At 48.0% G+C, this 71,336-nt stretch overlaps 1 protein-coding gene across 1 annotated transcript; it reads right to left on the minus strand.

Annotated features, from left to right (window-relative positions):
* Positions 1 to 16,198: 16,198 nt before the first annotated feature.
* CCND2 (cyclin D2) lies at positions 16,199 to 40,532 on the minus strand. Its single transcript, XM_036252789.1, has 5 exons — positions 40,087 to 40,532; positions 38,084 to 38,299; positions 35,145 to 35,304; positions 26,074 to 26,222; positions 16,199 to 16,477 (listed from the first exon to the last, which is right to left on the minus strand). The coding sequence occupies exons 1-5, from the start codon at positions 40,279 to 40,281 to the stop codon at positions 16,328 to 16,330; spliced, it is 870 nt and encodes a 289-aa protein (XP_036108682.1). The 5' UTR covers positions 40,282 to 40,532; the 3' UTR covers positions 16,199 to 16,327.
* Positions 40,533 to 71,336: the final 30,804 nt, after the last annotated feature.

Consider the following 71,336-nt stretch of genomic DNA (forward strand, 5'->3'; position numbering starts at 1 on the left):
CTTCATGTGAATTTTACAGACATATGGAAAATATACGTGAGTGTTTGCTATTAAAACATCTGAGGTATCAACACTTCCCAGGAAAGTATTAACCAAGATGTCCAGAGGCTCACAGATCTGAGCCATGAATGGAAACCTGCGGAAGCTGAGTTCTGTCACCATTTTAACACCTCCGTGGCCGGAGGACCCTGAACTGAGCATGGGGCGAACCCTTGCAGGGCCTCAGGGTCCATAGAATAATATTTGTTGAAATAGTAATCAGTGTTTTTCCTCCAGTATTTTCCCCCTGTGTTTAAAAAAAATTTTTTTTCTTTATTGATTTAAGAGAGAGAAGAAGGGAGAGGGAGAGAGAGAGAAACAATGATGAGAGAGAACATCAACTGGCTGCCTCCTGCATGCCCCCCACTGGAGATCGGGCCCACAACCTGGGCATGTGCCCTGACCGGGAATCGAACCAGCAACCTCTTGGTGCATGGGTCGATGCTGAACCATTGAGCCACACCGGCCAGGTTTCCCTTGCATTTTTTGGTCCTTTATCCTGTGTCCTCTTTTTCAGGGAAGGGAAGGTGACAAAAGAGCCAAGGAAAAGAATATCTTTCCCCAGAAGATAACGAAAAGAATCTTTTTCTTTATCTTTTTTTATTCTTCACCCAAGGATATTTTTCTATTTATCATTAGATTGCGTGGAGGGAGGGAGAGAAACATTGATGTGAAAGAGACACGACCCAACCAGGGCCAGGGATGAACTGCAACTGAGGTATGTGCCCTTGACCGGAATCGAACCCGAGACTCTTTGGTCCAGGGGCCGACACTCTAACCACTGAGCAAACCGGCCAGGGCAAGAAGAATCTTGATGTAAGCAAGGGCTTCGGAGAATGTGATGAGAAGAGCAGGGCTCCCCAGCCCCCGGACTAGAAAGGTGCTCTGGCTAAGTGTGGGAGGGGTGCTGGAGAAGAGATGAAGCCTGGATGGTGGGTCCCTGAGCAGTAGGGACAAACTAGAAATGTGATTATTTTTCAAATGGCATATGTTGGGGTTTGAGAGGAAATCCCCTTCCCCACATGGAGTTCCCCTGAGGTGGCGGGATCCCAGGGAAGTGGCGGTGCAGCATCCCAGATAGGGCCTTAGACACGCCTTTGGCTCCAAGCCCCAACATGGCGTGGCAGCAGCACAGTATGTCTCTTACATCCGAGAGGAAAAGGGCAAGGAAGCCGCAGTTAGGAGAAGAGGGCGGGTAGGTAAACACAGTAGCGCCTCCTCCCACAACCACATCAAAATTACAACTAAGCTACAACACAACCATCACTCAGAACCACCTGAAATTGAGCTGAATGGAAGTCTTACAACTACGAAATTAAAGAAGCAGCCACATTGAGACTCCGTAGGAGGGACGAAGATGAGGACAGGCTGGTTCCACACCCACATGTGGTGGATAAAAATCAGGAAGACACCTCAGATGGGAAGGTCCTCCCTGAGGACTGAGGGACCCCCATCCCACACCAGGCACCCCACTCAGGGTTCCAGTGCCAGGAAGAGAAGTCCCCATAACTTCTGGCTGGAAAAACCAGCGGGAACTGAGACAGAGGGAGGCTGAGGCTGCTGGAGCCCCAGGGAGCTCCTCTTAAAGAGCCCATGCGCAGACTTACTCGGACTTGCTCTCTCTAACCTCAGAAGGGAGGCAGCTTGAGGGAAACCAGAGACATACAGGGAAAAACTGAGCTGTTTGGCCTTGGGATGAGGGCTGGAGAGGAGGCTGTCTCCTGAACAGATGGGAGGAGGCTGATGTTCCTTTGGTGAGCCTTTCCTGGGGCGGCAGATGGCTACCATATCTGGGACTCCAGCAACCTGGCTCACACTGGTTGCCCCGCCCTGCTGACTCCCTGAGGCCCTGCCCCACCCAACTTTCGGGCCCACCCAAGCTGTTTCCAAAGGCTTTACCATAGGATTGGCCTGTCTTGGATTCCGCTTCAGAGCTTCCTAAAATCAAACAAGCAGCATCTGGTCGCAGCAAGCCCCATACCTCTTATTAAGTGGCCCCAGGCCTGGCACTAGAAGCAGCCAGCCTTGGTTCACAGCTTGGCTTTGCCTGGGCACCTCCAAGCCCAGCACAAGAAGCAGCCATCTGCAGATCACTTTGTAGCTTATGCTGGGTGGTCCCAGATAGAACACAGGCAGTGGCTGACCTTGCAGCAGAGCCAGGACACCCAGTGGACAGCTTCAGACCACATCAAAATGCCATCACCTAACCACCTCCACAAGTGACACACTCAATGAGTGGACTCAGTGGGCACCAGAGCCCTGATGAAATAAGTCTTGCTCTGTGTGTTGGCCCCTGCACAACTGATCATCCAAGGGAGTCAGAGGCCAGTGGTCAGTGGGCACAGTCAGTCCTTGCAGCTGATCAGCCTGAATAAATCCCTCCCATAGTCGTGCCAATAGCAATCAAGACTCAATTACAACAGAAGGGTGTACAGTCCCTACTAGGGGTGCACCTCTAGGGCCCAGCTGGAGTGATCAGGGAGGCTATGCCACTGGACCCTACAGGACACCCGCAATAGGCCACCCTATGAAGCCTGGAGACATGGCAACTCTACCTAATACATAGAAACAATCACAGAGAAGCAGCCAAAATGAGGAGACAAAGAAACATGTCACAAATGAAAGAAAAGAACAAAACTCCAGGAAAAGAACTACACAAAATGGAGATAAGCAACCAATCAGATACAGAGTTCAAAACTGCTTATAAGGTTGCTCAAGGAGCTTGGTGAGACATTCAAGGAACTTAGTGAGACCTTCAAGGAACTTAGTGAGAACATCAACAACATAAAAGAGGACCAGTCAGAAATGAAGGATGCACTAACTGAAATAAAGAATAATTTACAGGGAATCAATAGAAAGTAGGTAAAACCAAGAAGCAAACCATACATTTGGAATATAAGGAAGCAAAAAGCACCCAATCAGAACAGCAAAAAGAAAAAATAATTAAAAAAAAAAATGAGGATAGTGTAAAGAGCCTCTGGGACAACTTCAAGTGTGCCAACATTTGCATCATGGGGGTGCCAGAAGGAGAAGAGTGAGAACAAGAAATTGAAAACATGTTTGAAACAATAATGACAGAAAACTTCCCTAACTTGGTGAAGGAAACAGACGTACAAGTCCAGGAAGTACAGAGAGTCCCAAACAAGATGAACCCAAAGAGGTCCACACCAAGACAAATCATCATCAAAATGCCAAAGGTTAAATACAAAGAGAGAATCTTAAAAGCAGCAAGAGAAAAGCAGTCTATTACCTACAAAGGAGCTCCCATAAGACTGTCAGCTGATTTCTCAAAAGAAACTTTGCTGGCCAGAAAGCATGGCAAGAGACATTCAAGGTGATGAAAAGCAACGACCTACAATCAAGATTACTCTCTCCTGCAGAGCTATCATATAGAATTGATGAGTTTCCCAGACAAGAAAAAGCTAAAGGAGTTCATCACCACCAAACCAGTATTATGTGAAATGTTGAAGGGTCTTCTTAAAGGAGAAGAAGAACAAAAATATGAACAATAAAATGGCGATTAATACATATCTATCAACAATTGAATCTACAAACAAAATGAGCAAGCAGAACAGAAAGAGACTCATAGATACAGAGAACTCTTTGTTGCTTGTCAGATGGGCAGGGGCTGGAGGGATGGGTGAAAAAGATGAAGGAATTAAGAAGTACAAATTGGTTGTTAGACTGATGAACTTCAAAGGGAAGTGGGAAGAAATAAACCAAAGAACCTCGCTGCATATATTCATAACCAATAGACACAGACAATAGTGTGGGGAAGGCAGGAGTAGGGCGGGATTGGGGAGGAGGGCGTCAATGGGGAAAAAAGAGGGGACATCTGTAATACATTCAACAATAAAGATGAGTTAAAAAAAAAAAATAAGAAAGCCGCAATTATAATGTTTGTAATTTTCTTTAAAATATTTCAGAATAGCCCTGGCAGGTTTGGCTCACTCAGCAGTTGGAGCATCGGCCGGCCTGCAAACCAGAGAGTCCCGGGTCTGGTTCTTGCTAGAGGCACGTATAATAATAATAATAATAATAATAATAATGTAAAAGAAAATATTTCAGAATATACAGCCTAAGTGGGGGGTTTAGGTAAGCTATCCCCCAGTTGCTGCCAGCATCATCTTTGTCAGCTCAGAGTGCTCCAACAGAACACCACAGACACGGTGGCTTCAACATTTCTTTCTCATGGTTCTGGAGGCTGGAAGTTGAGATCAGGCTGACAGATGGTTGAGTTCTGCTGAGAGCCATCTCCTGGGCTGCAGAAAGAGCAAGCTGGCTCTCTGGCTTCTTATATGGGCACTGGTCCTACTCATGAGGGCTTCATCCTTGTGCCCTAATCACCTCCCAAAGGCCACACCTCCAAATGCCATCTCACTGGGATTAGGTTTCCACATATGATTTTTGGGGGGACACAAACACTCAGTCCATAGCATGCTCTAATCAAGGATGTACAATCTAAGGATATTCTCCTCATCAGGAGAACCACAGTCCACAAGAACTTCTGTTATTTGTATCTTGCCTGATGATGCATGCTTTACTAATTCGTATCCTGAATTTCAGGAATGAAATTGTATTGGTGAAAACAGCAACCTGTCTACTATCACCACGCAAGTGGCCTCACTGAAATCAAGACAGACTTACTGGCTCACTTAGACACTGCGGAAACAGTCCTCCCCCTGAGTGAACAGGGTGAAACGTTTGCGAGACTGGCCTGCAGCTTCCAGCCCTTGCTGAGCCTGTCTGCTGAGCAGCCCTTCATCCAGCCGCAGGATCAGGAGGCCTTCTGCTTGCTTACTGCTGACTCTGAAGGTCAGAGGATCTTACCTTTGAAATATTTGCCTGGAGGAATGAGTCTTTCATGCAAGGACGTGGTCCAGACAGAGCCCTGGGGCGTCACAGCTCTAGGGGCCAGAAGATGTGACCTGTTTAGGACCCGCCCTTTGGTCTGCTAAAATTTGGATGTTCCCCAAAATTCAGTCTCGGCCTTGCTTTCATTACGCCCGGTGGGCAAAAGGAGGTTTACAGTTGTGAGTATGCAAAACAGAGTTTATTCTTCCATTATCTATTAACTGTTGTATTCTTTTCTATACAAACAACTGTAAACCGACCTCTGTCCACCCTATAAGTTGATAACAAAGTTCTCAGGGGGTGGCCAACACTCACCCACTTTAAATTTTTTAGTGACTGCAAATACTGATCAAAGGAATTTAAGAATTTACATCGGTATGCGGAAGCTGTTGATCCCGAAGAGGCTCTGCAGGCTTGAACTGGAGCCCGCCCAGCCCTCCACCCCGCCCTGAGTGTTGTGGCTAGGTCACCCCAAACTACAGCGCACACCTGGGGAGGAGGGAGAACAAGCTGAATGGCTGAGAGTCAGATTCTTCCCGTCAAAATGAGCATTAGGGGAAGACAGCTGCATTCCTGCCGTGTGAGTTCTGGGCTGAGAAGCACACGTTTCTAAGCCACGTGTCCTGGGGGAAACCTGGACAGATTTACTCTGATAACCAGGAGGCAAGGCGAAAATGCCGGGAAAGAAAATGCTACTTCCAGACTATAAATCCCTCAACAAACTTCTCCTTCGATTGTAAGGCCCTTCTCTTTCTTCTCGGACTTTGTCTACATTGAAGGTGATGGTCCATCTTCTGATGATTTCAACACCCAATTCACCAAACCTCAGCCGAATATGTCACTCTTCCAGCTCAGTTCTCAGTAAGCAGGATAGGAGACAAATCAAGCAGCCTGTGTGGTGGAAGATGTGTACTATTTTGTATTTATTTATTTTTTTCCTGTATTGATTTTAGAGAGAGAGAAAGTGAGAGGGAGAGAGATAGAAACATCGATGAGAGAGACATTGATTGGCCGCCTCCTGCACGACTCCCACTGGGGATCAGGTGCCCTGACTGGGAATCAAACCGGTGCCCTCTAGGTGTGTGGGTCGATGCTCAACCACTGAGCCACACCAGCCAGGCAAGATGTGTACTATTTGAAGTCAGCCACATCTGGGTTCCAGTTCCAGCCTAACTCCTTACTGTGAGCTGTGTGACCCCCAATTTACTCAGCTACAAAATGGGGTGTCCAGTTCCCAGGGAGGCTGTGCGGCTCACAGGAGATGCTTGTGGAATCTCTTTGAAACTACAAGATGGACTTACAAAGGTCTCTCTCATCTCAGTGCCTACGCCGGCAGTACTGGGTAGCTAAAGATTGGCCCGTCTGTAAACTTGTTTTAAAAAGCCAGAACTGGGTACCTCTCTGACAGTCTGCTTTAGTCTTGAGGCCGGATGACACTGATCAAGCTCCTGCTATGTGCCAGGGACTGTGGAAGTGCTCAAATGAATGGACCCAGGAGGTACTGTCATGTCACCCGCTTCATGATGGAGAAAGTGAGTCTAAGGGACTAGCACTGTGCCTAGGACTGCAGGGCAGGCAGTCCCGCTGGAGCCCGTGGGTTCTTTCCCACGACAGCAAGTAGAGGTTGTCTGTGGCTCCTTGTCTGTTTCTGCCGTCAGCCGCTGAGATCAAGGAGTGCCTGGAACAGCAGGCGCCGCAGAACCGCTGGTTGAATGAGGTGTTTGATACCAAGTGCCTAACATACAACCGGCCCTCTGTTGAATGAAGAGCAGAGCCCTGGAGCCCCACGTGGGCAAGGGGATGATGAAAAGTCATCGTTATTGAGGGATGGGATCACTGAAGCAGAGCCTTGGCATTTGTACTTTTTCAACAGATTCAAGAGTCTCACAGCTTTGTCTTCTCATGGGCTCATTAAGGTGCCATGAGAACTAAAAACAAACAAATCACTGCAAAAACAAATAAATAGCAGAGAAAAAAACTGATCTTCAATCCAGCCCACAGGGTGACCTCAGTGTGGGCTGACAACTCACCAGGTCTCAAAGGAATTTAAAAAATGTGGCCCAGCCCCGCCCTGGCCGGTTTGGCTCAGCAGTTAGAGCCTCGGCCTGTGGTCCAGAGAGACCTGGGTTTAGTTCCCGCTAAGGGCACGTACCTCGGTTGCAGTTTGTCCCCGGCCCTGGTTGGTCATGCAGGTGGCAGCCACTCGATGTGTCCCTTTCACGTCGACGTTTCTCTCTCTCTCCCTCCTGCTCTATCTGAATAAAAAATGAAAAAATGTCCTCGGGTAAGGATTAAAAAAAAAAATCTGGCCCAGCCCCAACTAAAAACCCATCAAGAGATCATGGAACCCTGCGGGTGAGGCTCAGTTGCTGAGCATAGGCCCATGCACCAAGAGGTGGCAAGTTCGATTCTAGGTCAGTTCACATGCCCAGGTTGTAGGCCCAATCCCCAGCTGGGGGCATGCAGGAGGTGGTCAATCGATGTTCTCTCATCGATGTTTCTCTCTCTCTCTCCCTCTTCCTTCTTCTGTCTAAAGTCAATAAAGAAAAAAAAAATTTTTTTTTTGGTACATGCCCCTAGTGGAAACTGAACCTAGGACTCTCTGGTCCGCAGACTGACACTCTAGCCGCTGAGCCAAACCAGCCAGGGCAAAATTTATTTTTTTTAAAAAAGAGAGGCCTAATAGATAGTGCAGGTCTTTCTTATTTGGAGTAGAAAAGTGGAGAGAGGGTCTCAGGCCTTTTTGTTCCACCTGAGGCTTACAGGCGTCCTAATTCATAGCCCGAGAGGTAAGACAGACACATTTTAGGCTGCAGAGCTGCAAACGCATTAGAGGACAGGCAGGTGATATCAATGAGTGAAGCAGGTTTGGTGGGTGCTGGGGTGGGGGTGGCAGGGAGCAGTGTCCTCAGCTGCAGACCCTACTGCCTCTCAGGCATGTCGTTGCCAGAATGTAGATTTCCTGGGTAGTTAAGAGCCCGACTTGTATGTGAAAGCTCTCATCTTGTATTAGCAAGAAAGTCCAAGGCAATTTAAATCATGGTGGGAGTCACGCTAAATACATCTGCAAGCTGGAGTTGGTCTGTAGGCTGCCAATATGCCACCTCAAGAACTGGAAGCAGTCATGAATCTCCCCAGGTACTCCCAGATGGAGTCAGATGGTGGTAGTGCAGAGAGGAGCTGTCTGCCCAAGAGGGTTGTTTGGTACTGGGCATCCTACACCTGGCTGCCCTGGTTCTTGTTTTCGTCTGTGGCATTGGTGCCACCTAGTGGACTTTTCAGGAAGCGCCTACGCTTAGATCTCCAAGTTGAGTCCCACAGAGGGCAAAGGGTGGTGGGGGACCAGGGTGTCAAGAGAAAGCCAGAGCTGAAGTAAATCACAGAGGAAATGGAAGTGTGTTCTAGATAAGCATCACCTCAACACTGCAGTGGGATACTGAGGTAGGGTTGGAGGGAAATCAGTGGGGCTCTGACTTGCTGTTTTCCTTTAAAATGTTTTTTTGCATTGACTTTTAGAGAGGGAGGAATGGAGAGAGGGAGATAGAAACATCGATGAGAAAGAACATTGATTGGCCGCTCCAGCATGATCCCCCACTGGGGATCAGGCCCACAACCTGGGCATGTGCCCTGACCGGGAATCTTGGTGCATGGATCGCCGCTCAACCACTGAGCCACACCGGCTGGGCTGTCTTTCTGTTTTGTTTTTTTTTAAACTCACCTGAGGACACTTTTTTTCATTTTTTTGGTCAGATAGAGCGGGAGGAAGAGAGAGAGAGAGAGAGACATCGATGCGAAAGGGACAGACACATTGAGTGGCTGCCACCCGCACGACCAACCAGGGCCGGGGACAAACTGCAACCGAGGTACGTGCCCCCAGCGGGAACCGAACCAGGGTCTCCCCGGACCGCAGCCCGACGCTCCAACCGCTGAGCCAAACCGGCCAGGGCTCTTGCTGTTTTCTTAGGCCTCCCAGTCCTGCTTGGCTAAGCCTGTGGTCGGAGCTGGTAGATTCTGCCCCTCCATTCCAGGAGAGGCCCCCAGAGCCCAGAGCCTAGAGTGGGCAGTATGGAAGTTACGACTGAAGTCATCATCTCGAAACGGCCAGTCGTTTTCTGTAAGCCTCATATCTGCATCTAGTGTTAAAATCCATTATAGTGTGTGTGTGTTCATCAAACTATTTGAATATTTTTCCTTCAATGTGAAGATCACTTGTTATCCCTTTATTTTCGGAAAAGGTCCAACTTGGTTTCTACTGTTTACAAACCAGGCTGCATCCTGCCAAAGTGGTTTCCTAAAACCCCTTTGCTTGAGGACACCTGTCCCAGCTCCTCAGAAAGCACCCCACCTGCCTGTGGGCATCACCTTCCTCCGCAGGCATTAGCACTTGCCGGTACCCCTCTGTGCAGTCTCGTGGGCCTGGGCTGTGTCTCCCCGTGGAGTTTCTTAAACTGTGGGGCATGGGTGGTTTTGTTCTTGGTTTCCCTTGAAGACCTGACGTAGGTCCTGTACACGCTGTGGCTGTGGACATCCGGTTTTTCTTCCCTCCACACTGAGCTTCCCGCCCAGTCACCAGCATTTTTTTTTTTTTTTTTTGGTATATGCCCCTAGCGGGAACCGAACCCAGGATTCTCTGGTCCACAGGCCAACACTCCAACCAGTGAGCCAAACCGGCCAGGGCGTCACCAGCAGTTTTGCTACCGTTGTTATTGCTGTAGAGCAAGGAGGATACCCAGCGGGTGTGGCCCAGTGGTTGAGCATAGACCCATGCACCAAGAAGTCACCGGTTCGATTCCATGCCCAGGTTGTGGGCTTGATGCCCAGTGGGGTGCATGCAGGAGGCACCCAATCCAGTTCTCTCTCATCAATGTGTCTGTCTCTCTCTAAACTCAATAAAGATAGCAACAACAAAAATACTATTTAAAAAAAGAGCAGGGGACAATAATCTGGCATAATCTCCAGCTTTCAATACTTGCTTCACGGCAGTATGCTTAGACTCTGACGAAGCCAAGTGAAACGTTTTGTTCTGTGTTAGCTCTGTGTACCGAAGGAGAGTTCCAGGTCTCTGGAACGTCGTCAGAAACACACACACACACTAGGGCACCGACAGAAGACCTTGGTTTCTGGGTCTTCTTCACTAAGTTCCACTTCAGAAGGGGCACCTTGGTCTCCAATTTGAGGTTTTCCAGCTGGAAGGTAAAATGGGTCTGACAGTGGTGTGTCCCTGGCCCACCCCGGATGGCATTTGGGAGGAGTGGGGCATTACCAACGGGCAGCCCCAATGCTGTGGGGCAAGCAGATGGGGAGGGGAGAAGGGTTGTGCGGGGTAATTCTGACGATGGGTAACTGACAACCTTGGAAACTCCCTGGGGCCCCAGCAGACTCCCCGAGGCAGAAACCCAGGAAAAAGGTCTCCCTGCTGTCTGCAAGAACGGTGCTGTCAGTGGGGGACGGAAACAAAGGGGAATTTCTCGAGTCCTCGTAGGATTACAAATCCTGTTAGGTGTTACTCGAGATGAACAAGGACTTAGTCCAGCTGTTCCCAATGAGCAGCATTAACCTCACTGCTGACAGCTCAAGTCATTATTACACTGGAAAACAGCCTTCCGTGACTGGCTCAGGCACCAGAGGAAAGTTTGTATAGTAATATCCAAGATGCCTGTGAAGCCACTGCCCTTTGCATTATCCATCACCCTGAAAGGAAGCTGGCCCAAGGACTGAGGTCCAGGAGCTACTGGGACAGGGCCTGGGAAGTCACTGAGGAACTGAGTCTCCCACCCCGTTCCCAGGCTCTGCCTCCCCACCCCTCCAAGGGCAGCCGTGGCCCAGGCCTCACGGGAGGGGTACGGAGGGAGGTCCTCGCGCGGGGAGAGCCAGGAGCACTGTGCGGGCAGGGCTTGCAGAGACGCCCTGGACGTGGGGAAGGCACAGCGGCCTGTTTGCACCCTCCAAGCATGGTGATGCTCACTCTCTGCCAAGGGCAAGGTGCTGGCAGTAACTGGGGTCGGCATCTGACGCCTTGTCACGATAGCAGTGACTTACACGCCTTCTGAAGGCATAAGATGGTGGCATGGGTGACCCGAAAGGGGGGGTATCATCAATGACTTGGGTTGCGAGAACATGGATGGACATGTAGGTTACCTTCCAGGTTAGGGCTGTATTTTACACCACTACCAATTGTTGCCAATCGAGTTCTGACCGGAGAAAGATGTAGTCCCTCTGTGGGAAGTTCTAGTCTATAAATAAGTCAAAGCGGCCAGAGAATTTAGGTCAAGGTGAGTTTATTGTCCAAATAGCATTACCTAACCACATCCAAAACCATTTTCCAATCCATCTTTAAGCTAGTCAAAATAACAGGTTATTATTTCTTAAAACCACTTAACACTGAACAGATAGCACCTCTTCAAAGGCAACTGACTATACCATGTCACCATCATAGCCAATAAAACATTTTTCCAAACTTCCTAAAAACCTTTTTATATTGATCATGCTACTTTAGCACTTGCTAGCATCCCGACCAAATAAACACCCACACCTCTTATAGAGTACATTGTGAGAGAATTACATTGACTCGATATGGCATCACAATCGTTTAAAGCAAAAAAAAAAAAAAAAAATTATAATAATAATAAAAGAAGTCCAAGACAAGAAACTGTAACTGAGAGAAAGAGAGATCTGAGGTACACGGTACAAGGGTAATGAACATAATGGAAAAAATCCAATGGCCCGGTGATTTGCTGGGGATTTAAGAGTTGGCCAGCAATAAGAACTGAAACCCATTAAAAACAAAACAAAACAAAAAAACACTTAAAAAAAAAAAAAAAAAGACAGGCACCTGTCAAAATACATTGGATACTATAAGGCACTTTTTCCCCCAAAGCAGGCTGCAGGCAAAGGAATAAATGATGCGGCTACTGCGTGCACGGATACATTTGCCGATGAGCCAAGAATCAGGTCTGATAGCCCAGCCAAATCTAAAGCAGAGACACACAAATATAGGAGAACAGTTCTGAGCAATGTGGGCTTTAGTGATGTTCTGAGTTCAGAGTCTAGAATCACAAAAAGCCACGCGGCGTGAGGAAGTCATAACGTCCTCTGGAGTCTTCCTGCCCTATTTTGTACAAATGGGCAACGGCATGAGCAGCTCTTGAAAACTGGTCCAAGCCCACACCAGTAGAAGCCTGCACTCATTCTGAGCTAGAGTCTGTTGGCTTAAGGGGACTTTACTGTCTCAGCATTAATTTCCCTTTTAAAGCTATTCTCAGGGTCGGACTGTCTCAAAGATAAACAGAGGAATCCTTTTGGCTTAGATGCCAACTGGCTTACTCAGACTTCCTCCCCATCACTACCTCTCGTTCCCACACTACCAATATCTTCTTGAACTAGAAAATCATTATTTACACGACATAAGGTGCAAGTCTATTTCTTCTCCCAGCCCTGCTCCCTTTGGCCCATGGAGAGAAAATTCCCCTGCCCTCTTTGAGAAAAGTCACCCAATCCTGCCTAATGTCCTTAACCTGTCCGCCCCAGAGCTCCCAGGGGTGTGGAGACCCCAAAGGGGCTGGACTGCAGGAAGGCTACAGCTCCCTCCGAAGAGAAGCCACCCTGCTAGCAAGCGGATGAGGGTGATGCTTCCTCCTCCAGCCTTGTCCCTTACGCCCCCGCCTGTCTCTGAGCCGTGAGTGTCCCGGACCAGGATGGTGCAAGGCACAGCCTTTCATACAAGGCACACCGACCAAGGAGGACCCGGCTGTAAGACGCAGTAAGCCCTTCAGCGGGGTCCTGAGGCAGATCCAGCATAAAGGCTCCTCCAGGAGCAATCGGTTCTGAGGAGCTGTGTTCTGAGCATGTGGGACACATTCTGGGTGGGATCTGTCTCCGGCTCCCACCTACAGGCTTCTTGGCTGATACAAACCCGCATGGAGTTAAATTATGCTTAGCATAGATTTTTGGCATATTAGGATTTCCCCCCCTTAGGATTGGGCCAAAATAGGGGAAGGAACAAAATTTGGCAGGCTAGGGGAACAACTTACCCCCACTGATGGAGAAACACAAAAACACAGAGAGGAGGAAGTGAAGAAAAGATTTCTGTGTAAAGGCAGAAAAAGATCGGAACAGGTTGGAACCCCCTTAGTAGGAAGGGAGAAAGAAGGTATAAAAGAATCACCGGAACTGAGCTCCTCTAAGGCAAAACTTCCTACCAAGGGAACCAAAATCCAAGGAGAGGCTATCAGCCACTTAAACAACCAGAGCACCTTCTTCTGTTTAAAGGAGGAACAGGCAGGAGAAGCCAACCTAGCACCTTCCCCATCAGCGCCCCACACCTTTCGCACCAGACCCCGAGGACAGGACGGGACGCAGAAAAGGCTGGAGGCCCCGTGGCCTCGGGAACAGTAGGAAGTTACCGACTGCAGGGAGTCTGGTGCCTGTCTCCTTCCTCGTCAGGTTCTCTCACTTGCTGCTGCTTCCACTTGAGCTTCAGGGCTGTAAGTGTGTATCTCACTTTGTCTTTAGGCTCCAAGACACCCCAGAACTCGAGGGCCCACACCTCCTTCCATGCTGGGGAACTCCTCAGGGCCCGAGGTGCCCCGAGCCGAGTGGGCTCTGGATACAAGACCGCCTGCTCAGCTCTCCTCTCCGCAACGTCAGAACCCACCACCCGCGACCCCCCAGAAACTAGAATTCAGGGTTATGCTAACTCACCAAGTCCCGAACCCTTCTAAACACCCCGCAAGAGTCTCCTTCCTCGGAATTCCATCTCTGTGAAGCAGCAGCCTCACCACCTCCCTTCAGCGACCATCCAGAAATCACCTGACCTAGTTTTCCAATCACGCCAATTCAACGCCACTGAAACCGGGAAAACACTTCGTGCTGCTTAGCAGGGGGCTGGCCCCGCACAGTGCTTGCTGCCCCCAGCAGAGACAAGCGGAGGGAGGAGCCCCCGCGCACCGCATGCTGCAGACTCAGCCCTAGAAAAACCTCTGATCTCTGTCCACTGGGGATGCCCATGTCAGGGAAAGGGAAGAGAGAGAGAGGCAAGGTCCTTGTGAGATGAGAGGACCCTGGCGATGACAGCCCTGCCTTAGAAAGGGCTGGAAGATGAGGGTCTCCAAGTAGCCTGCTGGAATTCTTTAACCTGTGTCCTGATACCTAAGTGCAAAGTATGACTTCCTCGTCCACCGCATCCATGTCTGTGCTGAACGTCTGCCGTGGAGGGAGGGGAAATCCCTTGGTTCAATTGTATTTTTTCCACCATGATGAGGATAGGAGACCAGAGTCAAAATGGAGGCCTGATGACCTTCACTACGGAAACAGGTCCCTGGGGGTGAGGCCCCGGGCCAGTGCCACCCGCCCGCCACCTTCTTCCCCCACACTCTTGGGCTCCCAAGCAGAAGCTGTACGGTTGTGAGGTATTATGAAAACAAAAATGTGAATCATTTTCTTTTGTAGCTATTGATTTTGTCCAGTAAACCTGAGGTAAAGAATACTCTGTCTTTGAAGAATGTGATCAGAGAGGAGAAACAAAACAAAACAAAAAAAAACCAAAAACCAACCGTGAATACGCTACCAGAAGGAAAACTATGGAAAGGCTTTTCCAGTACAAAGAACTCATATCTCAACCATCTACTTCGGGGCTTGGAATTTAAGCAGTAAAATAATATATTATAAAAATGTTTATAAAATAGCAGCACACTCTGTGAAAAACATTACAGCTAGGTACTGTTAATGTGAATAAGGATGAATGATCATAGCTTCTTAGCAGCGCAAAAAAAAAACCAAAAAAAAAAAAAAAAACCGAACACAATAAAATGAAAGAGACCCTTAGATTTTTCTCCATCTTCAACCCTCATACTATGAAACAAGGCAGAATCTGTGTATAAAATAATTCTTCAAAGTAGCCCTGTTCTGATTTTTCTTTTTTACTTAAAAAAGGCAAATAGTTTAACAAATAGCTTCATTACCTGTCAATCATAATTGTGCAAAAAAAAAAAAAAAAAAGTTGTTGCTCCAACCTCTTTGCTGACTGAATGCGTTTAAGAAGTGGAGAGGAAAAATAATTCAAGTACACTGAATACAACTTAGCAATGAATTAACAGAAAACAGAAAAGGGAACAAAATGCCACACTGATATTCAGCTGTTTTTGCACCAGCAATGACTTTTCTTTCCATGTCCAAAGGAGAAGGATCTAGGTGGGAATTAAGATCTTTTACATGCCATCGAAATGATAACAGATCTTTGTTGTTAGGCTTTTCTGAGGAATGTTGTGATGGGAATGTCATCGGAAAGGGTTGTCTCTTCAGTCCTAGGAGGGACACCAGAGCTATGTACCAGAGAACGTCAGATACCAGAAGCAGAATAGTACCGGGGACTCCGGGTGGGAGAGGGAAGGGCACCAGACAAGGGAGGAGTCTATTCAGCATAATTTGCATAAACCATCCCATCTATCCCTCGGGAACAATTTTTCAAAGTGCTTTTCGAATGGAATGGTTTATAACAATGCTAAACTGTGGACCAGACATGCCAATCAGCACCAAAAATTAGTTTTCTCCTAATAAGGGATGCCAAGGTCACATTACTCTCTTTAGGCGAGTTAGAAGATTCCATTCCCGGTCCCACCCTCGGTCTCCATCTGCCTCTGCTTCACATGAGTTTAGGTAATGACCCAGAGCTACACTGCCCCGTTAGGCAAAATACGGTGGTATGTGCAATGAACCATGTTTGGAAGAAGCAGCAAGGTGTCAAAAAACATGAAACCGAGGATCCAATCACCTGCGTCCAACTGGAAAGTAAACACCTGTTCTGGGCAGCAGCTACTGTAGACAGCAAGAGTTCCTAACTAGAGGTCCAGCAACGCTCCTGACTGAGTAATAGGCAGTGGAGACCAAAGGTGCTTCTGCATCCAAAATGGTTCAGTCACGTTGCGGGATTATGCGTCCTCCCTCCCCACCAGTCCCTCCTCGTTTCTAGTTCCTTCTTGAGTTCATGGCTTTGCAACCTAATCATGCCGTAAAATGCATGCACAGTTCCTTGAAATTATCCTAGTAGGGTGTATATGTGCTAGTTCATAACATGAAAAAAAGCCTCCTCTAATTTGTTCCCATATTGCAGGCGTATATTTTCTCTAGCTACTCTGCAGTTTTCCTGTAAGCATTTTACTATTACGTTTAACATCATCAAACAATAACTGTTCGCATACACAAGGGATTCCCTTCTGATGTACTTCACATAGGGGCCAAATGCTTTTAATGATTCCGTTTATACAGGACCTTTTTCTCTCACTTCTAAAAGACCTTTCAAGGTGATCTAGGTGGGGACAGGATTTTTTTTTTTTTTTTTTTTTTTAAGCTTCATCCTAAAACATAAAGAAAAAACAACCAGAAAGAAGGAGAGAGCAGATCTGAACGCGTCTCTCCCCGTGCGGCCCGACCAACATTCTCACAGGTCAATATCCCGCACATCTGTAGGGGTGCTGGCTTGGTCCAGTTCGTCCTCCGACTTGGATCCATCGCCCTGCTCCTGGCGGAACTGCTGCAGGCTGCTGAGCAGCACCACCTCGATCTGCTCCTGGCAGGCTTTCAGGCAGTCCTGGGAGGAGAAGGGGACAGGACAGAGCCCGTTAGCAACATCGACACCCCCGCGGGGCAAGCCTCCCATCACCCCAGGCTCGTTTCCCAGGACAGATACAGGTGAAGTCCAGGAACCTCACGTACTCCAAGTCCATGCCTCGGCACCCCTGGGAGCAGGTTAGAGATGCAGAACCTCAGGTGATTCGTACGCACAGGAGAACCTGAGAAACACTGGCCTAGATGATGAGCCGCGGAAAGGCAGGCAGTGCCCAGGGATCTGAGGGCCACAGGCTGCTTTCTGCTCGGGAAGGGGGAGGTGGCAGAGGAGAGGAAGGCCTACTGACAAACACAGCCCGAGGGTAAGAAGAGAGCGGGTGAGCTGGGCTCTCACACACAGTGTTAAGTGCTTAGAAAAACATCTGTGCCGGGGCGGTGTGGCTCAGTGGACCGAGTGTCGTCCCGTGGACTGAGCGGTCCCAGTTCGAATCCCAGTCAGGGCACACGCCCGGGTTGCGGGCTTGATCCCCAGTAGGAGGCAGCCCATCAATGTGTCTCTCTCACAACGATGTTTCTATCTCTGCCTCCCTCTCTAAACTATCAATAAAAGCAAGAATTTTAAAAATATGTATGTACATGTATTTACATCTATATTTTAAAATCTGTTTTTCTGCTTATTTACCATTCCCTTAACTCTCCTAAAAAAATACAGCACAGAAAGTATGCAAAATTCTGGATACTGTGCTGTCCAATTTGGGTAGAAGCAAGAATTTGCAGGATCGCTCTGATGTTAGTCTATATTTGGTAGGGAAAACGCGGAGCGTCTGCCCCAGGCAGAAGCTTCAGTCAGCTGGCTGATGTGGAATACGATGGCAAGTCACGGAGGCACCAGGGAGAGACTGTGGCTCCTACTAGCAGAGCATGAGCTGAAGGGCTTGCGTAGTTAGTGGACATTTCCAACCTCTGTCCTCTGCAAGCCTGCTTTCTGCACTCTCTTCAGCAGCATATACCCACGGAAAGTTTGTTAAACTGAATCTGCGTGGTTCTTTCCAGTTTCATGAATGCCTCCCATTTGTCTGTGCAATTTTCACGGAACACAGGCGACTATTTGCCAAGCACATAGGGGTGATCTTTATGGCCCAAAGATCTAAAATGAAGTTGGGAGTCAGGCACAAAATTTCCATTCCCCGACTCCTCGTCCACTCCAGTTTTCAAACTATAGCTTTTTACGAAAATCCAGATTAGGAACGACTGCACGAGTGCTGAGGGCCGAGGTGAAACATCACGCAGAACGTGAGAAGGATAAAAAGGGTGGGTATCGCCGTCCTCCCACCATACTTGCGGGCAGCAGCTAAGTTATTTAACTTAGGTCTCAGTCTCGCCACTTGTAAGAGAAAGATAATGGAGCATTCGCAAAGATCAACTGAGATACTGTGTATGAAGTGCTAAGCGGCAGTGCGATAAATGGTAATTATTAATTAGAGTAACAATCAGCAGTCCAGGGATCTGAAGGAATTCTGTAGATTTCTTTTTTTTTTTATCCTCACCTGAGGACATTTTTTTTTGATATTTGGTTCAGATAGAGTGAGAGGGAGAGAGAAAGAGAGAAACATCGATGTGAAAGCGACACATGGAGTGGTTGCCACCCACACGACCCAACCAGGGTCGGGGACAAACTGCAACCAAGGTACATGCCCTTAGCGGAAACCGAACCCGGGTCTCTCCGGACCGCAGGCCGACGCTCTAACCGCTGAGCCAAACCGGCCAGGGCTGTAGATTTCTTTAAAATGAGATGTGCATCAGCATTTGCTCAAGATTGGTGAAGGGGGCACTGTGACTGGCACTGGAGACTGAATGTCAAACGAGACAGATGTAACCCAGCTGTGGAGGCCACCCTGAACCACCTACCGACATCCCTCAACTTTCCTGTGGCTTCTCCTGGTCACACCCTCTACCCTGTGCACCCCCCTCAGCAGTGATGTGAAAGCGGGTGGGCCTCTCCGCCTCTCCGCCTCCCCGCTTGGCTTGGCCCTTCCAGGTGCTGCCCCCAAAGGGCACACAGCAGCGCCGGGGCTCCTAAGTCCCTCAGCACCTGTCAGAGGTCTAGGTGGTGACGGCTAAAGGTATCATGTTTCTAAGGGCACTGGCATTTTAGTAGGAGACACTTGAAAACCTTACAGCCCTACAATCTAAAAAGTAATAATAATAATAATAAAAAAGTCAAAGTGAATGTGGAGGTTACCACACGGACAACATGTGACAGGTGAGTCAAAACAAGCCTTGCCCTGGCCGGTGTGGCTCCATTGGCTGGACTGTCGTCCCGCACACCAAAAGGTAGCAGGTTCAATTCCCAGTCAGGGCACCTACGGGAGGCAACTGATCTCTCTCTCTCCCTCTCCCTTTTTCCCCTCTCTAAAATCAGTAAGAACATACCCTTGGGTGAGCATCTTAAAAATTAAAAAAAGCAACTAGTCCTGACTATCCCTTAGGAAGGTCCTGCAGAGATGGACAGTGAGTCCATCTGTTCATTTTCCTTCTTGAGCTGGGACGGACAGCTCGTGTTCTATTTGAGCACCATCTGAACAAGGCGACTTGTTCTGAGGGGCCACCTGGTGGGCATAGCGCCCATCTTCAAATGCCAGAATCCTCGTGGTGCCCAGAGAGGCTCCCCCGGGAGGAGAGAGAGGAGCAGACTCCGAGCAGGACCCTCCGTCACTCTCTGGCGTGCCTCACTGACAAACATAAGGTAATATCATTTTTCTTTCTCTCTTTTTCTTGCAGAGATTAATGACTTGAACCCAGGCAGTTACTGCGTGATGCCCCTCCCGCTGTCGAGGGACCCCAGAACTACTGAGGGTAGGTTTAAAACCTGGTTTCTCGGAGGCAGGGGGAATGAAACAGAACTTCCAAACCACAGAGAGTGTACCTGTGGCCTCCGTGAAAGACAAACCCTCTCCAAAGCGTAGGGCACGAGAGCTTTTGTTACCTAAAAAGGGTGGCAGGGTTCGCAGCTGACCGAGGGATCATGCGTGCACACATGCACACGTGCGTATATTGTGCACAGGGAGAGACATAGCTCTGAACCGCTACATGTAAAAAGGCACGCCTGGTGGGTGTCAGCAACGAGACCTCTTTAGAGGACTTCACTCAGCACCGCCACCTGGTGAAGACCCTGTCCCCCAGAGAGAAACCCAGCGCCTCCCAGCCAATCCTGTCCGGCTGTCCTTCCTCAGAGGCTCCATCTTGCCCCGCGGAGAGTAATCTGGTCAACATACCAGTGGCGGCTGCCACGGTGCTGGCCACGCCAGCATCCCTGCGATGGATGGTCTGCCAAACAGGGAGACGGGCTCCAGAAAGCTACCACTCCAGTGTCCCTACTCTTCCTGGTTTTAGCCCTCACTTCCAGCAGCCTGAGACCTTAAAGGAACATTTCTGAGGCAATCCTATCCTACCAGGAGGGCTGGGGTACTGGGCAGTCACTGTACTGGGGTTTCAGAGCCGTGGGGCTGCAACATAACACACGTATGTCCGGTGTCACATCTATGGAAGTGCCAGCCAAGAACAGGAGCCCAGGCTTTTCTGAATAACATGGAGATTTCACGTGAAACACCCAGTCTCTGCCTTCTTCGGTCCCATTTTAGTCTCAATCTGAATCGCTACTGACTCCAGCCAGCCCCGGACCATCCATGCTTTCTCGAAGGGGAAAATGATGACGATAAAATGAAAACACATCCTCCAGTCGCCCCAGAAAGAGGACCTCTGAACGCCATTCCCTCGTCTCCTCTAGAGTCACCAATGACAGAGCAGGAAGCTAACCTCGCTGGGGTCAATCATGTCCCCCTTCCAGCAAAGCTCTCTGCCTAACCCTCCTGTAGGGTCCACTTCTGCACAACTTGGCCATTGTCAGCTTTGAGTCTCAACAGCCCGAATCTCGCTCTTAGCCGGAGGGAAAGCTTAGGTAAGGGCACAAGCCTGTCTTGTGTAAACAATATCGAGCCACCTGATGGTGGAGAGAGATCAGCACCCCCTTCCTCCAGACAGCGCTCACTCCCTGCATATTAACACCTGGTTTAGCATTTAGAGCCCTCCCTGGACTTCAAGGAGCACATGGACCTTCTGTGAGCTGGTGGGAAGGGAAGAGAGAGGAGTGGGCGCCATTACCTGCAACCAGGTGCCAACTGCAGAGTCCCCTTCCTGCCCGAGAGCCCCCACCCCCACCCCCCGTTCCCTGAGCCACAGCGCAGGACAGTGCCTGGGCCCGGGTTGGGGCAGGCAGGCCCCTGGAGAAGGCGGAGCCCTGCGTCCAATCCAGCAGAGCTGCTTGCTTGGACGTCAAGCTGAGGGAAGGAACTAGAAGGGGAGGCCAGCTGAAGAGCAAAGGAAGCCAGGCTGACAAGAGTGGGATCAAGTATTTCCCACGTGCAGACTTATAAGGCGACAGACACTGATAATTACAGAACCTGACGACTTGGGGGGTCCCAAGGGCTTTTGGACATTAACAGCAAAATGCCCTCATGTTATACCCAAACGGAAGCCTGGCTTGTCCCCGTTACTTTCAAAGCTAAGACTGGCCTTAAAATGACAACCCTCCAGTTTCAGGACCGTTTCCCTTATGTTCCTCTTTTTCTTCCCCGCTCCACGTGAAGACATATAGGCTGGAGAATCTCCAAGGGAGGGCGCCCCCCAGTGGCTGGGAAACTGACAGCGCCCAGCGGAGATGCGAGCGAGTGTCGTGGGCTCTCGTGGGCCCCAGCACAGCCTGCGCCGCGATGCCCAGACGAAGCTGACGGGAAGCAGAGTCATGGTGCTGGTCTGTCAGCCTGGACAGGTGGCATCCATGGCGCTGGAGGTCGGGCAAGCCTCCAGCTTTGATGGTGACAGGCCCCTCCGTGCCCACGCCCCCAGCCTGGGAGCCCTGACAGCCGTGTTTGTGACCTCCAGCTCGTTCACGGCCCCGACTTCCTCCGCTGGCTGGCTCGGGCCCGGCGCCCTGCACCCTCTCTGCTCCATGAATGGGCTGACGCAACTCCTACCATTAGCCCTCAGTGTAACTGCATTGTCACCACACACGCACTGCACTCAACAGGGGGACAAAGGGCTGAATGGGCCCCGGACCCGCGGCCAACTCAGGCAGAGACAACTTAGGAAACTGTCTCATTCTTCCTTTCTTCACAGGCTGTTTGGTGTATTTCCTTGCATACCAAATGAGGCCCACAGCAAAAATAAGGCAAGAGAGGGAAGCATCAGCCTCCAATTCTATTCCGCCCACCGCCTGCCCCCAGCTTCCTCTCCTGCGACTCTTCGCAAGGTTCTTGACCACAGGCCCTGCAAAGTCCACAAAGAGCAGTCTCGGAAAGCCTGGCCTTTAGGTCAAGGTGTGCTGGGAGGCGTTGCTGTTTCTAGCTGAGGAGGACGGAGACACAATGCGAGGGGCCCTGTGAATACCGTAGTCAAAACAGAGACGCCCTTCACTTGACGGCTAACTTTTCAAATAGCTCCCTAGCAGTCAGGATCATAACATCCCAGCGTGACCCTAAGGAAGGGATAGCTCAGCGCCTCCTCTGGGCGATATGTTAGACCGTGCCAGAGTTTTGACGTCACCTAGATAGAAGGAAACGAATGTACCGACCAGATAGATCAGTAGCGGCTATGTCTGTCCTGTTAAAATATCTTCCAGGAACTTCACAGCATCATCATGGCCTGTCAGTCTCAACTCTGACTTTTTATTAGTAAGTAAAATTGTGTCATGTGAAAAATGAAATGACTTGCTTGAAGATCAAGTCAGGTCCCACTTTCTGAGGGTACTGACATAATTAATGCTAGGAAATTTATAGCTGTAGAAAAGACCTGGAGAGACCAAAGGACTAGAAAGAAACACACGTGAAACTCATGTGCCCAGCCTTTGTCCTCCATTCCTCCCTTCCTCCTTCCCTCCTGGTCTTCAGCATCATCCCCCATGACTGCCATGGGCTACGGAGAGAGCTGAATAAAAGCCGGGTCTTGTTCAAGAGGTTCTATAGACAAGTGAACAGCGAGATAAACGCTGGCACAGGGCATGAGCCGAGTGCCCAGGAGACGGAAGAGGAACCCCGATCCTGCCCGGGGAAGCAGGGAAAGGTTCGCGGGGAACCAGGACAGCCAATCCCCCTCTCAGACTTACCCTTGGCAACGGAAGCCCAGTAGAGGTTCCCCCCCAAAGCCAGAACTGCCTCTCTGGCTGGTGTCTGCTTTTAGCAACACTTCTGAGTGGAAGGAAAAAGTACTTAAAATATACCACCCTCTGAGACTTTTATTCCCTGTAAAACTGTCAGGCTTCTCACTCAGCTTTCTGTTTGGAATGAAGCGTTCCGGTTTATTTTGGCAACCAGAGGGAGCAACAAAGACCAACTTTCTCAGAGCCGCATGGGTCCCTCCTATCAAAGCTTTCCGCTGCGGGCCAGGGAGCCACAGAAGCTCGTCCGGCTGTCTCCAGCCAATCAAGGGGACCCCCTTTCCAACTGTCTGATCCCTGACAATCCCTGCCCAGCGAACACTGTAAGCTTGGTGACCACAGATAACAAGGTGCACGGGGCAGGCCCAGAGCCTGGGGGGCTCCAGGGATCCTCCCGATTCCCATTCAGTGCCCAGAGCCAGGGGGGTGAAAAGCGGTCCCGCACGCCTGACTTCCCCGGGGAAGAGCGCAACACTCACAGTGTGGCCCAAGGACACTGTATGTATGCATACGTATATATTTTATGTGACAAAATACGGATAACAGAGAATTTACCATCTTAACCGGGTTCAAGTATGCAGCGGCATTAAGTTCATTCGACAGGTGATGCTACCCTCTGCAGAACTTTCTCACCATGAAACACCATACCCATTCAACAGTCACCCCCATTCCCTCCCCATTTAGGCCCTGGTAACCCCTACTCCACTTTCTGTCTCTATGAATTTGACCACTCTGGGTACCTCATGCAGATGGAAATATAAAACATTAGTCTCGTTGTGTCTGGCTTATTTCACTTGGCATGTTTTCAAGTCTCCTCCACGTCACAGCATGTGTGAGAACTTCTTTTCAAGGTTGAATAATATTCCACTGCATGTACATACCGCACTTTATTTCTCCATCCCAAGGACATTTCCGATCACAGTTTACTCTGCTGTGGGAGGCCTGCATGTTGCATCAGGCCTGGGAGCACCTTCCTCTGACTTGATTTCCTACTGCATTTATAGTTCCTAACACATTATTTACCTTTCGTTTATTCGTGATCTACATTTGCATGGGTCTTAAGTACCATACGCTTGATTCTCCGTACTGGTTGCTAAGTCTCTTGAAGGCAGGAACCTCATCTTTGTTTTTCCATGCATTACCCACCCCCGACTCCCAACTTCTACCTCGGTGCCTTCGGTCCATGCCTTGCTCAGAATGTAACGGTCTGCAGCACGTGGGCCTTCAATCAGTACTTCCAGAAGCGAAGAGAGTTAAGTGCTTGAGTGAAATACATCATTTCTCAACTCGCGAAATGATAAACAGAGCTCAGGAAGCAAAACTCGCCTCCCTCTAAAAGCTAACGCATTCATTCTAAATCCGACTCTAGCCCTTATATTTTCCTTACTCGGAGCTTCAGCTCTTCAGATAACAGGCTGACGGGTGGGAGGAGACTTAGCACTGACCCAAGAACTTTCTTAGCAAGAGCGTGAGCAAACCTCCGGGGAACCGAGGTAAGCTTGGAACTTACTGCAGTCTCAAGCTGTTATCTGAAACAGTGGTACACATTTCAGATTCTACTACGTTCACGCTTGGCTTTTAATATTACAATGTTTAACCCCAGGACCACCAGTGAGAAGGAGGCTTGTGCATGCCTCTCGGGTTCAACAGCTGGGTTTACAGAACTCTGGGGGGTTTTGTATCCATTTAACCCAGTCTGATAGCTGACTCCAATGCACCGGCTGCACCGTATTGAGAAGCCCAGGTAGGGTCTCCAGTATGAAATGAGAGACTAGTTTGCAGTCTTGAAGAGCAAGTCACAGCCTGAGAGTCTTACTGGTACCCCAGGAATGACTTCTGTCCATTTGAAACCAATACCAGAGAGATGGCAGAAGGCTGGAGACCCCCCCAGATCGGGCAATCAGCCAATCAGCCAATCAGAGCAGGTCTATCTTTGTAAGTATCTGAAAGATGTTACAATGCCTGGGAGTCAAATTCTTGTCACTAACATTTTTGTCTCCGGGGTTGAGGAAGGGCTGCTGGGCGTCCTTGTTGCAAGGCAGCCTTCATAGGAGATACTCAGGGAAGGGAGGAAGCGAGTCATTTCTCTCAATGTTAAGCTCTGTCTCCCGGGGGTTCCGAAAGCCTTCTTCACCTGGGGCTGCACCGGAGGGGTCATCTCATCGTGGATTTTGGAAACCATGTTTCAAAACAGCCTATGCTTTCGGGGGTCAGCATTTTAAAAGCATATCTAAGGACCCGGGTTTGTTCTGTGGCACCCCCACACCTCCCTGCGTCATTTCCTGGAGATGGTCATAAACCACAAGGCAAAGCATCAGTGGGAGGGAGGCCCTCAGATTTAACCTGCTCGGCGTCCCTGGTGGAGGTGCGGGCCACAGGCCTGTCAACCTATTATCCCTCACGCAACAGATTCCCATAGCACAACATTCAGAATCCCCAGGCACACCCCGAGGGGCTGTCATAAAGTCCCCTGCATTCCTGAGCCTCTCCATGGTGACTCTCAAGGGCCTCAGAGCGGACACCCCACTCTTGGGTTGCCTTTAGACCAAAGGCCTTTTTCAAACAAAAAGATCCCAGAGCTGCAGCCAGGGTGGAGAGCAAAGTCCCCAGGCCCAGGCCGGAGCGTCCAGGTTCCAGCCCGGCTCTGCCATTGCCACCATTACCCGACTGGTGACCTCAGCCCCGTGCCTCCGACCTCCAGAACCACCCCAGTGCGGACCTTCCAAGGCCTGCAGTTTCCTGCCAGCTGAACGTGAGCCTCCCTTTTAACCCTGGCCGGCCGGTCTCAAAACCTTTCTTCTAGTAAGGAGCTTCAAGTTCTGACAACCAGAATTACAGCCTCTGGGCCTTCCACAGGGCAGCCGGCATGGAAAAATCTACATCTAATAATAGTCCCTCCGATTGGTATGGCAATGTATTCTTTTCAAAGTGCGTTTTAACCCACTGCCACGTTGAACAAAAAGGGGGCGAGAGGCAGGCACGGTGGACGCCACTCTCATGGTGGGGACCTCTCTCCCGCCCACTCCCTCCGGGACAGCAGACCCTTGCTCTGGTTGTCCTCGCTCCTCTCTGCCTCAGCCCGGCCCTAGCGTGAGCAGACAGCCCAACGTGTACATAAATGGAAACCAAGCAACAGTACAGACCGCTGGGAAGCCCATGCCATAAAGGAAAATCGGTAACCAGCCTGCCCCCCGCACCTGCTTGCAAACTTCTTTTCTGTGTATTGGCACAGGCCTGCGGGACCTCTGGAGGAGGCCTCACCTGCTAGATCTTGCACTTCCCTGGATGTGGTCGTGGAAAACAGAAATCAAGAGCTAGACTACCTCTGACACCCATCGTCACCCCAACTGTCCCCTTCTCCGAGCTGAGAGAGATGTCTGGTCTCAGCCAAGGTGGCTGCCACCTACCACGTCGGTGTTGGTGATCTTGGCCAGCAGCTCCACCAGCGCATCGCCAGTGAGCGAGCTCACTTCCTCATCCTGCTGCAGCCCACAGATGGCAGCTCCCACACTTCCAGTTGCAATCATCGACGGTGGGTACATGGCGAACTTGAAGTCTGCAGAGACAAGAGGCAGAAGGTCAGGGAACAGGAAGAATTGGGATCCGGGAGCTATCCAGCCTGAAGATACTCAGAAACAGAATGGCCGTGGGTCAGCTGCAGTGACCCCGACCCTACAGACCCCACCTCTCCTGAGACTTTCCTTCACAGGACACCCTTCCTGTATCGGCCACCATGGCGCCAGTTCAGATGTACAATGAAGACACTGAGGCAGGGAACAAAGAAGTCACAGGGGACTCAGATTCCCAGCCCCTCGGTGCCACAGTCCTGTGAGGGATGTTCGGCTCTGGTGGGGCAAGACGGTGAGTAAGACACGGTCCCTGGTCCCCTCTGGGGGCGATGGCACGAGCAGAGTGGGGCGGTCTGAGACCAGTGCAGATAAGATAACCCACGTGCCAGCCAAGTGAGACAAACCAAGAGCTCTGGATGGAAGGAGGGACAAGCACAAGCTGGTAAAATTCTCTGGACAGGCATCAAGGACTAATCTGACCCATAAGAAAAGACAAGTTTATTATGAAAAGAAATAAAGTGAAAGAAGCAACAATGGAGAGGATGGGGTGTCGGTGGGCATGTTTCACACAATTCCCAACTTCTAGCCCAATGCCAAGACCCTCAGGACACTAGGTGTGCACAGGAATTGATGGATGGGTTGGTTTAGTTTTTATGGCCTGAAGATCCCGTTTTCTTGCCGGGATGGGGATGGGGTGGGGGGCTGGTTTGCAAGAGAGTGCAGAAAAAGGGTAAATCTGTGGGACCCAAATCCCAGCTACTTCCACTTTTGCAAAAGCAAGTACAGAGGATGCTCCTGTGCTGAGGGCTCAGCCGGGGAGCCTGGACTTGTGTCGATACGTTAAAGAGGTTAGTTTCCTCTGGACTCTTCTGCAGGACATGCTCATCACCCCAGTGAGTCTGCTGAGTGTAGGAGCAGGGGCTGCGGGGGTGGGGAAGGCATGGGTTGCACTCCAACTTGTAGCATAAACATTGAGTCGAACCTTCAAAAACAGTTCGACGTCATGTTTCGCCTTCTCTGTACAACACCCATGGAAGCACTTTCACTGGTGACCCGCCATCAGCACCCAGTCTGTGGTGCTTCTAGAAACCCTGCCGCTCACCGAGCCATGCACCTGCCTCCCTCCCGACTGGGCTGGACCCCGTGAACGCAGCAGGCCTGGCCATCTGACAGTCTGGCTTTCTCCCTGGCTTAGCCCACTCAACATTTCTGCCTCTTGGGGGACGTGTATTATGATGTTCCGCCCAAAGCCTGCTGTCCACTAGCTCCAGTGCCTTCTCCATCCCTATGGATGCTAACAAAGCCAACCTCCCTGCCTCCTACTCTGCTGTAGGTCTCTTCCCCATGGGGTCACAGGAGTGGTTTCTCTGCCCAGTAACCTCATTAGCTCCCCCCTGTGACATCATAATGCAGAAGAGGAAGCCAGCCCTGGCCCTGGGCCCACAAAGGCCTGGGTGGGAGCATCTGGCACGGAAGGGCAGAGGGTATCATCCCTGGCCTCCCCTCCTTCCACTCAGGCCTCAGACCAAGAAGCACCCTCACACATGCCTATCTTTGTCCCTCTGCATACAAAACCAACTCCTCTTTTTAGCAAATTAACTCACTTTTGGAAGCCAGGAGGTATATAGGTGGTCCTGGGGTGCAGCAGGCATTAGAGGTGCCCAGGACTGTGCCTCTTTGTTTTGCTAGTAAAACTCTGAGGGGAGTCCTGGGGACACCGTCCTCTATCCCTCAGAACTGGGGAGCACCGTGTGCATGAACGTGGCTGCTCCTCGACAGCTCAGCAGACTGGGCAGAGTACTCCTGTGGCAGGAGGAGCTGCCGGGAGCCAGGCTGGCCACTTGCCCACTGCCACCCTCTATGGCAGCAGACTAGGGCTCTCTAGAGCCCAGAGCAGCTGCCCAGCTCGCCTGCTTAGTCAGACAGGTGGCAACGTTAGCACTAAAAGGCCAGGTCCAGCCCAGTCGGTGTGGCTCAGTGGGTGAGCATCGACCCATGCACCAAGAGGTTGCCAGTTCGATTCCCGGTCCGGCACATGCCCAGGTTCTGGGCCAAACCCCCAGTGGAGGGCCTGCAGGAGGAGGCCAATCAATGTTCTCTCTCATCAATGTTTCCCTCTCTCTCTAAAATCAATAAAGAAAAAATAAATAAATAAAAAGCCAGGTCCAGGCATGGGACCTTGAACGAGTCACTTCCTCCCTCAGCCCCTGGAATCCCATTAAGATCAGCATTTTTCTAACCTCCAGTTGCAGCTCATTCATGGTCATGAAACTCATTAGTGGGGCATGACCAGCAATTTCGGTTGTTGTTTAATGGGACAGAATAGGATAGAAAGTATCCTATGCAGTAAGAGTAAATACCATTTTGATAAACTTTTGTATCAGTCTGATGTATTTATGTGTCTCCTGAGTTGTGTTATAAAGTATATTTCTTCCTTATAGGTTTAGGTCAAAAAGTTTAGCTAGACCCTAGGCTAGCTAATTTCCCAGGTGCCTTTTTTAGCTCTTACTCCCTTTTACTCAAATGTCTGGAATAAGAATGACTCGCCCTGGCCAGGTGGCGCAGTTGGTTGGAGCGTCGTCCCGTACACCAAAAGGTTGCGGGTTCAATTCCCGGTCTGGGCACACACCGAGGTTGCAGATTCGACCCCCAGTCGGGGTGCATATGGGAAGCAACCGACCAATGTCTTTCACATCAATGCTTTTCTCTCTCTCACCTTCCACTTTTTCTAAAAGTCAATTAAAAACATATCCTCCAGTAAGGATTTAAAAAGAAAAAGAACAACTCCCAAGCAAAAAAAGAGCAAGGAAGAGACAACAGAACACCTCACGGCTTCCATCAGCGATCACGAGGTGTCTGGTTCTGCATGGCACCTGGGGCTGCCCCAGGGCCACCTCAGGGACACCCCCTCTGCTGGCAGGGAAACAGCAGAGAGAAAAACACTAGAAGAAACCATCTGAAGGGTCATGTGCTTGCGCCAGCTCGCGTCAGCCAACCCCTACATTCACCCGTGGAAAGTTCTACCCAACCCACTCGGCCATTCCTGGAAACCTCACAACCGTGGCTACGTCACTGGGTGGAGAAATGCTCACGCTATCCACTTGGGCTGGGGTGGGGCAGAAAAAACACGCATGGGCGCTAATATTACGACCTTTCATAAATATGTGGGTACACATATACACATGCATAAAGATGAATTAGGAGAGTGTACACAGAAAATGTATACAAATTTTACCACCACTAGGTTGGGGAAATAAAGTTTGGGAAGTTTTCTTCTAGTATTATTTTACTTTAACAAATAAAAACCAAGTACAAATCTCTCAGAAATCTAAGTCGCTTGGTCGAAAAGTCCAAGCCACTGTATCTCGGTGCAGAAGGCACACACTCAGAGAGTAGGGTTCTCTCTCCACCCCCAGCAGCCCACCTGGAAAGGTGAGGTGTCTGTGACTTTATGAGACTCCTCCTTCTCCGGAAGCAGAGTGAGAAGCAATGAACTGGTCAGTGATCCATTCTGACTGAGTTATTGCAATGTGTTCCTCCCTGCTCCAGGCAATATGTACAGTAATATGGTACAGCATGGTGCATTCCCAATGGCTAGGTGTACACACGGGTAACTTCTAAAACAACTTCTCAAAGAAAGAAAGGACTTAAGTGGATAGAAGCATTTGAGACACTTAGCAGGGCTCTCCAAGGAGACGGGTAGGATTTGGCCAGTAGGACCGAGAAGCTCCAAGAATTGGAAGGTGGGATGCATGGAGGGTGCTGTCCCACCACCTCCGGCTGTGTGGAGATGGGCATGTTACCTGACTTCTCTGAGCCTGTTTTCCCACTTGCAAACAGGGATAAATTATACCCACCCCATAGGCTCGTCCTGAGGATTAACTAAAATAATCCACGTGAAAGCACAGTGCCTGGCTCAGCCCCCTCCACCATCAATCACTGTCATCGCCACCGCTGTTCTTACCGCTGGGACCTCCTGCGGGACTGCACACCTGGGGAATCTGCTCACAGAAGTGAGGAGGCGCCCAGCACCCTGGACTGCAGGCAGGCGCTGAGAGAGATGAGGGTTCTGTTCACCTAGAGAACCTTTCATTCTCAGTTGTGGACGTATCCCAGAAATGACCTCATCACGTCCCCCAAGCCTCCTGCTGGTTCGTCAGGAGTGAGGAACTGAGGCCCCACAGGGCAACAGAAAGCGGTCACACGCACACAATGAATGAAAGACAGAAGCTGGCAACTCTCCTCCTCGTTGAGTCCATATTCATGCAGGGGTGGTTCACCCAGAGCCAAGGGGCTCGTCGCCTCTGGCACAGCCTCTCACCTCCTGGTGAGGTGGTGGAGCAGGGGGCACACCTGCGGGGAACCCAGCCCTCCGGGCGAACACAGGCCTCTCTGATGCTGTCTGCTTGTTCATCCATGTGTAAGGGAGGGTGAGGTATTAATAACAATGTCAAGTTCACCCATTTTGAAACATTTCCTTTTACAGGTGAATCAGCGAAGTCTTGAGCAGTTAAGTGTCTAATGTCCAATGCTGGGCTTGGGGTTAAGATCAAGACTTTTGGACTCTGGATCCAGTGCTCTATGTAACTCACCAGAAGGGAAATGCTCAAGTCACCTCCCACATCCCACTAAGGAACACAGGGTCCTCTTTCCTATCAGAAAGCCCACAAGAAAGAGCCCTGGCTCAAGGGTCAAAGAGATGGGTACTAGTCCCAGCCATGGCACCAGCAAGCTATGTGACCTGCACACACCACCTACCCACCCACGGACAACTGGGATGCTTCATCTGGACAAGGGCAGTGAGATGTGCCCATATTTGTCAGGTTGGTGTTTGTACTTCTTGGTAAGATTTCACTAAAAAAAACATTGATGAGCTAAACATGTTTAAAACCAGATTCCATGGCCCTGTGGGTAAATTTAGCGCAGATGGTTTTGGCTCTGGCGACCAAGGCCTTGAAGTACAAGAGCGACTGCTTTGCTTTTGGCCACCACTAGGGGGCGAGAGACCCCAGTTTTGTGGCCGAGGGGAAACAGAATCCAGGAGATGAGGCATTTTCCTGTCTCTCCCCCCCTCCTCCAACGGGCGACCTCGGCAGGACACACCCCATCAGCCACCCCCAGAGCAGGTTCGGCACACCCTGTCCTTGTGGAACAGGACTGCCGTGACAAGCTAATGCCAACTGAACTCCAAAGGCCTAAGTGGGAGGAAGCGGGGACGGGAGGCAGGAGAATGGCAAGCAGACCTGCTCCTCGTTCATCTGACAGTCAGATGGGAAGTGAGATAGCCCTCGTCACTCTGCCTGTCACACTGCCTGTCCCCACGGGTGCACTTAAAGAACCGAGACTCTGGGTTCTTCCCAGTTCAACTCACCACTTCCCCTCAGCCCCATGACCTTTCAGCTGGGGAGGCAGCTAGAGACTCGCAGCTGGAAAGGTGGGTGCAGCTCTTCCTTCCTGGCAACCGTGAAGGCAAACCTCCCTTTCTGGATCAGAGGCCAAGTCATGGACCCTCTCTGGGCCTCCACTGTCTCGCTGTTAATTGTACCTGCTGATGGCAAGTCATGCAGCACGCTTTGGTAGAGCCCGGAGGGCTGGGAGAGCCCACGGTTGTCATCGTCGTCGTCGTCGTCATCATCATCATCATCATCATCATCATCATCATCGCGGGGGCTCAGGCCCTGGGGAAGGGAGCTGGGGAGGGGCTCTCCGGTGCATGTCACAGATAGCTAAGCTGAGCTCGTTGAGGTGGGGCTCCTGGGCGAAAGGAGCTCGGAGATGTGGGGTGCAATGGGTAGGGAAGTAATGCATCCCTTCCCCTACCCCCACCCCAACTTCCAACTCAATGCCATTGGCCCTTCTAGACTAACTGGAATCATCTGCTGAGCATGATTTCATGCATCAGGAATCTCCCGATGCAGGAGTGCGATCCCGAGTCATCTGAAATGGCCTGCTTTCCTTGTCGGCACACCCGGGGCTCTACCATGAGAGCTGCACGGGGGGATGCTGGGGCTCAGCTCCGCTTCCCCAGGATCAAAGCTCTAGGAAAGGGAATCCCAGGAGCTGGTAGTTATGAAGGCCTCGCCCTCACCCCAGCGCCTCCCCCAACCAGGACAGCTTAGAGAGGAATGCCAGGCGGTTTGAAGCAATCCCTTCCAGAAGCCATCCCAGCAGGGAAGGGAAGGAGGGCACCTCTCTGTCTTGCCACCATCTTACCCTTCAGCGCCGAGAAGGCTGACTTTCCGCTCCCCTCCTGCGGCCCCTCGGTGCTCTCCCGCTCCCTCTTCCCCTTTCGCACACATCGCTCTGCAGACTGCACACCAGCCTCTCCAGCTCTTTCACAACCAGCTTTCCCCATAACCGAGCCGCAGAGCCTGCGGCCGCTCCCATCTCCTCCAGACCCCTCGGGCCTCCAGGCCTTGGCTGCAGGTGCTTCTTCAGCTCCATGACCAAAGGCCCAGAATCGGGAGGGAAGGGAAAGAGATGTGACGTGGAAGCAACAGGCTAGAGGGGCTCAGTGTCACCCACCTGTGGTTCTCAGTGACCCCGCACCTGCTACTTACCAGACAGTCCTAGGCACTCACCCATCCGTCACACTCTGGCCCCAGCATGTAGAAGCTCATCTACCCAGAGGGTGTTTTCTCCAAGAGCAGCCCTTGGCTGCTATACATTGTCTGTGCCACTGCACAAACGTCCCCACAGTGGGGATTCTGGATGACTCAGTCACTGTCATCACTCATGGGCAGATCAGGGAAAGGGATAGGAATATCCTTTCTGAGAACCTCCGTCTGCTCTGACCAGTCCACACCCGAGGCTTGGTATTTGGCACATGGTTTTTCGTTTGGTGAGAGGTGTTATTTCTCCTGTCTGTCCCCATCTCCTGCCCAAAGCCAGCTCAAAGCTCCCAAAGGCAATCTTCATGACTTCCTCTGCCTCCCCTCAGACCTCTGTCCTCAGTCCCTGAATCCCAGGCTCCCTACTCTGGCCCCAAAGTTGGCAGCCACCCCGAGGATCTGGGTAAGAAGGCCAGGAGTGGGGGATGGGATACCCAATTTTAGAGAATAGGCCTTTACAGAATCTCAGGATCTGCCCACGCTTGGGTTCTTCCACTCACCAGCCCAACCCCAATCAGTGATCAGAGAGGAGAAATGGGTGGACAGACCCCAAATGATCTGTCAGTCAAGAGACAAGGTCGAAGCAGAACTCCGGCTACCAACAGCTGGGCAATGGGGGAGCTTAGGGTCAGGGTCAGCTATCCTAGGGCCAGAGAAAAAAGAACGGGTTGACCCCTCCCCCCACAGTGAATCATGACAAGGGAAAGGAAAGGGACAGCCGGGCCTGGGAGACAAAATGACAAGTCAATGAGACCTGACCTCCAGGGCCCAGGCCAGACAGCAGAAGGGAGGAAGCATAATAATGGCTACTGTCTAAAAGTGGCAAGGACCCAGGGGCTCCGAAGGATGGCCCCCCGGCTGCAGGAAGGGCGGCTCACCCTCCCACAAAGGGGCACAGCACACACACCACGAGGCGGTCTGGACCTGGGAGGGAAGGGCCAAGGAAAACCAGCGAAAGGAATCTCGAGCCCTGGGATCGAATGTGGGCAGCGCGGAATCCTCTGTCCAAGCCAGCGAAGGCAGACGGGAGTCCCCCTGGAATTGGATGCGGGCAGCTGCAACAGTCGTCACGTCCGTCTCGGCTGCAACAGCGCAAATCCGAGACGGTGGCATTTCCCCAGTTAGTCCCGCAGCACATTGTCCTACACGTCCCTTGGTTTACCAAGCAGTCCCTTGAATAAATACCCTCTTTCTGATGTTCCGTTTGCTAACCGCCTGGAAAAGGCTCTACAGGCATGTTTTGCACACCAAGCTGAGGTTCCGAGGGGTTGGGCAGCCTGTCCAAGTCTCCCCAGTGAGAAGTAGCAAAGCCTGACCTTTTGACTGTGAACACCCAGCGTCTTATAAGACCATCTGTACATACTTCGAATAACATGTAACAAGATATTGGAAAGGTTAACCCCCTGGAATCTCACCTAGCCAACTCATACCACTGTTGGCAAACTTGGGCTGAACTCCCCTTCCGGCCAAAGATCTCTTCACCTAACATTTCTGACTGGGAAACAGGAATCACTGACCTCTGCCCCCTGCACATGAATGTTCCAGGTTCTGTCCCGTGGCCATTACCGCGAAGGAAATGGGAGAAAATGGCCAAGGTTCAGTTTCGTGAGACCGTATCAAACCACACTGCCTTTAGTTTATTAGGAAAATGCAAAGCTAATGGGCCAGTAAGAACTATGTATCAATTGCGGGACCAACACGGGGGTAGAAAAGTTTGAACGTGAAAAAGTCAGCTGCCATTGTTGCATTAAAGCTGCAACCGAGTCAAAACAGCAGCTCCAGGGTGTCGGTGCTGAAAGCCCACCAGGTTCCCTCCCCCACCCAGCAGCGGATGCCCTCCAGCAAAAAGAATTCCTCTGGCCTCCCAGCCACTCATCAGGGAAGGCGCCTATTTATCTTGACAGTGTTCCTTTCACCTGTATTTGCTCCCAGCCCCAAATTTCCTCCTGGGCTTATCTCCAAGCCATCCTTTTCCTCAAAAGATTAAAGATTTAAACACAACCAGAGAACAGTATATATAATCTTCAAAGAGCACTTTAGACTTCATAAAGAATATTTTAACAGGGACTATTTTTTTTTTCTTTACCACACCTGTCCTCATAAACCATTTATGAGGTTAGTGGAGAAAGAGAATATGCCAGCTCAGATGAAGAAAAACCAGCCCAGGAATGAAACCTTGGACTCTAGATTACTGGAGACCACCCCTTCCTCTAAGCCCCAAACCCAGTTTGCCTCCCCTTGACCACCCCACAAAGGGCTAACAGGGCTCTTCAGTCCCCGCCCCCCGCCTGCTCCTACCGGTGGCACACAGAGCGATGAAGGTCTGCGCATGCTTGCGGATCAGAGGCACCTTCTCGCTGGGCTGGGGCAGCCGGCGGAGGATGGGCTCGATGAAGTCATGAGGAGTGACTGCGGCCAGGTTCCACTTCAATTTCCCCAGCACCACCAGCTCCCACTCCTGGTGGGGAAGGGAGGAGAGAAGAGTATAAAACCCACAGGCTGACCTGGTGGTGTGGGGACCGGAGGGTTGGGATCCAGACAGTTTTAATGATGCTCATTAGGACGCTGCTCGATTGTAAGGCCGCTCATTTGTCAAAGTGCTCCTCTAGCTTTGAAGTTGCTGACGGCTCTTCTTATGCTTCAAATGTCAGGCTCCACGGAAAATAATGAGAGCCCAGGTAGTGGCTGCCAAGATTCTACTTTCTTCTATTTCTTTTCCTCTCCAGCTCCCCCACCCCCACCCAACTCTGACTTCCATGCAATGCTGTTGCCCGCCGCCCAGAAAGTTGAACCTACAGTGAGGTGCTGCCAAGGTCATTGTGGCCCTTCTGGAGTAATTTATTGTATATGTCTCCATCACAGGATGGAGTCTTTTTAATACTCATGGAAAAATGATGCACACAGATAATGCTCAAAATAAGGTTCCTTGGCCCAAATCCTTGGCAACCAATTAGCTTGCTTTTAGTTGGCGCCAAAAAGTGCCCTTTTTCTCTCTGCTGGTAAAACTTTCCCCTCGACACATAATGCAGAAATCTTGGGGCAGCGATACTCAGCCACAGAGCACTCTTTCACCTAAATGTTTCCTAGGCCTTTGCCATCATCACTGAAGAACCAGGAGGGCCATTAGCAACCCTACTGTGCACCTGGAGGTGATTCCGAGTTAAGGTGAAGGTGCTTGTCCGGGCTCATAGAATCTTAGTGTCAAATGCTAAGGGGGAGACAATACAACCTTGTCTCTTTCCGGTCTTTCATCCGTAGCCCATCTAGTAAAAAAAAACAAAAACCTTGCTTTCCTCCCTTATTGAGGTATTTCTGGGGAATTGTGTTCAAAGGGAAACAAGCCAAAAGGAACATCTTAAAAATGTGTAACTGGCCTGGCTAGTGTGGCTCAGTGGTTGAGCATCCACCCAGGCACCAAGAGGTCACCAGTTCAATTCCCGGTCAGGGCACATGCCCAGGTTGTGGGCACGATCCCCAATGGGGGACATGCAGGAGGCAGCCAACTGATGTTGTCTCTCGTCGATGTTTTTATCTCTCTCTCTAAAAAAAGTATAACTGGAAGGAACATGGGCCTATCAATTAGTCACTTTCGGAAGCATCAGAGGCAGACCCTGTGTGTCATGTACCTTGCTCTCCCGTTCCCTAAGAATGCTGAGCTGACCCTCTTCCGTTTGCTAGGCTAGCAACCAGAGGCACCCCCCCCCCCTCCCCGCTTCCCCAGCACTGACTGTGGGTGAGTCTGGGCTGATTCCCTTCCCTGGGCTCAGCTTTCTCATTTGTAAAGTACGAGGACTTCTCAAGACCCTAACTTCTGGGATCAAGAGATGGGGATTGGAAAAGGCACATTTGTTTTGAGCAATGTAAATTATCCCGGCTGGTGCTGGAAAAACTGGGGTGTCCTGAAGAACACCCCAGTCTACCATCATGTTGAAACAAATGAACCACACGGAAGATTAGTTTTCCTGGTCTCCCCTGAGAAAAACAAACTGGTTACTAATTAAAATAATTTCTTTCTTTTTTTCTTTCTTTTTTTTTAACAAACTCTGAAGTCTCCCTTGGTTTTTTTACTGGAGTGTTGGGGTAAAACAAAATCCTTGATAAGACGACTAAATACCCTGTGTCTTGAAATGTCTTGAAATGCCAGTCCTTCACAGGGGAATGTGAGTATAAACTTCTCATCTTGTACCATTATTAAAGGAAGCAGATCTCCCAGAAGAAAGCACCTTTCTGGGCCTCTCGGACCAAACCAGAAGCAGCTGAAATCTGGCAGCGGTTCAAAGGTGAAGTCATTCGGGCCCCTCTACATTCTCAATTCCTCCCCCACCCTTGCACATGTCTGCCACTAGATGGCAGCACAGCCCCAGAAAGAAAGGCCTCTCACAAAGAGCTCAGTCCTAGCAGCCAGTCTGCTCTGTGGACTTTGTGCAGGCCTTGCCAGTAAGGAGGGGGAAAGGGCGGTAGGAGGGGGCCCCTTTTCTAAACAGTGCAGAGAAAGGTGTGCAGACCCCAGAAGGTGGGCTGCTCTACCATTCCAGTACTGCAACGTGGACGTCTTAAGTGCGAATGAAGCTGCAGGGAAAAAGAGTTAGATTGGGTGGGGAAAAGGTTTGCTGGCAGAAAACCAGTGAAGATAGGACCCCCGTGGTTGTGGAGGTGTCAGCCACACTGGAGACAGGAGCCCAAGTCTCAGATTCTTCCAATGAGGCCATATTTTGACTTTGCTCAAAAGTCAGTGAACTGATATTTAGTGAACAGCTACTTTGCGCAGGTAATCTTGAGACTTCATAGCTATATAAGGTACTACCTTTGAACTTCAAGTTCTTAGGAGACACACCACAACACATTCCTATCATGTGGGTAGTCGGGACTATCTTCTCAGAATGATGTGATTGAAAATTTGGAATTTTATTAAAATGTTATCATGGTGTTCCATGCCCCCCCTACACAGACACACACACACACACAACTGCAAATGAATCTCACCCTGAGGGTCTTACTTGTGGATGTAGCCTCAGTACTTAGCAGTGTCCAGCACACAGTGGGAACACACACACAAAAGATCTTATTAAAAGAAATGTCTCCCCTAAGTGTGAACATCCAGTAGTGGGTAATTCTGCATCCTAAGAATTTGTTTGTAGAACCGTGGGTAGAAGCATCAGAGGCCAGGAGAGAGCTAGGAGAGAGCAGGGGGAAAAGGGAATTTGATGAAAGGGAGGGAGAAAGGGGACAGTCGTTACCAGCAGTTCCTGGGGCTTGATGGAGTTGTCGGTGTAAATGCACAGCTTTTCTGCAGTCAGAGGGATGGTCTCTTTGAGTTTGGAGGCCAGGAACATGCAGACAGCACCCAGGAGCTGAAGGTGGGTCTTAGGAGTCGGGACCCCGGCCAAGAAGCGGTCCAGGTAATTCATGGCCAAAGGGAAGACCTCCTCCTCACACTTCTGCTCCTCACAAACCTACAATGTAGGAAAGAGTCCGAGGGAAGGGGGAGAAAATAATATCAGGAAAAGAGAAAAACAATGAAAAGCATAATCTATGGAAATTACCAAAAAAATGTTTAATTTTTTTATGGGTGGGGGGAGGGGAGTAGAATGTGTGATAATAAAGATGAGGAAATTGGGGTAAATCTAAATAGCCCATCGGTGCTGGGGGATTCCCCAGAAGCCTAAAAAAAAAAGAAAAAGAAAAAAAGAGGTGAAATTAAAGACCCAAAACGGGGAGGCAAAGAAATGCGCAGCAGCCGCCCGCAGCTCCACGCCGCTCCCTTTGGCTACTCACTTCTTCGCTCACTCTAACTCACTCACTCTCTTTTTTGGATTTCGTCATCTTTTCAAAAAATCAATAAAAATATTCTGGAGGCTCCGGGGGTCTTCTTCTTGGTCCCATCCGAACCCCCAGACCCTACTCTATCATTCCCGACAATTGGAAAAAATGTTCCGGGGGGTCCCCGCGGTCCAGGCGCCGCTATTGGGGGGTGGGTGGGGAGAGGTGGGGAAGGGAGGGGGAGGGCAGAGAGGAGGAAGAGCGCGGCAGCCGCAGCGGCTGGAGTCGGAGCAAGGGGGGACGGTTTCAAAAAATAATTAAAAATCGAGGAAATATCCTAGAAAAGCCCTTTTGGCGTGAAAACCCCAAAGAGGATCCAGGCTTTCAGAAACGGAGGTTTCGGGTGCCGGAAAGGTCTGTTTCTCGATCCCTGGGGCTTTGGATCCCGAGGGGAAACTTGGAGGGGTGAGCCGCGGCGGGAGTGTCCGGCTGCGGCCCACAAGGGCAGAAACTAGGGGACATGGTAACGAGCTGGGGGAGAGACGAGGACCTGGGAGCCACCGGAGAGAGGCACAGAGGCTCCGATCTCAACTTTAGGGGTGCCCCGATATCCCCCCTATACACACCTCTCCCCCCCCACCTTCCTACCCCACCCAAAATCTCCGTACAGAGGAAACTGGAAAGCCAAACTGTAAGTAACCACTGTGAAGTGGGGGCTGGGGGAGAGGGCACTATGAGAAGTGGTGTGGCCGCGATAATGGGGTGCGAGGGGGAGCGGGCGATGTTTTCCAGCCTTTCCAACCAGAGTTTTGCAAAGCAACATGGCGAAACCATGGCAGGTCCAGAGCCGTGCATACGTGGGCACACGGCTTGCTCTCGGCAAAGATTTGGAGCAAGGGTAAAGAAATGGTTCTTTTGGGTTCCCCCAAAACACACGTTTCTTCAATATGACTTCCGGGGCTCCTAAATTCCTGGTTCCTCTCCTCCCTCCTCCCTCCCCCTCCCCCCTTAAGTGCCAACGCGGAGTCGCGACCACATGCGGGGACCTAAGGCTAGGACGAATTTGCTCTGGCCTTCGGGGGGCTGCTTTTATTTTTACTTCTGGGTCCAGATTTCACGGTCCTACTCCCTTCTTAACTGCATAGAAAGCAGCCGCGGCTTCGCAAAGGACAGGTCGGAATGGGGGTGGGAAGAAGCAGCCACATGTATGCACACGCGCGCGGGATGCTCCCCCACCCCCACCCCGGGACAGCCTCGTTTCTCCCAGATTTTCCTCCTTCCTCTCCCTCCCCCTCCCCCAATTAATCTTGCACCCAGCAAGGATAAAGCCGCGCGTCTCGCCAAAGGGCGCGGGGTAACCTCGCACACAGGAGCGGGGAGGTGGGCGCTGAGGCTATCCTCTCCCGGTTTTAGGGCGCCTACGTGGGTGGGGGGAGAGAGTGCGGGTGGGAACAGACAGAGCGGCTGTCTGCAGACCTACCTCCAGCATCCAGGTGGCCACCATCCTGCGCATGTAGGGCTGGATGTCCTTCTGCACGCATTTGAAGTAGGAGCACTGGGGAAGGTAGCGCTCCTCGATGGTGAGCAAGTTCTGCAAAACGCGGTCGTCGTAGAGCAGGTTGCCGTCGGGCACGGCCCTGCGGACTCGGTCCATCTCGCAGCACAGCAGCTCCATAGCCAGCCGGGTGCCCACTCGGTCCCCTGCTTTCTCCGGACTGGAAAAGTTTTTTGAAGGGGGGAGGGGAAAGGGTTCCCCTTACCTCCTTCCTTTGGCTAATTGGGGTTTTCGAGGGAAAGCTAAGGGCAGAGAGGGAAGCAAGAGTATAAGAGAGGAACGGAGCGAGCGGTGGGAGAGGAGAGCCGCGGGGTCTGCTGACTCTGCCTGCCCTCCCCTCCAAATTGTCTCGCTCTCCCGAGCTCACTCTCCTCTTCTGCTCTGCGAGGCAGTGACGCAAACTGGCTGGGCAGTTCTCCTCCCTCTCACTGCGCTCCCCTCTCTGGTTCCTCCTCCCCTTCCCTCCCCTCATGTCCCTCCCCTCCTCCTTCCAATCTCTCCCTCCCTCTCTCCTCTCCCCTCTTGTTATTAAGGAGAACAGCAGCTGGCCCGACCAAACTTCAAACGCGGTCCCCCGCTCCCCCCTTCACCCCCTCCTTAGCTCTCCGAGGCCCTCTCCCTGCATCCAGCCCCGCATGCCAGGGGCCCCGGATAGGGGGACCCACAAAAAAAAACACCGATTTCTATTTATTCCCTTTAATTTCGCATACTCTGTAGATGTATCATACCAAAATACGACCCTTCAACTTTGGCTTCTTCAAAATTCATCCTATCACCCTGCCCATGTATTGAGGATCCAGCAATGACGGGGAGATTGCCTGAAGATGGAGTGGGCTCAGACAATTTAGAAATAGACCCATTAAGTGAAAACTAAAGCGTGCGACTTCAGAAAATTGCAGCCTCGCATACCCAGTGATAAAGGCTATGTCCCTGAAATTTTTGTTCCTGATCATTTCGAAGCGGTTTCAAAAGCCCAGTTAAAGGGACCCTTCCCTGCATCACGCCCCCCCCCCCCTTACACACGCTCACAGTGTGGCCAGAAAGGAGAGGAAGGGGGGTGGTGATAGGAGGGAGGAGGAGGCTTCTCCGACGTGGTAGAATGTGACCCTGAGCAGAAAACGTCTTGTTCTTGGGGGCGCTATGGACGCCATTGGGAGACACGGCGAGGCGCCCACAGCTGCTGTAGGCCGGGGGCAGGGCTGCAAGCGGTTCCTCCGCGGCCAGCGGCCACGCAGGAAAAACCCGCTTCCTCGCCCCTGCATCTGCTGACAAGCCGCCCGAGGTGTCTGCGCGGAGCGTGGCCACACTGATACAGCTTTCTAGGAAATAGCCCGGGAGGGGGAGGGGTGGGGGGAGAGGGAAGGATTAGATTTGGCTCACCCTCTCTCCCCCCGCGCCAACGCCACCCCTTTCTTTCCTCTGAGGCCCCTGACTTCCACCCCGGTCCCTCGTCTTCATCCTTGCAGACCCCTCGGGTTCACGCCTCACTTGCCAACCAGGTTTTTTCCCGGGGAGCAGTACTGAGGTGGAGACGCTGCCCGTGCAGTCGGCTATGACACGTGCTCAAATGCATCCTCTGGTCAAGGCTGCTTTCACAAGGGATATGGTGGCGTTTCCTCACCTCCTTCCTCTCGCCATCCCCCACCCTGCCTTTCAGCGCGATTTCACTTTGGGAGGAAGGGGAGTGAGCCCAGCACCCCAGTGTGTTGGCCAAGCTGGCACGTGCAGTGAGCATGGCGTGAGTCGGGGCTCTGGACCCACCGAGGTCCGCCGAGTACAGCCTTTCCCGAGAACGGGGGCCCAAACTGGGGTGTGGAGAGCAAATGTGTGTGTGGGGAGGGGGCGGCTGGATGAGCAGTTTACATGGTTCCCTTAAAGGAGGGGGTGGTGGAATAGAGAAGGCGGGGAGTGAATAAACCAGAGGTGCTAGCGATTAACTCTGGCCCGGGGTCCAGCCCCTAAACGAGGGTGGGGCGGAAAGGAGCGGGGGGAAGGGATATCGCTTTAAAAGGGTGTGTAAGAGTTTGGGGCGCCGTCTCCCCTCCCTCTATTTGCATAGCCAATGGCTCTGGGGCTCCTGCTACTGCGCGCTGATTGTTACCGGGCAGATTACTTTTTTTTTTTCTTTTCTTTTTCTTCTTCTTTTTTTTTTTTTTTTTAGTAGGACGAGTTCCCCGCTACATCAAAAGGAAGCCAAGGCAGGGCGGAGGGAGAGCGGGGACTGGCAGGCGAGGCTGGGGAGAGGCCCGGCGCCTCCGACCTTATCAATAGCCGCGGGAATTAGTGTTCAATCTACTGTATAGAAAGAAAGGGGAGGGAAGGGGCGGGCGAGGAAAATGACTAATTGCTGTGGAAGCCATTAGCTTTCGGGAAGAAAAAAAGCTCACTGAAAAACCCAAGTTGCACACTCAAAATGAAACTCTCGGGGATGACAAGCTCAACGTGATGACACTAGGGCCCAGTCCAGTGTTCCTCCGAATAGAGTCGGTCCCTAACAATCACCTATTGATTTTACTCAACTTGGACTTCCCGACTCAAGCTGTTGAGTCACTCCGGGTAAATACATTAACTTACATTTTAAGACCCCCATAAAGGAAATACTCAAACTTAACCTCAGCCGCCTTGGAACGGATCAAAGAAAGCTGCGGGGGGGGGCGGGGGGGGGCTGAGAGGTATTTTTAAAGTATAAATCTACCCCCGACAGGCAAGGGCAGAAGTCAGCGAGGGCTTCCAGCCTCTTGACATCACTTGATAACTAACCAAGCGGGGTCCTCTCTCCATCTTCCTTCAGGGAAAGCATCCCCAGCCCTGGGTCTCCTGGAGGGAGGCGGGAAAAAGGCGGGTGGTCGTCCTCCGGGCCTCGCCCACCCTGGGGAGAAAGCCTGGGTGGCGAACCCTCAAGTCTCTGGCCCTCTCGCCCCTTCCCTCCGCCCCTAGCCCTACCCCTACCCGCGTCTGGCTTTGCAGCGAAATTCCGGCGGGGAGCGGGGCGGGGGTAGAGGTGGCTGCGAAGGGGAGGGGCTCGGGTGGATTCCCCCTTCTCAAATCACCAAGACCCGCGAGTTCGGATGCTTCCCGCGTGGCAGGCTCGCCGTTACAAGTTCCCCGACTCACTTCCCCTTCCTATTAGGGACTGCTCCTGAAGATCAACTTTGCAAGGAATCCGTCCCCCAGTCCCGTTTCAGTCTCCAACACGTGGGGTGGGGCGCGAGAGGGTGCGGAGGTTGGCAGGAATGTCTCGGAGAGGCTTGGACTAGAAACCGAGTTTTCCCTTTTGGTCGCCACTCCGACCATGTGTTAAAATCTTCATTTTGCTAGGTAAAAAAAGCACTCCACCTACCACGTGGGGAAAACGCACGTTGCCTCCTGGGCAAAACTGCGGGTTTTCTTTAAATGTAGACATAGGCTCCTAGAAAAACCTAGCGCTTGTGCTGAGGCTTCGAAGTAAAAGCTGGGCACTTGGGGGGGGGGGGGGGTGAGAGAAAGAAAGGACAAAAAAATGTTGGTTCTTCCTTATCCTTTATTCACGCCGCAAGAAGAAAAAAATATCCTGTCTTTTGTAGGATCAATGATAAACTTAAGCGAACGCAAGTTTTATTGCATTTTTATTCCCTCCCTTGCCGGCTCCCCACTCCCTACTCTTCACGTCTTGCAGTTTCGGTTGGAAAGTGTACAAAACCCTGTAGGTGCAGGGTGCAGCAGGGTGTTGGGTGTTTATAGACACATTTTTGCAGGAACTTGCAACGCTAAGCACACATACTCCCAAGCTCACCTGGCGGATGCCCGCCAACCAGGTGATCCCGTCGCCTCCTAGCTTCAGAGTCTGGAGAGTTCGAGCCCCGCTGCCTCCGCGTGGGGGCTCTCAGGCCGGGTGGGAGGAGGGAGTGAGTTCAGGCTCAGGAATGGGGGCCATCGCCCTCCTCGACCTCCCTGTAAGGGTAGAACTGTGTATGTGTTTCTCCTTTGAGGGATGGATGGTCAGACAACCAGAACTAAAACCCGACGGTTACTTAAAAGTAGATGGCAATATGTCCCAATCCCAGCTCCGGGCCCTGAGAATACCTGGAAGCAACAGGAAGAAGTACAGAAAGAGGAATTGGGGGGGCGGGCAATAAGAAGCGAGTAAGAGCAAGCCAGGAAAATGTGCGAAAGGAAAAGAGGGAAAGGTCGGCAAATGGAGAGCACAGGGGAAGGTGGGTGGATAGAAACGAGCTGACGGGAGTCTCCCCGAAGCCTGGGCAGTGCGATTTCAGGTGTAAATAGGCTTCCGGGGGCCCTCTCGCCACCGCCACCCGCCCGCCACGTCTTCGGGCGCTTCGGCTCCTGCGGGGGGCACAGTCGCCCGGCCTGCGCCCTGGTGGCGCGCTGCAGCAAGGACCAGGCTGCGTGCCTGGAGCAGCAGATGCGATAGGCGCGGGTTAGGAAGATTGCGCCTGCCGTCTGTTCACCCACCTAGCATCTTTCTCCCCTCCCTTGGAAAAAAAATAAAAAGTAAAAGGACCCGAACTTCCCCCTCTTCCTGTCTGATTCAACTGTAGGGCACGCCTCCCACGGCCGAAAATAGCTCTGGAAATGCAGTAGCTTTTATAAAAGTGTATTTCCCTATACGATTTGGGGCGGGGGGCGTCTGGCTCGCGGCGTCGGCGGGGTCCTGCCTCCGGGGAGGAAAAAGAACGGGCCTCCCAGGTCCCTCGCCCTCCCTCGGGCGCCCCAGGAGGGGGCCGCTGGGCGGCGGAATCGCGCCTCCGCTCGGGGAGCCACCACGCGGCTTTTTCGCGGAATTTTGACGTCACCCACACGTGGGGGAAGGGGCTGGGAGAGCGAGAGGAAGCGGCGGGGGAGGGGGCCGGCGGGCGGGCAGCGGCGCTGGGCGGCGGCTGCGTGTCCGGCTCCGCGCGGTGGGCTCGTGAGCCCGGCCCTGCCGAGTTGCGGGAGTGGAAGGCTGTGCCCGTTGGCCCGCAAGCCGCGGTGGCCACCCTCCCCCAGACCCTCCCGCCCCGCCATCTTCCACCCCCGCCTCCGTCTTCCACCCCCAAAGAGGGTTTTTTGGTTTTTTGGTTTTTTTTTCTGGTGGTTTTTTTTGTTTGTTTGTTTGTTTTTGACTTTGAAATCAGGAGCAGCTCTTGACTCCGGAAAAGGCTTAGGTCTTTGGCTTGTGGTCCAGTTCCGCTCGGTAGCGACATCAGCTTGAATATCGCGAGTGCTGGTCGCGACACCGCGGCACTTAGCTTTCTGCCCTCCCTGCCTCGAGGGAGACGTGAATGTGTTTTTCTGCCCTTCGGGTCATGAGTCCTGCCTTTACTTTTACACCAGGAGTGGTTCGCGCGCGACCTATTCCCTCCTGCTTTCCGCCCCATTCACTATTCAAATACCAGCTGAGTTGGTTGATACCGTGATCATTACGTGTAAGATCCAGCTACTGATGATGGGTGGGAGCAAAACTGAACCAATTTTGTTGTATTAAGAGCAAATTCATCTAGAAACATGCTTGTCAAAAGAGTTCCACAAATAGATGGGCAGGAGGGCTCGCCTTCCACTCGCTGGGTACCCATGTGGTATCTTACTCATGGAGAAACTTCTAGACTGCAAGGGCTGAAAACTGCAACTGAAGAGCGAGCCCATGCACCTTCATTTCCCTAAACTTGGGCAAGATCTTTTTCATCTTTTAATCTAGGGGGTGATATCTGAAAGATGTCATTTCTAAACCCACCGTGACAATTCTGGGATTATGCTGACATTCACAAGGAACTTCAGTGGGAATGTTTGGGAGAAAAATAGTAAAAGTGGACTGGCTTTTACCTAAATGAAGTAAAGAAATTGTGGCAGGAACCAGATGCAGAAAGCTAGGGGCTTCTTTGGAAATGTGGATTTCAGTTGGAATTGTTTGTTTCCAATGTAAAGGAGATGCTTTCTGTTAGAATCAGATTTCAAGTGTGGAAAAAAATTTCCTTTTCAAGATGAGAGTTTGGTTATAAGCAGTACTTTCTTCGTTGTAACACAGTCCCTTGATTTTTAACTTATTATTTATTTCTTTTTCGTTTAATGGTTGCTGATCTGACCCAAATGACTTTGTTTTGTTTCTTCTGGGGGAAAAAAAGTTAAAATTAATAAAAATGTCAGTACTTGCTGTGGATACTCAGCTCTGACTGAACTGTATTTGAGTGCTTACCTTTGGGTGCCTGATTTGATGGGTATGTGGTTTGTGTATACAAAAGTAGAAAAATAGGATAAATTATTGAAGAAATAAAAAAGGGAAGGAGCCAAAAGAAGTATTTAAAAAACCAAGAAGACAGCTGTCCTTTAAATTTTGCTCCTACCTAATTTCAGACATTTAAGTTGTGGGAGTTCAAATTAGGCACTTTGTAGATCGAAATTCTTAGTCAAATGTCAAGACTACCCCCACCAGAATTTTTTTGTGAGAAATAGTCATTTGTATTTGTTTTCTAAACACTTTGATTTTGTCAAAGTTCAAACACTTATTTCCCTTAAAAATGTCCACTTTCTCAGTATGATTGAATATTCTTTCGATTTCATGGTTTTATTCAGCTTTATATCACTTACAACCAAATTGAAGCAATATAAAGTATTTCTAATAAATATTCCTTATTTCATATTTTATTTTTCAATCTCTAAACACAAAGATTGCCAGCATCTGTTAGTGCAGTTTGTAACATAATTCTACAACATACTGAATTCATATTCTCCAAACTTTTAAAAACTAATTAACAAAAACCGGAGAAATAGTTTTCTTGTTGAGGCTTTTTTCTTTCCCCCCTGGTGGCAAATATCAGGAGGCAGATTGAACATTTTTCTAAAATTATTTTCTTGGTGGTCTTTTGTTGGCATCAAAAGGAATGAGTTTTGAAATGTGAAACAGGTTGTTTTTAAAGTTTTATAATCTTCAAAATGTGCACCTCTAGAGAGAGATATTCTTTCTATTTTAGGATTAACCTGAGAGCAGGCAGTTTGTAGAAGTATGCTAGACAATCCAGAGTAGGTTGGATTTAGACTCTTAGGAGAAATGCATTTCCTCTTTGCTCAGCCTAAAGGAAGGGCATCTGATCTTACATGAACTTGAAACAAAGTGTGTGCCTATGCATCATGTAAAGAACTTAGAAAAGCACAAATCTGGAGCTGAGGGGTTTATGTGGAAGGTGAAATTAGAGCAAAAAATTCCAATTTATTTCTGCTCTTAGTCATCTCAAATCACACTTTCACTATAAACCAAATAACTGGTCCCATCAGCTATAAACCAAATAACTCTTGTGATGTATAGAGGTAAGCTCCTTCAAGCCCTGTTCAATGATGATGATGATAGTGATGATGATTACTTTGTCTTCTTCTTTTCAATGAGTGTATGTGTTATTTTTCTTTAAAAATTGTCATTGTATTGTAAAGAAATTATGGATACTAAAGTTAGGTTTCTGTCCTGGGAAATAACACCCAAAGCACTCAAATTTGCTCTTTTGAAAATAAAAAGTCACCAAAATTTAATATATCTATTGCTTAGGTGAAGAGAAAAACAAAACAAAACACAGGATTTAAAAAGAGCAAAAGAATTTCTTTGCCTAACTTCCAAATTCTTTCCTTCATTGTGCCCACATATATTTCCGTTTTTTGAGAGCAGCTAGTCCATCAGGTAAATGCAGACCCAGGACCAAAACCCTCTCCTGGTGTCAAGGAAAAAGTCTAAAGCAAATGGTTTGGGTTCGTTTATATACGGTTTCAGGCGAAATGTCTTACATCTGGCATCCCATGACACCAATTCTTTCATAATTGTGAAACATTCTTTAAAAAAATATATTCTGAGAAAGGGGAGTCTAGATCATAGGTTAGATGTGTGTGGAGATAGTTTTGTTTGGGGGTCTTCCTGAAATCATTTAATCTCAGGACATTTAGTTGTATCAAGGAGCAACATGTGAGATCTCTATTCTAATGAACTGGTAAATAGCAAGTTTTCTGACCCCTACTTCTAGAGATATATTCTTCTAATATTTCTCTTTTTAAATAAAATGGTATCTCTAATGTAAAATTTCCCTAACAGAATATTGAATAAGGCTTCAGTTGCCTTTGTACAAGAAAAATTCATAAAGCTACTCTTTATAGTATAATTACCAGCAATTTTATGTCATCTAGCAAATGATTTAAGTCAGTCCGTAACGGAATGCCAGTGGAATTTGCTAGACTTGGGATGAAAACCATTCTTACCTTAAGAAATCAAAGCCTGATCTTTCGTTTAGACGTGTGAGACTTTACCTAGGCTACCTGTAAGTTTCGCTGAGTGGGAATCTTTTGGATTTAGGAAGCCTTGTTCTCTAGCACAGATTAGATGCAGTCCTGTTTGGAAACAAGGGAATAGACCGTAGAAGAACCTCATGACATTTTGGCCAGTCATAGAATATGCCTTCTGTGTCTGGGAGTCTGAGATTGAAATTCTATATAGTATTCACTGAGGTTATTCATGCTGAGCGATCACATGTGTTAAACTGATAACATCACAGGTCTGTGCACAGATATATCAGAGCATGCTGGGGGCATGCTTCAGATTTGTAAGGTACAATTTAAACGGTTTTAATGGAGAAATCAAATACACAGATTTCTGTGCTCTGGAAATGCCTTTGGTTTATTCATTCATTTATTTGATAAAAACTGAATCCTTCACATGTGCCAAGCAGTGTGCTAGGAATTGGGGGTGTAGTGGGCACACAGTTAGATACCCACTGAATGTTTTCAAAGGCAGGCAGGAAGGAAAAAGAGTTGAATAACACAGTCCCTGTCCCTGAGAACCACATTGTCTAGTGATTAAATATGGGGAAGAATATCCCATAAGCGTACGCTTTAAAAAAAAAAAAATAAAGCCAAAGAATGAAGGGCACAGAACAAGACACCATGTTTTATCCGTGTTACACAACCTACCTTAAAGCAGGGACATGGAAATTTATCTTCTCTTTAAAACTAGTCTAATCAAGTAATTATGACTTGGATTCCATAGTATTTTTGTTACGTTCTTAAATTATGTCCTTAATTGGTTTATAATCTACTGGAACTACCAGTTGGTTGGATGTCTGGGTCGCATCTTTGGGGTTTGTTATTTGTCCTTTTAAAGTAGCCCAAGTTAGAGCAGCTTTCTTAGTCCACCATGCTGAGAGCATTCCTTTCTTTGAGTAGCTGTATTTCGCAGAGCATCTGTTTCTTGTCTGAGTGAACCCACCCTGAATCTGACAGGGTATTGATTAGGGTTTCCCTCTTTCGGTTAGGGAAGCTGCCGTCAAAGTGGCCCATTTACTTGTCCTGGGTCACCCAGACATTGGCAGAGCAGAATATAGACCACTGATCATTAGCCTGGAAATCTAAAATTGATGCAAAAAATATTGTCCTTGTCATTGGCACCATGTTGGTGAAATGACACGAGGCTAGAAGTCAGAATACTTGCTTTCTAATACCTACTCTGCCACCAACCAGCACTGTGTGACCTGGGGACAGCTTAAATGTTTTCATTTCTGAAGTTCCTCATCTACAAAATTTAGCCAGCTGTAGTAAAAGACCTTCACTTCCCATTCAGCTCTAGATCTCTAAAGTTCCAAATGGCTTTATCAGTCATCATCATAAAAATAAGAATCGTATCTTATAGCATCTTTTATATATTATATGTTTCACATCAGAATTCTTAAATTGTAGATTTAGGTGTATTCTCACTCCCTCAGTATCTGGGAGATATGAACTCATCATGAGTCGGAACTTTTTATTTTATTTTTTTTATTTTTATTTTTTTTTTTTATCCTCACCTGAGGACATTTTTTGTTCAGATAGAGCGGGAGGGAGAGAGAGGAAGAGAGAGAGAGAGAAACATCGACGTGAAGGGACACATCGAGTGGCTGCCACCCGCACAACCGACCAGGGCCGGGGACAAACTGCAACCGAGGTACGTGCCCTTAGCGGGAACCGAACCCGGGTCTCTCGGGACCGCAGGCCGACGCTCTAACCGCTGAGCCAAACCGGCCAGGGCATGAGTCGGAACTTTTTAAATTCAGTTCCTTCTATAGGTAGATACGACGCACGCTGTCAAGTGAAAGGGAATGCTGTTTTCCTTATACTAAGTCAGTAGAATAGAATAGAATTTCAAAATTATATGGAATGGTAAAGTGTATGGAATATATCACTGTTCCAGGATGCGTAAGGCAATCCCAGCACACAAGTTAAACTAACATGCTTATTCCTGCAACTCAGACACAGCCCCCACTAAAACACGTATAGACATTCTGTTTTGAATGCATCTAGCACTGTGAGACCTGATTTGCAGACCCTTCTTTAGGTGGCTAAGCGACGGCTTGGAGCCACTGTGGGACTCATTAAATGAGGCTCATCCTGAACTACATGGAACTCGTGGAACATCAGGTGGCCCCTTTGGAGTAAAGCAAATTTCCTAGAATTGCAACTTTAGACAAGACATCCCCGCTTGCTTTCTGGCATGTTCTAATAACTAGGGATAAGCAAGTAAAGCTGTCTGCTGTGCCCCACTTTTCATTACTTTGAATGTGTGAAAAACTTCAGGTACCCGGGTCCTTGGTACTCCAGTTATATCTACTTAGATATAAATTATTTACATTACAAATGTATGTGTTCGTAGACATGTTTTCTTCCTTTTTTTTTTTTTAATCCTCACCTGAGGACATTTTTCCATTTTTTGTTCAGACAGAGTGGGAGGGAGGGAGAGAGAGAAACATCGAGGTGAAAGGGACACAAGGAGTGGTTGCCACCCACGTGACCCAACCAGGGCCGGGGACAAACTGCAAGCGAGATACATGCCCTTAGAGGGAACCGAACCTAGGACTCTCTGGACCACAGGCCGACGCCCTAACTGCTGAGCCAAAGTGACCAGGGCCATGTTTTCTTCTTAAAGTGTGGCTACTGAAAGAGAAAAGTGTAGTAATTAATAAGCAATTACATTTGGGATTGGTTCTAGACAGTGTTCTATATAACTTTTTTAAATGTTTGGCAGAGCAGAATATAGACCACTGATTAATAGCCTGGATGACCCAGGACAAGTAAAAGGTGTCACAGAAAGAATACTGGACTTAGAGTCAGGGGAAGTGGTCCTAGTCCCTGCTATGCCTCAAGCTGTGTAACTTGGGGCCAGGTTTGTATGTGAATACAGCATTTCAGGGTGGTAAAGGAATCCCACGGGTCTCTCAGTCCATACCCCTGTCTATCACAGAGGAAGGCCTCTAGAGCATCCCTGAAGGTGATGTCTTTGCTCAAATATTTCTACTGATAAAGAACTCATGTCTTCTGAGGTAACCCTGTTGACTATCAATTCTAAGTGTATACGTAGCTTTCTTAGGTTGAACAGCAGCTTAGCAACACTGGTGTCTCCTTACTACTAGTGGGCCTTGAGCTAGGTCCTTTGCTTTAGAGGATCCCCCCAAGAACCATGTGCCATCAGGATGCTGGAGGACAGGAAGATTAAGTAACTACAGAAAGTCACTCAACTAGTCAGGGGCCCCAAACTTCCTGCTTCCTGGCCATTTCTGCCCAGCAATGCTGTCTCTGGCCACTGAAACAAGGCAGAATTAGCCATCTCCCTCATTTGTGCTCACAGTCAGTCAGATATTTGAGGATGTTATCTTCTCACCCATTCTTCCCCAGGCTAGACTACCCTTTCTCTTCAGCTATTCATTTGGACACCAGCCCCTCACTAGCAGGCCGTGGTCCTCTGGATCCCAAACAGTCCCTGATAGTCATCTTCAAGTGTGGTATCCTTCTCAATGTGAGGCTAATGAGAAAGCAACTTGGAGAAGCTTAAGAAACCTGCAGACAGTCAAGGTGGTTACAGTAAAACACATTAGGCCCATGGGCCTTCCCTCATGCCATTTTCCCAGAGCAAGCATCCCTAAGTACCACTGAGGACTTATGTGCCTAGGCAGGAAATATAAAATGGTTATCCCATCTTCTGGAGACTGCTTTTATTAATAAAACCCCAAATTGCACTCCATTTTCTCATCTATACATTGGGTGAATTAAACCATGGATGATTGTACCTTGTCTGTGTTCTGTGGCCCCAGAGAAGAAAACCAGTGTCTCTGATAAAATATTAGAAAGAGGCATATTTCTGCTTATATAATGAGATTTCTCTGCAACTCATCCCAACATAGCAAGAGTTACCATCAGCAATCAAATAAAGGACCAGGTAACTCACTAGGGATGTTGTGAGGGTATTAATGAGTCTTTTTTTTTTTTTTCTCTGAGCCTTGGTTTCTTTATCTGTAAGATTGGAATAGTATCTCCCTAGCAGAGTGGCTGTCAGAAGTAATGTTTGTAATGTGTTTAGCCCAATGCCCTAGCATACAGTACGCACTGAAAGAAAGCTAAGTGGGGTTTATTATTGTCATTAAATTCTATTTGTTGTGTTTTCTCAGCTCTAGAAGTTTATGGAATTATTAATGTATTTTATATCCTCTATGAAAGTGTCAACATTTCGCCCTGGCCAGTTTGGCTCAGCGGTTAGAGCGTCCGCCTGCGGTCTAGAGAGACCCGGGTTCGGTTCCCGCTAAAGGGCACGTACCTTGGTTGCAGTTTGTCCCCGGCCCTGGTTGGTCGTGCGGGTGGCAGCCACTCGATGTGTCCCTTTCACGTCGATGTTTCTCTCTCTCTCTCTCTCTCTTCCTCTCTCTCCCTCCCACTCTATCTGTACAAAAAATGGAAAAATGTCCTCAGGTGAGGATAAAAAAAAATAATAATAAATGAAAGTGTCAACATTTCTGTACCAGATCTCTCCCCATTATTTACCACTATCATGAGTCAGTTACTCAGGGCTGGCACCAACATGGTTTAATCTTAATCCAGTCCATTCTAAACTTCAGATTACCTTGTCCTCGGAGAGACATGTACTAATAGGTAATCTGAGTAGAAGAGATGGGAAAACCATTACACACAAACCCAGAAGTGGATTCATTGTGTAACTTTAAATCAGTTATTTCAAATATGAAGATGTTCAAAGCACTAAGGGAAACTGTCCCTAAAGAATGAAAGTATATATGCCCTGGCCGGTTTGGCTCAGCAGTTAGAGCATCAGCCTGCGGTCCAGAGAGACCCAGGTTTGGTTCCCGCTAAGGACATGTACCTCAGTTGCAGTTTGTCCCCAGCCCTGGTTGGGTAGTGCAGGAGGCAGCCACTCAATGTGTCCCTTTCACATCGATATTTCTCTCTCTCTCTCTCTCTCTCTCTCTCTCTCTCTCTCTCTCCCTTCCACTCTATCTGAACAAAAAATGGAAAAATGTCCTCAGGTAAGGATAAAAAAAATGAATGAAAGTATAAGAAATAGAAAATATCAACCAATAGGCAAATTATTTAAAAAACAAATATAAACTCTGGACTAAAAATATATAATAAGTAAAATGAAAAAAATCACTAAGGGTTCTCAGTAGAGGATTTGAACTAGCAGAAGAAAGAATCAGCTAACTTGAAGATAAATCAATTGAGATTCTTCAGTCTGAGGAACAAAAAGAAAAAAGAATGAAGGAAAATGAACAGTCTCAGGGAAATGTGGGACACCATGAAACATACCAATATACATGTAATGGGAGACCCAGAAGGAGAGGAGAGAGAGCAAGAGGCAGAAAGAATGCTTGAAGAAATAATGGCAGAAAACTTCCCAAATTTATTTTAGAACATACACATTCAAAAAGCTCAACAAACTCTAGAATAAACTCAAGGACAGCCACAAATACACATGTCATACTCAAACTTTCAAAAGACAAAGAGAGAATCTTAAAAAGCAAGAAAAAAAGCAACTCATCATATGCAAGGGGTCCTAAATACGTTTAACAGCCGACTTCTCATCAGAAACCATGGAGGCCAGAAGGCAATAGGGGTACATCTTCAAAGTGCCGAAGGAAAAAGACTGAAGAATTCTGTATTTGCCAAAATTATCTTCAAAAATGAAGGCACTATTAGGACATTTCAGATAAACAAAAACTGAGAGTTTGTTACTAGCAGACCTTCTCTATAAGAAATCCGAAAGGAAGTTCTTGTGGTTTAAATAAAAAGACACTAGACAGTAACTCAAATCCACACAAATAAATAAAAGGCACTGACAAATGTAACTACATAGGTAAATATAAAAAGACAATATAGATGTAGTTTTTTTTTTCTTTTTTGGTAACAATCTTCAATCTAACTTAAAAGCCAATTACATAAATCAATAATTATAATACTTTTGATAGGCTTATAGTGTAAAATGTAATTTGTGTGACAATAAGAGCACAAAGGAGTGAGGAGAACAGTGCAGTACTGGAGTAAAATTTTTGTAAATTATTAAAACTAAGTTGATATTAATCCAAACTCCATTGATTTAAGATGTTAATTGTAATCTCCATGACACCCACTAAGAAAACAATTTGTTGTTGTTGTTGTTAATCCTCATCATAGGATATTTTTCCATTGATTTTTAGAAAGAGTGGAAGGGAGAGAGAGAGAGAGAGACATCAATGTGTCTCCCATCAGTTGGTTGCCTCCCACATGACCCCATCTGGGGCCAAGGATCAAACCTGAAACCCAGGTACATGTTCCTGACTGGAATCAAACTCATGACCCTTTGGTCTGCAGGCCGACGCTCTAACCACTGAACAAAACTGGCCAGAGCAAAAGTGATTTTTTAAAAAATTTCACAAGACAGTTTAAATGACACACTAGATGATACTACTTGACACAAAAGCAAACATTAATGAAAAAAGAAGAATAAAAAAGACATAACGCATTTACTTCCGTTGTTTAAATCTTTATTGTTGAAGTACTACAGATGTCCCCCAAGACATAATACATTTATAAAACAAATGGAATATATGGCAGATGTAAGTCCTACTTTATCAGTAATTACATTAAATATGAATGGACTAAACACTCCAATCAAAGGGAAGTGATTGGCAGGATAGATTTTTGAAACCATGATTCAACTATATCTGTCTACAAGAGACAAACTTTAGTTTCAAAGACAAACACTAACCAAAAGAGAGCTGAAGTAGCTATACTAATACCAGACAAAATAGACTTTAGGACAAAAATGTTACTAGGGTATAAAAGAACAATTTATTTATTTTCTTTATTGATTTTTAAAGAGGAAGTGAGAGGGAGAGAGAGACAGAAACATTGATGAGAGAGAACATCAATTGGCCGCCTCCTACATGTCCCTCACTGGGGATCAGGCCCACAACCTGGGCATGTGCCCTGACAGGGAATCCAACTGGCGACCTCTTGGTGCCTGGGTCAACACTCAACCACTGAGGCACACTAGCCAGGCTAAAAGAACAATTTATAATGACAAAAAGGTCAATTCATCTGAAAGACCTAACAATTATAAACCTAAATGCATATAATAAAGCAGCCCCCAAAGTACATGAAAAAAAAAAAAAAAAAAAAAAGCTGATTTGTATGCAGCAGAAACCTGCCTCTGTTACTTTTGCTCCTTGGTCTTATTTCTGCCCGCTAGAGCCTCACACAAAGTAGGTCTAACTGTTATGACTAGAGAGTGTTCAAATATTTAAAGCCAACGCTCATGTCTTTTCTCACTTTCAGTTTTATGACTTTTGCTGTATAAAAATTTTTCTAGAATTCAGTTATGCTCTCTTATAAAGAAAGCTACTATGGCGCTAATAGCAGCAACTACCTTCCTAGAATTTCAGAGTTGGAAGGAAACTGAGATTATTTTTTCAAATCTCTGATTGTAGAGATGAGTAAGCTGGCGTCCACGCTGGTTAGATGACTGAGCTGGTTGATGGCAGACCGACATCCGAAACCTTGGTTTCCAAATGCGTTGTCTGGTGTTTATTCCAACATGTTCCTTCTGTCGTAGTTTCCCTTACTTTGGATACCAAGGACAGTTGCTGGCTTTGAGTGAGAGAAACTGAGTAACTCTTCTTTCTTCCACCTTCTTTCAGTGGTATCTGGCATTCTTCATCTCAAATGTGCCATAGAAGAAAAGAGCTAAAAAAAAAAAAAAAAGCTACACTGGGCATTAGAAGTCAAGGATGCTCATCTTATTTGGTCACTAACCAACTTCTGAGACCTTGGATAAGCTACTTCAAAAGATAATAAGAATTACTCTCTATTGAGCACCTACTCATTGCCAGACGCTATGCTGGGCACTTTATCTATAAACCTCTATATAATATGTCAAATGTGTCTTTCCATCAATTGTGTCCTTTCTGCCCTGGCCGGTTTGGCTCAGCGGTTAGAGCGTCTGCCTGCGGTCCACAGAGACCCAGGTTCGGTTCCCGCTAAGGGCATGTGCCTTGGCTGCAGTTTGTCCCCGGCCCTGGTTGGGTTGTGTGGGTGGCAGCCACTCGATGCGTCCCTTTCACATCGATGTTTCTCTCTTTCTCTTCCTCTCTCTCCTTCCCGCTCTATCTGAATAAAAAATGGAAAAATGTCCTCGGGTGAGGATAAAAAACAAAAACAAAAAACAAATGTGTCCTTTCTTACATGTAAAATAAGCAGGTTGTACTACATGTTGTCCGCCGTCCCATCCAGCCCGAGAAGTGGGTGATTGTAAGGAGCTATTTTTATCAGGGTATTCTTTTAGTTCCTGAGGATTCATGTTTATCCCCCTGTCCTACTTCCTAGCTGGCAGGGGCACGGCTGCTGTAGCATTGCTCTGGACTTGTCACTGTAGTCAGGCCACGGGTCATGGCTTCCTACTCGCTACTCTCCCAAAGGCCTTTCCATTTGCACAGGATTTGGCTGACTCTTACTGGTCCCTTTCAGGGTCTCCAGGATCGTATTCTCTGTCCTCTTCTCTCTTTAGAGTCTCTCCATGGGCCTTTGATTCACTCTGATGGCTTCTTATTTCACAGGCGGGCTCAGAGAAGTCAAACTTGGGAAAGGTCACTGAGCTTATATGGAAGTGGCGGAGTTGGCAGCTGTCTGACCCACTGGATTGATTTCTGCGCAAACGTGTTCCTGTGTCTGAACGTTCACTTGATCTCATTTTCTCTTAGTTGCTCAAGACCTACCACAAGCCCTGCTGTCTCATCACCTCAGCCTGGCCAAGTTCTTTTCTCTCCCAATTTACCCAGCACGTGTCGTCTGCCATACACATCGGGCACCCGCTTGGGGCTGGTGCCTTGATCGATTTTATGGTTTAGTGGTTATGAATGTGGAGTCTGGAGTCAGAGGGCCAAAGTGTGCATCTGTCTGTAATATTTATTGGCTGTGCAACCTTGGGAGAATTATTAACCTCTCTGGGCCTCTGTTTCCTCACCTACAAACTAGAGATGCTAGTAGCACTTACCTCACAGGGTTGTTGAGAGGATACATGTGTAAACCACGTAGCACAGTGCCTGACACATGCAAGAAGCATTCAATACATTGACTCCATCACCAGACCTAGGGGTAAGCCCGGATGGGTCCAACCTGATCAGCATAATTTCATTCATCTTGCCAGAGTGATTGAGCTGTAAATACGGATTTGACTAGTGCAGAGTGACTTTCAGGACTGCAGGCTGATGACGTGGACTCAAACGTGAAGCCTGGAATTTTTTTTTTTTTCACCAGCAGGAAGCAGCCTGAGGACAAAGCTGACACGTGGTGTGGCAGAGCTGAGCGATCCAAGAGAACTAGAAGCAGAGGCTGACCAAGCATCTTCCTGAAGCACCCTGCCACCCCCACCCCAGACCTCTGGAATTGTCCATGGCTTGAGCTAGTTAAAAAGTTCAGTATTTAAGCTACTTTGTTGTATTTTTTTCTTTTTTTCTTTTTTACTTTTTGCAACTGAAAATATCGTAATTGATACTTTATATTATCATTGTTACCTTCCCATCTATAGTCAACCTTCTGGCATTAGATTGCAGTGTCCTTCGGAACAGACGCTAACCTAATGAGCTCTGTGCTGCCGTGAGACCTAACCAGTTCTGTCCCACAGCAGGTTCTCATTCTCCTAAACGTAGGCCATGCACTCATTTCTCCCTGCCGTCTAAGACCCAACCCAGGACTCTGGTCCGCGGGCCAACACTCCAGCTGCTGAACCAAACTGGCCAGGGCGGATCCACGTTCTTTGTAGATGGCCCAGTAGCCCCAGGTTTTACCGAATCTGTTACTATGGCAATGTCTATGTGTCACTTCTGGGGGTATTTTCTGCTTTGAGTTCAAGTGAAATAGCCATGCAGAAGAACCACTGCAACGTTTTGCGCGGGGACCCAACCTACTTTTAGCTGCCACTGTGTCTACATCCATAAAAATTCTTTCCATGCCCCATGAAATTCAACATGCCGTTTATCTTGTTTGTTCCATAAAACATCAGATGCGACTTTAATGGCCTAACCCCAAAAAGATAACTTGACAGACATCAAACATTCAGCAGCATTCCACATAGCCCTCTGCCGGAGCCTGCCATCTGCGGGGCCATGTGGCTGTCAGCCACACACGGCTTGAGTCACGCTGACATAGCTGGCGTGCCTGGATTGTGGTGGAATCTCGGGGGTACCAATCACAGGCCAGGGAGAAGCCACTGGCCCGAAAAAACAATGTGAGAGTGTTTGTTCACCTCTCTGCAGACAGAGGGGTGTAAATGGTGACAGGGTGCCAGTTGCAGCCAGAGGAGGACGCTGACCCCAAAGCGGGATGGGCACATGTCAGTGATGCTGGGCCACTGGGCAGCAGCCGTCCAGGGGCTCAGGCCATGGCCACACCCTTCTTCTCCTGACCCCCAACCAGAAAAATTACTCAGCTACCAGATTGTCCCCAAAACAACTTCCTGAACAGAATGCCCTGCTGTCCTCAGGGGTTTGAGAAATGCAGAGTGGATAATAGTGGCCGAAATGTATTGAGCACTTAGATCTACCAGACACTGTGCTAGGCACCTTACAAATAATCCATTGAATGTTCACTACTCCACGGGGAGGCAATTTTCACAAGTCCCATTTTATGAAGGAGGAAATCGAGGCTAGGAAGGAGCAGGAAATCTACCTGACTCCTATAGCCAGTAACTGGCAGAATCGGGACTTAACCACTGTCTTTTAAACGCCAAAGCTTGGGCTCCTGACCACTGCACTCAAAGTCCTGTGGCTGGTTCATGCAGCCTGCGCCACTCACACAGCTGAGCAAGTAGAGAAACATTCTAAAAGGGATTCTGTCCACTCTCCAGGTTTCCTGGGAGTCGGGGAGGCACTTGTAAACATACCGTTCATTTGCCCTGGCCAGGTAGTGCAGTTGATTAGAGCATCGTCCCAATATGCCAAGGTTGTGGGTTCGATCCTGGTCAGGGCACATACAAGAATGAACCAATGGGTGTATAAATAAGAGGAACAACAAATCGATTTTCTCTCTCTTTCCCTTCCTCTCTCTCTAAAATAAATAAATAAATAAAATAAAATAAAAATAAACATGCTATTCATTCAACTCTGGTTTAGCTCAGTGATTGTGCTGTGCAAGACCTCTGGCTAGGCCAGTGAGGGAGCCCCAGGATGCTCCGGGGGTGGGGGGGGCTCTGGAGCAGCTGCAGACTGCAGACAAGGTGTGGGGGCTGCAGGTCTTAGATCTCTGATGAGTTTTCTCCTTACTTTTCTTTCCCTTTCTTTTTTTCTTTCCTAATTATTTTTCCCTTTATTGATTTTAGATGGAGGGGAAGGGAGAGGGAGAGAGAGATAGAAACATCGATGAGAGAGAACATCAGTTGGCCACCTCCTGCATGCCCCCCACTGGGATCAGGCCCACAACCTGGGCATGTGCCCTGACCGGGAATCAAACTGGTGACCTCTTGGTGCATGGGTCACCGCTCAACCACTGAGCAACACCGGCTCGGCTCCCTTTCTTTTTTCCTAAGTTTTTTTTTTTGGTGTACCTTTTTCTGACTTCATGTGTATCAAGCATTGTGCTAAATCATTAACAACACCGTGAGCACGCAGAGTGTCTCTGGTTCTCCAACAATGGAATGGAGTAGGTACTGCTATTATTTCCATTTTAAGAAGATGAAGGAGCTGAAGCCCAGAGAGGTGAAGTGTGTCTGCTGATCCAGCGCCCTGCCCCCTTCAACACGCAACAGTGACCACTTGGTACTCACCGAGCCCCCGCTCTGCACAAGGCACTGTTTCAAATCCTCCGTTTACAGTGACCCGTTCAGTCCTCACAACACTGTGAGAGGGGCTACCACCATCCCTGCTTCACGGAGCCATAGGAAGGCTTTGCAGTTTGCCCAAGTCCTCCCAGCTGGTACGTGGCAGAACTGCGATGACCTCTAACTAAGTATATTTTGTGATGAAATAGGAAGACATTTCTCAGTTTTTGTCTTGTTTTTCACTTGCAATCTCTTGTGATGGCCTGGAGTGGGGGTGCCAGGGTACTGCGAAGAGAGTCTCTGAGCTGCACTGGGAACTCTGCCACTGGAGATGGAGGGAGGTGGGGAAGGTGACGAGACGGCAGCCGCAAGCGTGGGCAGGTTTTGCCAGGGAAGGCCTCAGAAGCCCACTCGTGGGTTGGCACCCCTGTGCTGGGCAGCGCACAGCGGTGAAGTGTGGCTTCTGGGAGCCGGCACGACGTGGTCCTTGGGAGAGGAGAAAGCGGGGGGAAGGGCTGGCATGACCTCCGCCTTCAGATCTGAGAAGGGCCGTTCTGTGGAAGAGGGGGTGTCGGTAGCAGCTCTCCCAAGAGCCAGGCAAGAAAAAGTAGGTTTCTGTTTGGGCAGCAGCGGGGGGTTTCCAGGAGAAGGGGGGACACATTCCCAACAGTGTGCAGTGTCTAACCCAGGAGAAGTGGTCGCAGACCTGTGCCTCTGGGGAGAGGAGATAGGCCATCCTCAAGCTGACCTCTTCGTTATCTCTACCGCTAACCTTCGGAGACCCTGTCCATCCTTGAAGTCTTGGGTCCAATGGCACCTCCTTCATGAAGCCCTTCCTGACCTACTATCCCCCCCGCCCCCCACATAGAAGTTACTGTTCCATTCAACGGACACCTGCCTAGGTACTCTGAGGTCCAAGCCAGTCCACATTCATTCCAGGCAGGGGGTCCCCAGTGGGCTGAGGCTCAGACCAGTCTCTCAGTTGATAGAAGCCTCAGACACTCGGGAAGACAGCCTGGTCAATCCTGGGACCTCTGCCCCCATTAACCCCATCCTGCTGTTCCTTTGGTCTCGGACATTGGTGTCTAGTCAGCTCTCTGGTATGATGTCTCCTGGTGTTAGCAGCTTCTTGCATGAATACATTTCTCAGATGCTCAGACAACACATACTGAGCACTTAGCCTGTACCAAGCACTATTGAAACTGCTGTTTTGGGATTATCTCATTTAATTTTCCCAACAACCCTGTGAGTCTATGTTATTATTATCACCATGTTACATAGAAAGAAAGAGAGGCCCTGCCTTGGCTGGTTTGGCTCAGCGGTTAGAACGTTGGCCTGGGTTCGGTTCCCGCTAAGGGCATGTACCTTGGTTACAGTTTGTCCCCGGCCCTCTTTGGGGTCGTGCGGGTGGCAACCACTGATGTGTCTCTTTCACATCGATGTTACTCTCTCTCTTCCTCCCTCTCTCCCTCCTGCTCTATCTGAAGATAAATGCAAAAATGTCCAGGGTGAGGATTAAAAAAAAAAAAGGAAGAAAGGAAGGCCCAAGTCCACAGCAGCATGGGACTCGACCATGATGTTGAAACCACAGGCATCAGACTCTGGGGTTTGTCTCTGACTTACTCTCAACAGAAAGAAGTCAGGGACCTTCTGCCCCCTTTGTGTCTCCCAGAGCTCCTAGCAAGTCATTTTCTTTTTTTTTTTCTTTTTTCTTTTTTTTTGTTACAGGTGTTTCTCCTTTTCACCCCATTGTCACCTTTCTCCCCCTCCCTCCCTGCCCCGTCCCCAGCTTTGTTGTCCATGTCCATTGGTTATGCATACATGAGTATAACTTCTGTGGTTTATCTCCCCCCCCAACCCCTCTCTTCTGGGGATGGTCAGTCTGTACCCTACTGTCACGTTTCAGGGTCCACCCTGTTCTTCAGACTGTTATGTTAATTATATTCCACAAATAAGTGAGATCATGTGATATTTGTCTTTCTCTGCTTGGCTCATTTCACTTAGGATAATACTTTCCAGGTCCCTCCATGTCGTCTCAAAGGATAAGAGATCTTTCTTTCTTACAGCTGCATAGTATTCCATTGTGCATATGTACCTCAGCTTTTTTATCCATTTGTCTACTGATGGACACTTGGGCTGTTTCCAGATCTTAGCTATTGTAAATAGTGCTGCTATGAACATGAGGGTACATATATTCTTTCTGATTGGTGTTTCAGGCTTCTTAGGGTATATTCCTAGGAGTGGGATCACTGGGTCAAATGGCAGTTCAGTTTTTAATTTTTTGAGGTAACACCATATTGTTTTCCGTAGTGGCTGCACCAGTCTGCATTCCCACCAGCAGTGTATTAGAGTCCCCTTTTCTCCACACCCTTACCAACACTTGTTGTTTGATGATTTGTTGATGGCGGCCATTCTGACAGGTGTGAGGTGATACCTCATTGTTGTTTTAATTTGCATTTCTCTGATGATTAGTGATGTGGAGCATTTCTTCATATGTCTCTTAGCCACTTGTATGTCCTGTTTGGAGAGGTGTCTATTTAGCCTCTGCCCATTTTTTGAATTGAGTTCTTTGTCTTCCTTTTGTTGAGTTGTATGAGCACTCTATATATTTTGGAAATTAACCCCTTATCTGATGTATCATTGGCAATTATGCTCTCCTATATAGTGGGATCCCTTTCCATTTTGATGGTTGTTTCTTTCACTGTGCAGAAGCTTTTGAGTTTGATGTAGTCCTATGTGTTCATTTTTTCCCTTTTGTTTCTGTTGCCTTAGGTGATGTATCTGCTGCATATGATGTCTGAGATTTTATTGCCTACATTTTCTTCTAGGGTTTTTATGGATTCACGAGTCACATTTAAGTCTTTTATCCATTTTGAGTTTATTCTTGTGTATGGTGAAAGTTCATGGTCTAGTTTCATTTTTTTTCTTGCATGTAGCTGTCCAATTTTCCCAACACCACTTATTAAAGAGGCTGTCTTTACTCCATTGTATGCTCTGGCCACCTTTGTCAAATATTAATTGAGCATAATATTTTGGGTCAATTTCTGGGTTCTCTGTTCTATTCCATTGATCTATGTGTCTGTTCTTGTGCCAATACCAGGCTGTTTTGATTACAGTCGCTTTGTAGTATAACCTGATATCCGGTATTGTGATTCCGCCTACTTTGCTCTTCTTTTTCAAGATTGCTGTGGCTATTTGGGGTCTTTTTTGGTTCCATATGAGCTTTTGAAGTACTTGTTCTAGTTCTGTGAAATATTCCATTGGTATTTTGATGGGTATTTTGATGCATTGAATCTATAAATTGCTTTGAGTAGTATGGATATTTTAATGATGTTAATTATTCCAATCCACGAACAAGGTATGTGCTTCCATTTTTTCTATCTCCTTCTATTTCTTTTTTCAATATCTTGTAGTTTTCTGTAAACAGGTCCTTTACTTCTTTGGTTAAGTTTATTCCTAGGTATATTAATATTTTTTTTGTATTCTCACCTGAGGATATTTTTCCATTTTTTGTTCAGATAGAGTGGGAGGGAGAGAGAGAGAAAGAGAGAGAGAGAGAAAGAAAACATTGACATGAAAGGGACACATTGAGTGACTGCCTCCCGCACGACCCAACCAGGATCGGGGACAAACTGTAACCAAGGTACGTGCCCTTAGCGGGCACCGAACCCGGGTCTCTCTGGACTGCAGGTCGACGCTCTAACTGCTGAGCCAAACCGGCCAGGGCTAGTTTCTCTTTCTGCGAGTTCATCATTGGTGTATAAGAATACCGTCAATTTCTTGACATTAATTTTGTATCCTGCTACTTTGCCAAATTCATTTATTAAGTCTAGTAGACTTTTGATGGAGTCTTTAGGGTTTTCTATGTATAATATCATATCATCTGCAAATAATGACAGTTTCACTTCCTCCTTTCCAATTTGGATCCCTTTTATTTTTTCTTCCTGTCTGATTGCTGTGGCTAAGACTTCCAGTACTATGTTAAATAAGAGTGGCGAAAGTGTGCAGCCTTGTCTTGTTCCTGTTCTTAACGGAAATGCTTTTAGTTTTTGTCCGTTGAGTATGATGTTGGCTGTAGGTCTTTTTTTATCCTCACCTGAGGACATTTTTTCATTTTTTATTCAGATACAACGGGAGGGAGAGAGAGGAAGAGAGAGAGAGAGAGAGAAACATCGACATGAAAGGGACACATCAAGTGGCCGCCACCTGTACAACCCAACCAGGGCCGGGGACAAACTGCAACCGAAATACATGCCCTTAGCGGGAACCGAACCCGGGTCTCTCTGGACTGCAGGCCGACACTCTAACTGCTGAGCAAAACTGTCCAGGGCTGTAGATCTTTCATATATGGCCTTTATTATGTCGAGATATGATCCCTCTATTCCCAAATTGCTGAGTGTTGTTACCAGAAATGGGCGCTGGATTTTGTCGAATGCTTTTTCAGCATCTATTGATATGATCATATGGTTTTTATCTTTCATTTTGTTTATGTGGTGTATCACATTTATTGATTTGTGAATATTGTACCAGCCTTGCATCCCTGGGATGAATCCCACTTGGTTATGGTGAATAATTTTTCTGATGTATTGCTGGATCTGATTTACTAGTATTTTGTTCAGGATTTTGGCATCTATGTTTATCAGGGATACTGGTCTGTAGTTTTCTGTCTTTGTAGTGTCTTTTTCTGGTTTTTGAATTAGAATTATACTGGCCTCATAAAGTGAGTTAGGAAGTGTTCCTTCTTCTTGAATTTTTTGAAATAGTTTGAGGAGAATGGGTGTTAGTTCTTCTTTGAATGTTCGGTAAAACTCCCCTGTGAAGCCGTCGGGCCTGGGCTTTTGTTTGCTGGGAGAGTCTTGATTAAATCTTCAATTTTTTCTGTTGTTATCGGTCTGTTCAAGTTTTCTGTCTCTTCCCAGTTCATTTTTGGGACACTATGTGTTTCTAGAAATTTGTCTATTTTGCTTAGATTGTCCAATTTGTTGCTGTAGAATTGTTCATAGTATTTGTTAACTATCCTTTGTATTTCTGTGGTGTCAGTTATTACTTCTCCTCTTTCATTTCTGATTTTGTGTATTTGGGTTCTCTCTCTCTCTGTTTCTTGGTGAGTCTTGAAGGGTCCATCAATCTTGTTTATCTTTTTGAAAAACCAGCTCTTGGTTTCATTGATCCTTTGAATTGTTTTTTTAGTCTCTATGTCATTTATTTCTGCTCTGATCTTTACTATTTCCTTCCTTCTACTTGCTCTGGGGTTTTCTTTTTATTTGCTTTCTAGTTCTTTAAGTTGTGAGGTTAGGTAGTCAATTAGAAATTTTCCTTGTTTCTTGAGGTAGGCCTGTAGTGCTATGAACTTCCCTCTCAAAACTGCTTTCGCTGCATCCCACAGATTTTGTGTTGTTGTGTGTTCATTTTTATTGGTTTCCAGGAAGTTTTCCTTGATCTCCATGGTAACCCATTCACTAATCTCCATGGTAACCCACTCATTGTTTAATAACATGCTATTTAGCCTCCATGTTTTCAAATGTCTTTGCATGTTCTTGTTGCAATTGATTTCTAGTTTCAAGCCATTGCGATCTGAGAAGATGCTTGATATGATTTCTGTCTTCTTGAACTTGTAGAGACTTAATTTATGCCCTAACATGTGGTCTATATTTGAGAATGTCCCATGTGCACTTGAGAAAAATGTGAATTCTGCGGTTTTGGTGGGTGTGTAATTCTCTGTAGATATCTATTAAATCCATTTGATCTAATGCTTCATTTAGAGTCTCTGTTTCCTTGTTAATTTTTTGTCTAGAAGATCTATCCAGTGATGTCAGCGGGGTGTTGAAGTCCCCTGCTATGATTGTATGACTATCAATTTCTCCTTTGAAGTCCTCCAGAAGATTTTTAATATATTTTGGTGCTCCTATATTGGGTGCATATATGTTTATCAAGGTTATATCTTCCTGTTGGATAGATCCTTTCAATATTATGTAGTGGCCTTCTTTGTCTCTAGTTATGGCCTTCATTTTGAAATCTACTTTATCAGATATGAGTGTTGCTACCCCAGTTTTTTTTCTTGCTTTACATTTGCTTGAAAGATTTTTTTTCCATCCCTTCACTTTCAACCTATGTGAGTCTTTTGTTGTGAGGTGGGTTTCTTGTAAACAACATATATGTGAGTCATGCTTTCTTATCCAGTCAGCTACTCTGTGTCTTTTTATCAGAGCATTCAGTCCATTTACATTTAAGGTGATTATTGACATGTACTTATTTATTGCCATTTTTATTTAGTTTGATTATATTTTTCTTCCTATTTCTTCTACTAATTATAGCAGTCCTTTTAACATTTCTTGCAGTGCTCATTTGGTGCTAATATATTTGCTTAGCCTTTTTTTTTTTGTCTGGGAAGCTCTTTATCTGACCTTCTATTTTGAATGATAGCCTTGCTGGATAGAGTAGTCTTGGATTCAAATTCTTGTTTTTTACGATCTTGATTACTTCATGCCATTCCCTTCTGGCCTGTAGTGTTTCTGTTGAGAAGTCTGCTGATAGCCTTATGGGGGTTCCTTTGTAGGTAACCTGTTGCTTATCCCTTGCTGCCTTTAGGATTCTCTCTTTGTCTTTAATTTTTGGCATTTTAAGTATTATGTGTCTTCGTGTGGGCCTGTTTGGGTTCTTCTTACTTGGGGCTCTCTGTGCTTCTTGAACTTGAATGCCTTCTTCCTTCACCAAATTAGGGAAGTTTTCTGTCACTATTTCTTCAAATATATTCTCTAACCCTTGCTCATTTTCTTTTTCTTTGGGGACTCGTGTGAAGTGAATGTTATTATGTTTCCAGTTGTCCCACAGTTCTTTTAAGCTATCTTCCTATTTTTAATTGTTTTTTCCCTTTGGTTTTCTGATTGGTTGATTTTTTTCTACCCTGTCTTCTAATTCACTGATTCAGTCCTCAGCTTCTTGTACTCTGCTGGTTAGTCTTTCCAGTGTGTTCTTTATTTCTGCTATGTCATTCTTCATTTCCACTTGGTTGTTTTTCAGTGTTTCTATATCTTTACTCATGGTGTTGATATCTTTACTCATGCTGTTGAGCTTCCTCAAGATCATGGCTCTGAACTCTACCTCTGATAACTTGCTTAACTGCATTTCATTTATCTCATCTTTGGTAGAGTTGTTCTTTCATTTGGGATTTGTTTCTTTGTTTCACCATTTTGGCTATCTCCGTGGGTTTTGGAGCCTGCCAAATTTTCCCTGTGGGTGTTGGTGTTCTGCTGTTTTTGGCTTCTTCTACTGGGTTTGGATGAGCATGGAAGGGCCCACATTAAACACCACTGTTAAGTCTTACTTTCCTGGGTAGATTTGCAAACCCAGGAAAGGTTCAGTTATCCTCTAGCTTTTTGCCTGGAGGCTATTAATTTCAGTTACTCAGGGCCTTAGGATGTAGCCCTTAGGTGTTCTGCATAAGAGGATTTCTAGAGGGTGGGCAGATGTTGGTTGTTAATGAGCCTCAATTTGCATTTCTTTGGCTCACCTGGGTGGGGCTGAATCTCCAAGGGAGGGGCTGCTGCTTTTCCCCACAGCCTGGGGAAGGAGCAAGCTGGCTACTGTCCTTTGTAGCTGAAACTCAGCAAAAACTCTGAGCCTCCTCCAAAACCCGAGTGTCCCCACAGAGTTCCCGTCCAGTCCTCCCTTCCTCTGCCAGAGCCCAAGGTGAGTGGCTGTATCCAATCTAGTGCTCAGTCCTGGCTCTCTGCACTGTGGAGCAGGCTTGGGGTTTTAACCCTGGGGGCACTGCTCACAGCTAAGACTGCTGCTGTTGTGGGCTCCCAGCCCGCCACCCTCTCGCACCTCTGCACATCCTACCAGTGTCCCTGGTTATATGGTCCTGTCCTGCTGCTGTTCTGTTGCTTTTTTCCGATAATTTGTCTTTATTTTAGTTGTAATTCCTGTTTGATCCTGGGAGATCGTCTATGTAGCTTCCATTCATTCAGCCACCATTTTTTCGGTCCTAGCAAGTCGTTTTCCATCAGTGCCGGCTTATTGACTGTCCAAAAACATTTATGGTCTGCTTTTTTGGTGATCAGCGAGTCGGGGTCCTTTTTAGAGAACAAAATAGTGTTGAATCCTTGTGAAACAAAATCATGTACTTTTTGAAAGAAGTGAGATTTGCAGGCAGGGGTCTAAAAAAGTTCATGACAAGTCTTCAGGATAGCGGTAATATAATAAAAATACCTATTTGGTTTTGGTCCCCTGACACAGAGCTCTTAAATCCCTAGGAATTTCCTAGGTGATAGAAGTGATAGGAGGTTCTAACGAGGCCACTTTTGGTGGGGCCCTAGGAAGCTTCAGGATGGGGGCTGGTCACCAAAAGGGCAGGAGTGACAAAAGTGTCAGAACATTTTTGTTTGTTTTTATCCTCACCTAAGGACATTTTTGCATTTATCTTCAGATAGAGCAGGAGGGAGAGAGGAAGAGAGAGTAACATTGATGTGAGAAAGACACATCGACTGGTTGCCACCCACACGACCCCAACAGGGGCCAGGGACAGACTGCAATCGAGGTACGCGCCCTTAGTGGGAACCGAGCCCGGGTCTCTCTGGTCTGCAGGACGACGCTCTAACCGCTGAGCCAAGCCGGTCAGGGCAAGGCTGGAACTTTGAGCTCCTCACATCGAAGGTTCCCTCTGTCTCTCCCTCGCTGACTTCCTCCCTCCTTTCCATTCCATCTAAAAATTAATGGAAAAATATCCTCGGTTGAGGATTAACAAAAAACACACAAAAAAACAAAAAACCCAAAATACTTCATGAACTGCTGCTCTTCTTCTGGCCTCCACTTATAGGAGGATATAAGTTAAGACTGTCTCGTACAAGGGTTGATGTTGAAAATGTACCTTTCAGCCGTGGCCGGTTTGGCTCCGCGGTTAGAGCAACGGCCTGCGGAACAGAGAGTCCCAGGTTCAGTTCCCACTAAGGGCACGTACCTCGGTCGCGGTTTGTTCCAGGCCCCGGTTGGGGTTGTGTGGGTGGCAACCACTCCATGTGTCTCTCTCACATCGATGTTTCTCTCTCTCTCTCTTCCTCCCTTTCTCCCTCCGGTCTATCTGAAGATAAAGGCAAAAATGTCCTCAGGTGAGGATAAAAAGAAAAAAGAAAACCTTTAGACGATACCAAAGGTCGACTCCATATAGGCTCAGTGTCTCTCATCCCCTGTCTACACCTCCCGCCCCAAGGACAGTAAGACTGGGTGCCTGGTGGTGACCTCAAGCCTGAAGAAGCCCCTAACCCAGATCCCAGGAAGATTGGGCCATTTGTCTGTGTCTGCTGAGGTAGGAAAGTAAGCTCCTGTTTTGAGAGATTTCTTTGTAACAAGAATTGAAACATAAAAGATTTTTTTTTCAAGTTAACATTCAGCTTGTAATACAGACTTCGGAAAAACTTCTGCAAACTGTGTTTTGGTCAGTTAAACCTTTGACTATCACAAGCAAATTGGAAGCCGCAAAAAAAAAAAAATATGTATTGGGGAAGAAGGTACAGACTTCACCAAAAGATTTGTTGCTCAGCCAGACGCTCTCCCACAGTGCTTCTTTAAATTGAGAGCATGTCTGGTATGTTTTAAATGGTTTCATTCACTTGAAAGTGAGATTTATATATTCCATTCAGAAAAGACGCGAAGTGTACTTGATTTTGAAATCCTAAAAAAAATCTGATGTTAAAGCTGAAAGAGGCAATTGAGTCTCACCTCTTCACTTTAAAAATGAGGAAACAGAGCCTGGAGACATGAGGCGACCCGGTCACGTCGCAAGTCTTTGTCTGTGGCAAACTGTCCGATTCCCAGCCTTCTCCTGTGGCTGTGCTGCTTCCTCGTGTCCCTCCATAGGACACGCTACCTGGTCCTCGGCTGCCGTCACGGATAATTCATCATCGATCTCCTTTTGAATATTTTCAATATTATTTTTCCCTTTTTGTTATGGAAAACTTCCAAACATAAAGGTAGAGAATATAATCTAAATAACTCCCATGTGCTCCTCACTCAGCTTCTACAATTATTAACATATGGCCACCTTCTTTTATCCATTCCTACCCCCATCCCCTCCTGCACAGATGACTTTAAAGCAAACCCAAACATCATGTAATTCCACCTATAAAGACTCCAAGCATAGCTATGTAAGAACCTTCATATGTATATTATACGATTATCATAACTAACAAAAGTCGGTAATACCTTAATATCATCAAATTTCCCCGATTGTCTGTCTGTCTCTCTCTCTCTCTTGCAATTGATCTGTTAGAATCAGGATCAAAGGAAGGTGGAGACCAGGTCTCGTTCATCAGGAAGAGTGATTGGCTGATCATTCATCGTTCTCGCATTAGGCTGTTTGCTGAACACAGGGAAATAAACTGGGTAATAAGGATACTTTGTAGTAATCATAGTTCACATGTATTTATGCTTTTTACATTTCATGTGCTTCTTGGACCAACTACATTCATGTCAGAGAGGGTGCTCAGGTAGCATTTGCTTCAGACGAAGGAAATTGAGGCCTGGAGGTGTTACAGGATCCAATTAGTGGTCAAGCTGAGACCTCCCCAGTTCCCTTCTTATTACTGCAACAAAATGTCATTAAAACCCCCATCTCATTACAACCATAGCTTTCACTTGGGTGGGGGATGGGGCTCAATAGGTTCCCACACTCTTCTAAATGCTTTGATGCAGTTAACCCAGGTAACCTTCAGAGCAACCCTGTGAAGTAGGTGCCTTTATTCTCATTTCACTAAAGAGGAAACCCAGGCACAGAGGGGTTGAAACATTTTCTCAAGATCACCCAGCATCAGCATTGAAGCCCAGGTCTCTCTGACTCCAGAGCCCACGCTCATAACCTCTGTAATAGACTAGCGTTGTATTACAAGGCAATTGTCATTTTCGGGGTTGAAAATCTACCTGTTGACTTCCCTTTTTTCCCTTCTGGCGTTCAGCTTTAATTATGAAATGGAATTACATTTAAATAGTCTCTACTCTTCAGACATTTTGTGAACGTGGCCACGGTTCTCCTCTATTCACCCACATCCCATAAACTTCGACGTGGTTTTCCTTTATCTGAATCTGTGAAGATCTGTACCACTCCCAACGAAATAATTACGAGCTGCCAATAAACCCT

This window comes from Molossus molossus, unplaced genomic scaffold (assembly GCF_014108415.1).
Source record: "Molossus molossus isolate mMolMol1 unplaced genomic scaffold, mMolMol1.p scaffold_m16_p_10, whole genome shotgun sequence".
Classification (NCBI taxonomy): Eukaryota; Metazoa; Chordata; class Mammalia; order Chiroptera; family Molossidae; genus Molossus; species Molossus molossus.

Coding starts and splice junctions, on each gene's coding strand:
- CCND2 (XM_036252789.1), bottom strand. CDS start 40,281: ATGGAGCTGCTGTGCTGCGAGATGGACCGAGTCCGCAGGGCCGTGCCC. Junction 38,300..40,086: donor TGGCCACCTGGATGCTGGAG/GTAGGTCTGCAG, acceptor CCTACATTGTAG/GTTTGTGAGGAGCAGAAGTG. Junction 26,223..35,144: donor CATCGCTCTGTGTGCCACCG/GTAGGAGCAGGC, acceptor TTGTCTCTGCAG/ACTTCAAGTTCGCCATGTAC.